This window comes from Odontesthes bonariensis, chromosome 22 (assembly GCF_027942865.1).
Source record: "Odontesthes bonariensis isolate fOdoBon6 chromosome 22, fOdoBon6.hap1, whole genome shotgun sequence".
Taxonomy (NCBI): Eukaryota; Metazoa; Chordata; class Actinopteri; order Atheriniformes; family Atherinopsidae; genus Odontesthes; species Odontesthes bonariensis.
The window spans coordinates 24,394,637-24,466,725 of record NC_134527.1 but is presented as its reverse complement, the minus strand read 5'-3'; the positions used below and the strand labels follow the sequence as shown (position 1 = coordinate 24,466,725).

The 72,089-nt window shown below is 41.1% G+C and overlaps 1 protein-coding gene and 1 pseudogene across 2 annotated transcripts; both read right to left on the bottom strand.

Annotated features, from left to right (window-relative positions):
• Positions 1-19,844: 19,844 nt before the first annotated feature.
• On the bottom strand, positions 19,845-23,432 carry LOC142373363 (uncharacterized; annotated as a pseudogene).
• Positions 23,433-38,438: 15,006 nt separating this feature from the next.
• Positions 38,439-59,960, bottom strand: olfm1b (olfactomedin 1b). 2 transcript variants are annotated; one of them, XM_075455279.1, is made up of 6 exons: positions 59,462-59,960; positions 53,537-53,686; positions 52,669-52,824; positions 49,960-50,179; positions 42,117-42,223; positions 38,439-40,572 (listed from the first exon to the last, which is right to left on the bottom strand). In XM_075455279.1, exons 1-6 carry the CDS (start codon positions 59,525-59,527, stop codon positions 39,898-39,900), a joined length of 1,374 nt encoding a protein of 457 aa, XP_075311394.1. In that variant the 5' UTR covers positions 59,528-59,960; the 3' UTR covers positions 38,439-39,897. The 2 variants fall into 2 exon arrangements, with proteins under 2 accessions (XP_075311394.1, XP_075311393.1); XM_075455278.1 differs by lacking the exon at positions 59,462-59,960 and adding an exon at positions 54,988-55,843.
• Between the last annotated feature and the right edge of the window lie 12,129 nt (positions 59,961-72,089).

Here is a 72,089-nt window from a genome sequence, read left to right as displayed (position 1 = left end):
TGCAGTGAGTGAAATACTAGTTTATGTGTTTGCAAATCATTATATTCTGTTTTCATTTACATTCTGTACAGTTTTCCAACTTTTTGGAACTGGGGTTTTACCATATTAACCGCAGAACACTGCTTAAGCAAATCAGTGTGAAAGTGCAAAGCTTTTGCTTATTTAAAGTTCATGCTCTGCATGCTAAATTTTTTTATGCCTGATAAAGGAAAACTCATATTTCTATGACTGATCTATAAGAAAGTCTGTGTACTACAACCAAACAATTTTCTCACTTTTATGGATCTTGAATGCAGGGTTTGTTGCTCATGAGCAAAATATTAAGAAAAGCAGAAAAATAATAATTTGTTGCAAAAACAACAGAATGCAGAGGGAGTCAGTTTATCTGTCAGTTTAATGTGAGCAACAGTAGAGCCTTTCATTAGATGAGACTCATGAGGTGAATGCTTCTGTGCTTGGATTCTTGCAGAGTCTACAGTTATCTGGTTTTGGTTTAGTTTAGTTTTTACTTATGGTTAGGTTTTGTATTTCCTGTTTAATGAAAACAAAAAAAGTGTTTTCCCCCTCATATGCATTGTATTCTTTTTACTTTTTACTTGTCTGTCTGTGTGGTTGTCTTCTCTGCCCTAAATATTTCCACCTGTGTCTCTTCAACCTCTCATGAGCCCCATTTCTCTTTTCATTCCTCATTCATTAATTTGTTGCCTCACTTGTTCAGGAGCCTTTATTTTCCAGCCCATTGTTTGCATATTTTATCTACACTCCCTCTGTTACTGCTGCGTCTATTGTATCAGTGGGAGTTTTCATTGGAATAATTTTGTTTCCACACCTGCTGCCTCACCCGTGTCTGCATTTGGGTCCTCTAACATGCCCTTATACATAACCTCCTGTCAACATGTGCTTCTACCCACTCTTAGAAAGATTGCTCCCTATGCATGCCTACAGTCCCCTCACACAGGATAGTTCACCTTTCAACAAAGTTCTGCTGTCTCCAGCACTGCAAAAGAACATTGCTGGGAAAGGAAATGGATAAAAAGAATGAATAATGACTGTGCTAAGTCAGAGAGAAAGATCAAACAGCTTCATGTGCTGTATTACATGTTCCCCTCTGGTGTCTGGTGACTTGGAACATATTTCATATTATTGCATTTTCAAGTCTTTTCTCTTTCAAAACTATTTTTAAATAAAACTATACATTTATTTTATATCTATGCAGGTACACGCCCCGAGAAAACGCCTCAGTCATTAAAAGAAATATAGGCTAAAATCTTTTCAAATAAACTTGTTTGTTAAATTCTGGTATTATTTTTGTTCTAATTATGGCCATATAGGATTGTACATTATAGAAATGTCTAGGTAGTAAACAAACACAATGGAACTGCCCAATTGAAACCATAAAGGTCCTTTAATCACATCTCTAAATATGACCCAGTACAGCAGCATTTTTCTCATGAGAGCAGTTCTTTTCGGTTACATTTTCACCTACATGTTCAAGACCAAAATATGAAAACTATTTTTCACCTCTGATTTATGTTGATAAAACAACACTTTTTGTTGCTTCCTGGTTTTTTTTCAACCAGTAGCATTATTTAGTTAGAGATAGAGCTCCAAACGATTTAGTCACAGCTTGAGAAAGATCATGGTTGAATTCTTTGTACATTATTTGTACAACATGAGCATTACCTTCATGGACTCCATTTTTAACGTTTCATTTGCAGTTGTTCTCACTAGAGGTCGCATTTCTTCAAACGTAATAGTAGGTAGTTGTTTTTCTGTATAACTGAATGACTCATGGCCTCATCTGAGAGGAGGATAGTTTCAAGTCATGTCCTTCTTAGATGTCTTCCATGCATTCAGAAAACAAAAATGGAACAGTCTTGGCAGTTGGGCACTGGTTGAAGCGACATCGCTACTTACATCCTACACACAACGACTGAAAAACGGACATGGATCCTAAATAGCTGACAGCTACTATCTGGCTGTCTAAGAGCTATCTATACTTTGTTTTCCTTTGATGGAACACATTAAGCGGCAACAGGGTGAAAAAATAGTTAAAAGGATATTGCGCCAATCTCAGTCCATTTTCTTTCTACGCTGTTTTTAATGTACTCAAAGGTCCTTTTAAAGCATCGGAGATACACGGAACCCTCTTTGAGAGTTCACAGAACAAAAGACTAAGTCCTTGACATCAGAAAATCTATCACCGAGATTTCATGACGTGGCATCCTGGAAACATATCTCTTAATAATCCTTTCAGGTCTTTGAGAAGCTCTTATTAACTGGCATGATTAACATTGCTGCTCACTTGGTTAAAAAAAAGATCTTGAGCTGAACAAGTTTTCCGTTTTTCTATTCTTTTTGGTCCCATTTGTACCAGCTGCATTTGTGACATGTCATATATGACTCCTGGGTTGTATTTTTCAAAAGGTTGTCACATATCTCACCATGAATTTAAGTATACGAGCAGATTTGTAGAGATTTTCTCAAATCACACCTGAAGGTGTTTTGATAATCATGTTCAGACAAGAGGGAATGGACGAAATCAGTGGAGGACACATTATAGGAGTTGTTAACCCTGTTTTAGTATGGATTCACAAAATATTTCAGAAGTGACGTATTTTGCCATGACAATCAAATGTAATCAGCCTCTCTGTCCTTACAGCAACAAATCTGACATTCATGACTTTAATTAGATTAATAGTGCAGAAAGATGAAATGCATCCTTAACGGTGCTCAAACAAACTGAGACAGATGACACAGACAAATCACTTTACTAGTCATATCCAGCACTAAAAACAAAGACATCTAATTTATGAACAGAAAAAAAAGTGACCTTTTCTCACTATCACTGTCAGCTGCTTTGTTTACCCATCATCTCGCAGTTCCAGGTCTTTGACTCTGAGAGATCCATGTCACTGTTTTTGTACTGCAGCCAAGGATTTCTAACTCTGTTACTGAAATGCAGTCTTGGAGTGACAAATATTTTTGATAAATTGTTGTCCTGTTGTCCTGAGCATAACTCTGAGGTGACGTGTGTCATGAACTCATTAATGACTGAAAGTGCCACACAACACCCTCCTGCTTCCCTTTGACAATCTGGACTCCTAAAAAACAAAAAACACTTAAAAATGCCGTCTCTCCTCGTGTGGAAATGTATATCAGTCATATCTCCCTCCTGTTGCTTGTAGAGGCAGCACATTAAAGTGTTATTTTTCATATATAAGGGTATGAAAAGCAAGTTTATATGGTAAATTTGAATGGAGGTTGTGTTGCCTCCCAAGAAGAAAGCCAATTCTTCATCATTTCTCCTAGAATGATGACGAATTGGCTTTGATAGGTGCTAAGATTTGAATTGGGAACCATACCCACTCCCCCACCTAAGTAGCACGTAAATGGCTGTCTTTTTACTATCTGCTGACTGCTGTGGATGATGAATGGCTACCAACAGTATTTAAGATAAAATTAGACTTTTACTAAATCAGTTTACTGTTCAAAATGTATTGATTTGTTTATTTCCAAGTTGTTGGACTGTACATTATGTGACAGAACTAAAATACTGAAATATGCCTTTAGAAATAGCTTAATATGTCAGGTTGTAGTACAAATGCAATTACAGGGATTTTCCTCCCACATACACAACACTACTTTACACCCTAATGCAGTCTTTTTATTTCATGTTTTCACAAGACTTTATCAGCTTTTGTCCCATGTTTCAGTCTCTACATATCTGTTAAAGATTTGAAGTTTTTCTCTGTCTTCTGAGGGATACTGTTGTGCTGGTTTGTACATAAGATACAGCAAACCATAAGCAAACCATAAGGTTCTTTCGTCATTATGGTGTATCTGGGTCTCGGCACACTACCGCAGATAAAGACAGAGGAATTAATTAGAAACACACTGAAGCTGTGATAATCACCTGGCACTGCTCCCTGCATCATTAGACCTTTTCACACTGTTCATTCAAGGCAGGACTCGTGTGTCTTCATTGTTCCCGTCTGTAAGTTACAGGGGCGGAATGGGGAGTCATAGAGCCAAATGAGTCTCAGTGTGTGCAAGGTCTGGCATGGAAGAATACACCACTCTAACCAACAGCACTGATGTAAAAGATTCTTCAGAGCAAGAGCACTATTTGAAAGCACACACTGACACAGTGTTACAGTGCCTCTGTCTTGTCACTATGTGTAACTTATAGGAAAGTGGCGCCTTTTCCCCCAATAAAGCATGTATGATCTTGGAGTTGAGGTCAAAACTGAAATGTGTTGTTGAACCCTTCATTACTGTTATTGCTTGTATGTTTAGTGTGTTGTAGATCTTGTGGGAGAAACTGATTCCAATTAAATGTGCTGCTTTGTGTGATGGTCGGGTTATTGCTCTTGGCTCAAAACTTTATCTCGGTGTGGTCATTAAATCAGGCTGCCAATTTCCTGCCTGGCTTCACTGGTTTGGTTTCAGTGGACCCTTTGGCTCCAAGCTATGTTGCACATTAATGGGGCTCTTCACTTGAGAAGATCTGTTTCTGATCTTGTTTTCCTGCAGGGGAAGAACAAATGCCGATCACTGATTAGAGGCGCCTGAAAATGAGAAAAACACGGAGTTAAAATCCCACCAAACAACATACGTTGTCTGTGGCCCATGAAAGCTCAAACCCATTGCTCTTCCTGCATTTGTGCAGTAAGGTATGCATTGAAAGTGATGATTAATTAAAAAGTTATTAGGAATAGCTAGAGAATCTTTCAGTTAACACACATCTGTCTGGGATTCTTATTTTGTTCTCTGTCTTTCCAGTGTTATTGTTGAGCTGGTTTGTTATTAAAACTCAAGGTAGGCTTGCCTGGTACATTATGAATCACATGAGTATTAAAACATTTGTAGAATATGTAGCTGGTAATTTAGGGGTTGTATTATATCATGGATTTTAAATATATACCACTTACGTATGATATAGATGAATATAAAGAGGTTAACATTTACTCACACACAAAGCATGATGTGTCCTTTTACACTACACTGATATCAGTCAACTATGGTATTAGATGACTGATGAATACCAGTGAACACATTAGGACCGGATGCAACATGTATATTTATTCCTTTTAGACTGTGCAACAGATTTGTGTGATCTTATCATTTTAAAGTTGGCAAAATATAGCAAGATAAACATAAGCATAAACAAAAAGGCAATACATTTACAATAAAAGCCAAAGGCATGAGCTGTCGTTTTTTTTTTTTCATATTTGGATTTGCGTCAGAGGCTGAGATAAGGTTTGAGTGGATGTTGACAACTCTGCCAGCTTTTTTTGAAAACCCCTTGGGATTTACGAGGTTGTTTTCAAACATTGCATTTTAGAGTGCCTCCGTTAAAGGGTGCCTAAGGTCTAATGGGTTTCAGTGATTTTTTTTTTATTTTTATTTCCATATTGTTTATTCAGCCCCAAGGCTTTTTTGTTTCAGGGTATTATATTTATATCATCATTCTGTTTTTATTTTTATTTCTGCATTTCATTTAGCTGCACTGACAGTCAGTGTGCACCTAAAATATTTGCCTGAGGTATTATGACATTGGCAGGGTGTCATATGACATTAGCCCCTTTCACACTGCCGAATAACCCGCGTTTAATTCGCGAATTTAGCGTGTCCGCTGTTGCGTTCACACTGCCGACCCGGGCTGCCGCGTCAACTCGACTCGCCTTTTGACCCGCGTCGGACCCTAGTCTTTTTGCCGAGCCGAGTTTGATGTGAACACAATCGACGCGGGTCGGACGTGGGCGTGACGTGAGGAGTTTAAAAGACAGAATGGACAGCTGATTCAGAACAACAGCGACAGGTGAGGACAAGTTTTACTCTGTTTTAGCCTACATCAAGTTGGAGACATTTTTTAATATGGCCAACTGGGGAGACAAGGAGGTCCGCGAGCTCCTCAGCCCCCGAACAGAGGACGTTATTTTCCGCCACATTTCGGGGACGGTGAAAGATGGACCTCTGCTGGAAGGGCTGGCGAGAAAGATGGGAGAGCGCGGTTTCCCACGCAGCAAGACGCACCGTAAAGTAACATCTCCATGAACTGCATTGCAAAAATGAGTTCTCAAGGTGTCCCGCCATCGTTTGTTTGAAAAATTTGATGCAGACAGGTGTATTTCACCCTACCTCCGACGCATGGCTTGTGCCTACGTCATTGTACACGCCCAGCATTTTATGTGTTTCGTGTGACGCTCTGCCACTAGGCAACGCCCCCTGAACTCGGCTTCAGGCGACACGGGTCACCCTGACACGCCAAGCGTTCACATTGCTCGACGCGGGTTGAAGGTGCAATTTGGACCCGCTAAGATAGCGGGTCGCAGTGTGAAAGGGGCTATTGACTGGACTTACTGTTTCCAGCTTGAAACTAGTGTTCCACTTGAATTCCGCATATGAATAGACTTCAAGGTGTAGAATTGTTTTACTGAATTTGATGCATACTTATTAAAGCACAGAGGAACTGAAATAAAAGGAAACCAGGTTTTACAACAGTAGCTAGTTTGAGTAGAATTGGCACCTGTTAATTTAAGATATTAAGATATTGATAAGATTCATAGATGTTGCTATCACCAGAATATTGCGACACCTCTAACATGTGCACATATTCTACTCAAAGACAACATGCTCAGAGGTGACTGAAAGACTTTGTTCCAGTACTATCTATCTCTGTGTTCATCAACTCAGAGTTCAGATTAAGATTTTGAAAGTTTGTTGAACTTGTGAAATGGACCCCAGATCTTTTGCCCTTGGATTTCATAAAGGTAAACATATGCAGCCTGGCTTCAGGTAAAAGTTTGAACAAAGACATAATACTCACTCCACTTTTAGTTTTCCTGCTATGGATGCTTAAATCATGGATATTATCATGTTGTTAAATCCCATAAATACTTTGCCAATTAACCAAGCCACCACATATTCAGACTACAATTAATATATAAATGGTTTGTCTTTAGGTTTTTATTTGTTTCTGACTTTGTGAAAAACAGTCAGATTCCCCCAGAAATCTCTTCAACCACATCATAAACAATTCAGGTACTCTGCTAATATACTATTTTTCTCACCCAAATTCACTGAGCCTCACCTGAAACAGCTTGGAATCCCCCTGGGGAGGCCTACCTGCACACTGAAAACTTCAGGAAAGGCAGATTGACATCACTTATGGTGGAATGCCACCCCAACCCCACCAAAAAATGTCCGATTTGTCCAATATGTTGTAGTCTCAAAATCTATGGTTGCAAACTGTGAGATATATGCCTGGACTGTTGATTTCTAACAGATATTGGAACATGACAAGAATCATGACATATGAATAAAGAATGTGGAAGCCATTACCCTGCATATGTTCATAACTTTCTAACCATGTATTTTACATGTGAACACTTAACCTTACTTTAATTTAACCTTTACCGTGTACTTTTAACACCTAATGTATTAAAGGTTTTTATTCTGATGTTGCGTTTAGCGAAGTGACGCAATCACCGTTGAGCAGCGAGCCGCACAGCCGACAGTTGGGACAACAGACATTTCTCCTTTTTTACACCTTAGTATATTTCGCCTGAAATAAGGTTGTTTTCATTTAGAGTGTGTTTTTATTGTGTTACTCCAAGTGTTGCACAAAGTAAGTATCATTTCTTTATAGCGTTTATTACGACGCACTAGTTTCTCATGTGTTTGCCGCCGACGGGAGATGAGTACCATGCACCAAGGTTTATTTATTACCCGATTTAGCCAGTATGGAGCTATTGGACCAGTAAACCTCTTATAATGGCTAATACGTATTTCTGTTCAGTTATTTATGTAATTATTAGTGTTACAAATGTACAGGATAGTTATTTATCAATAAAATTGTTTCTATCAGAGAAGATTGATGGAGTCCTTCCCACTATTATCAATGATGTATCATGAAGTACAGCAGCTTTAGAAGTATCTTTAGAACCTGATTTGTATTTAGACGGCTTCTGCCCAGTTGATCTCTCTGAACTAACAACAGCAATAGTCTCTTCTAAACCATCAACTTGTGTTTTAGACCCAATCCCAACCAGACTGTTCAAGGAGGTTTTCCCATTAATTGACACTTCCATATTGGATTTGATCAATCTGTCTTTGTTGACAGGATATGTACCTCAGACTTTTAAGGTTGCTGTAATTAAACCTTTACTTAAAAAACCTACTCTTGATTCAGAAGTATTAGCTAATTACAGACCTATATCCAATCTCCCTTTTCTGTCTAAAGTTCTTGAAAAAATAGTTGCAGCTCAACTTTGTGATAATTTACATAGAAATAATCTGTTTGAAGAGTTTCAGTCAGGATTCAGAGTGCATCATAGCACAGAAACAGCACTGGTGAAAGTTACCAATGATCTCCTCTTAGCCTCTGATAGCGGACTTGTGTCTGTGCTTGTCCTGTTGGAGCTCAGTGCTGCATTTGATACACACAGTATCTTATGAGTATAAGAGACTTGAGCATGTTATTGGGATTAAAGGAACTGCATTAGGCTGGTTTAAGTCATATTTATCTGATAGATTTCGGTTTGTTCTTGTAAATGAAGAATCTTCCTCACACACCAGAGTAAGTTATGGAGTTCTGTGCTTGGACCAATTCTTTTCACTTTATACATGCTTCCATTTGGTAACATTATTAGACAGCATGGCATAAATTTCCATTGCTATGCTGATGATACTTAGCTGTACTTATCTATAAAACCAGATGAAACCAATAGGTTGGTCAGACTACAAGCATGTCTTAAAGACATAAAGACCTGGATGACTCACAACTGTCTGCTGCTAAATTCAGACAACTGAAGTTGTTATCTTTGGACCTGAGCGCTCTAGGGAGAAATTGTCTAGCTATATAGTTACTCTAGATGGTATTTCCTTGGCTTCTCGTACTACAGTTAGGAACCTTGGAGTTATTTTTTTACCAGAATTTATCATTTTTCGCATATAAAACAGGTTTCTCGGACTGCCTTCTTTCATCTTCGTAATATTGTTAAAATCAGGAACATCCTGTCTCAGAGTGATACCGAAAAACTACTCCATGCATTTGTTACTTCAAGATTGGACTAATGTAATTCTTTATTATTGGGCTGTCCCACATATTCTCTGAAAAGCCTTCAGCTGATCCAAAATGCTGCAGCCAGAGTTTTGATGAGAACTAACAGGAGAGATCATATTTCTCCAGTTTTAGCTTCTCTTCATTGGCTCCCTGTTAAATTCAGAATGTAATTTAAGATTCTTCTCCTCACATATAAAGCTCTTAAAGGTTCTATGGCATGAAAATAAATGGGGGCTTTTATATATTTTTATAGGCTTTAGTGGTCCCCTTATACTGTATCTGAGTTTTTTTCCATTTTCTTTCTACGCTTTCTACGGGTTTTGGTCTAAAATGAGCAAGCTAACCATCTCATGGGCATGCAAACACCTCCAACAGCCCAGTTGACAGAGATAAGAGCTTGCAGATGCTATTAGCTGCATAGCTAACAATACAAACCCTTTCTTGTGGTAACAAGCTATGTAACTATACTGTACATACAGGAAAGCAACACAATTATAGAGCGTTAAATTACTTACTCTCGGGAATAAGATCCTTCCCCAAGTAAGGGGGCGAATGGAGCAGGAGACGGATCGGTGCGGTGTCTGCAGTGATGCGGGCTCTGTACCGGCCCGTCATGGTGAAAAAGGAGCTGAGGCAGAAGGCGAAGCTCTCGATTTACCGGTCAATCTATGTTCCTACCCTCACCTATGGTCACGAGCTGTGGGTAGTGACCGAGTGAATGAGATCACGAATGCAGGCGGCTGAAATGAGTTTCCTCCGCAGGGTGTCTGGGCTCTCCCTTATTGGGCTCGGTATTGGCCCAAGTTCTGGAAACATTCGTCGGTTAAATGTTTGGCGCACACATACACAAATCTCTTCGGTTCTGTCGTCACTTTCTCAGAAAAAAACAAAATCTGTCCACTGGCTCTTTAGAGGTTCTGATGCAGAAGCTCTAAACATATTTTTTACATCCATGTACAGAGCAATAAGCTGGCCAAAGAGCTGTGGGCGGGGAAAGGCAGTTTTGGCATAGCCATTTATGGGCTCTGGGTGGAAACAACCTCTACGTCATAAGAGACAGCTTTCCCGATCAGGCCATCTGCATGGTCACATTACCAAAGGCGGAGAATAATTTCCATTGCATGGTTTAGGTCTATCGTCATTTTTAGCCACTTGGGGACCGCAGGCAGGCTAGAGGAACTCATATTAATGTTAAACAACAAAGTGAAAATTTAATGCCATAGGACCTTTAATGACCGAGCTCCATCATATGTTAAAGATCTCATTGTAAGATATTTTCCTAACAGAGCACTTCGCTCCCAAACTGCAAGTTTACTTGAGGTTCCCAAAGTTTCTAAAAGTAGAATGGGAGGCAGAGCCTTCAGTTATCAGGCCCCTCTCTTGTGGAATAAGCTGCCAGTAAATGTCCGGGAAGCAGACACCCTTTCCACTTTTAAGACCAGGCTTAAAACTTTCCTTTTTGATAAAGCTTATAGTTAGGGATGGCTCAGGTGATCCTGAAACATCCCATAGTTAAGCTGCTATAGGCCTAGACTGCTGGGGGAGCTCATCTGTCACACCTTTCCTCACTTTACTCTCTTTTTCCTCCGTTTAATTTCTCAAATGATATTATGTACATCTAACATTATTGTGGTCATTAACTCGTGTTTCCCTGTTCCAACAGGTATCCTTTGAATGGTGTTACAGTGTTTTTTTCCCCCTCTTTTCTGTCTTCTCAAACCCCAGCTGGTCGAGGCTGGTTCTGCCAGAGGTTTCTTCCTGTTAAAAGGGAGTCGTTCCTTTCCACAGTTGCCTCAGGCACGCTCAGGCCGGGAGATTGGACTGAAGACAAGTTTCGGTGCAATCTGTTGGCTTCTTAGCGAGGAAATTGTTTTTGAATTGACGCTATATGAATGAATTGGATTATTTTGAAAATAATTATGATTACAATTAATTTAATTCCAATTGGCTTGAATTGGACTATACTATTTAAGTACCTTGAGATGACTTTTTTTGTATTTGGCGCTTTATAAATAAAACTGAATTGAATTATATATTTCACTATATATATTTCTCTGCTGATGTAAGCACATTTTTTTATTATGGAGATAGTATATAATGTGATTTATTATTATTATTTCAGAACTGTTACAACACTGAGTGCTCATTAAACCACCGCAGTCATCCTATCTGCTGGCAAGGAAATAATATCCTGTCTTCATTCCTGTGTCCTGACCGCCACCGCATCTTGTCTGCTGTATAACCCAAACCCGAACTAGCATTGATCCTTCCCTCAGAAACACCTAACAATTTGGAGATGAGAGTATAGTGGAAACATAAGAAACAACGCATGCTAAAAACATTGTGCCAGACAATCTCCTGAAAAAGAAGTGATAAGACTGTCAGAAGGGCTGAATTAGTGCCTATCCATTTGTTCCTCCTTAAAAGTGTATAGGGCCAAGTAAACAATTGTAAGATGTGGAAAGTGAACATATCGTATGAACAAGTATGGAGATAAAGGTCATTGACTTGCTGACAAACAATTATAATATTCTGACCAATCAAAACTCCAGCAACATTTTGTGCGGTGGACCAAAGGTATTTAACATTCTGAAATGGGATAGGAATCAGAATTGGTTGTGCCTGTAGATGCAGATAATAAACTGTATGCTGTAAAGAAGTATGGTTGATTTAATTTGCTGTTTTGGATTATATATGACAACTTTGGCACTTTCCTGAACTGTCTATTAAAGGTGATAGAGAAAGGTTGAATGGGGCATTAATCCTTGTTCTGTGATGTGATATGTGGCCCAAAAAAAATTGGTTGGGTCTGTAATGGCTCAGAACCTCCCTAAAAGGCTCTCTGAAACAGCTATGTTACTATGCTGGGTTTAGAATGTGTCTTTTGCCCTTATTGGCGTCGTTTCAGAGCTTATCTGGCAACCTCATTATGAAATGCAGGTAGGAGTTGGCGCCAGAGTGGTATTACTTGATAGTGTATTACTCTATAGCTCTGGTTGGCGCTATTCGGTTGATGTTGCTTGATTGGCTGCCCTTGCTCTCACTGAAAACAGAGCTATAGAGTAATCCACTGACTGGAAAGAAAGTTCATTCCCTTTAGATGAACAAGCCAGAGCTAACGTGCAATTCTTACAACAGGAATATGGCACAACACACATTTAAAACAAAATAAAATGTGATACTTACAGGCTGTACCGATTGCTGGGGTTGATTTTGTTCAGAATCAGAATTCGTTTTTAATGCCATTGTTAGTGAACAGTGTTCACTAACTAGGAATTTGCTGCGGCGTAAGGTGCAAACATGTAACATAGGATATAATAATAAAAAATAAAGAATAAAAATATATGAATATAAAATGTACAAAGTGTGTACAACAATACACAGTATCCAATATACAGAGCAACAACAGTGCAGCTTCATTAGTGCAATTTTAATGGTGGTAAAGTGACTGGGGCAGGTTATGAGTTGATTATGAAGTGTTCATAAGTCCAACTGCAAGGGGGAAAAAAATGTTTTTTTGACGGGAGGTTCTGGTCCGAATGGACCGAAGCCTCCTGCCCGAGGGGAGTGGTGCAAATAGAGAAGGGTCAGCTGTGATCCGATCCTGCTCGCCCCATAGTCCTGGAGACGTGTAGGTCATGGATAGATGGGAGGCTGCAGCCGATCACCTTCTCGGCGGAGCGCACAGCTCGCTGCAGTCTGTGTCTGTCCCTGTCGGAACTGACCCTCTACTGAGCAAAATTCCGACTGAAGCCTGCTCGGAATCGTGCAAGGTTTGTGAAACTCTCCTCCGTGAAATGCGCAGAGCAAAGGAAAAGTCGGCGTTGTATGTACTGGGGATGCTGTTAAAAATAAATAAAAGCCATTGATCGCGAACATTGCTTTCCAGGATTGTAGTCCACTTTCACAGCCTTGGAAGGCACACCAGTTCCTGTTTCTTGCCGAAGGGGCGTGTCTGAAACGGGGTGGCTGTGGATTTGGGTGTGTGTGTGGGGGGGGGCGATTACTGAAAAAGTGATGTCACTTTTTCACAAAAACGGCACTTTTTCTGGGGGATATTCAAAAAAGGGGAGTACTTGAAACAGAGGTTCTGACACTTGCTGGCACTTCGTGTGTACTCCCCACAGCGGGGAGACTCAGAACTAACACCAAAAACGTGAAAAAGATGATTTTGATTCTCTATCCCCTTTAATGGAAAAATGAGGTGATAGAAAGAGAAAATACCTATTGGTCATTGCCTGTTTCCACCTTAAGATTGTAGTCTTGTGTTATCAGGAGACAGAATCAAGCCCTCCATCTTTGGATGAGTATATCTTGTTCAGTCCAAACCTGATGTACCAGATGGTTTATTACATAGACCCATCTGGGAAGTCGTCGATGAAAACTATCTGGAAAAGGAAAAAACACCTAGCAGGTGACAGGATGAAGCATTTGTCATTTGTCAGCTGTCATCACGTATCACAAGCAAGTCCAGTTATTTTGGGGATCTGTTATTGTTGGTGGATAATTGGCCATTTTTTCCAACACTTTGCATCAAAAAAAGTAATTTTGTGTGATTTTCTTCACCATGGAATTGGGGAGCAGCATGATTTGGTTATAACAGTTCTGATGATTTTAATTGCAAACACAATATCTGCTAGCCCAGTGTGTTGCCCAAAGTGCAGCAGTTGGTTGCTTTGATAGTTTTGCTTCAATTAAGTTTATTTTAAATTAATTTTAAAAGAATCAAGGGTATACGACATAGGGGTTTCAACCTTGAGTCTGAAAATTGGATATTTTAAGAAAAAAATAAGGAGAAGATTCCTAGTGCTACCCAGCTAATTAAAAGAAACCCACCACCCCTGTTGTCATCATTTTCTCCCCTCTACAGAGAGGTCAGTGGCTGCTCTCAGCTCAGGCAACATGGAGGGTGTCCCTGAGCTTGCTTTAATTAAACCATGAAAAAATGGCACCAGCTGAGAGGGAGTGAGGAACAGGATGTCAAAAGCTAGTGTGTGTCTTTATTTTGTGGTGACTGGATCAGAATCTGTTAAAATGGTTTTAAGCTGTACAAGTTCAAAGTAAAGATGTTCTTGTCTTGTTACTGTAGTGGGTGGATCTAAATGATAGCCCATTGTGATGTAGCACTTGCATAGCTTGTGCCATCTGCATCGCTACATTCCATAGAGACCATGAACAATCAGATGGCGAGGGAGCTTGAAATCCTCCTCTTAAAATCACAAGCCAAAAACTCAAGCTGAAATCAAATCAGACTGATGGGACATTTGGGACTAACAAAACACAAAGGACTGTTTTCTTCCCTTCCATATTTGCTTTGTATGTGCCAGCCAAGGAAGGACTGCATGCCAAATGGAGGCCGTTCGCACAAGTGAATTCTGGGGCAAGACAAGTCTCCCCTGATGTTTTCTGGGAGTTCTGCCGTACTAAACAGACTCCCGGTGGGTCACAGAGGGTGATGTGACTCTGCCTTTTAGTGTTGGCTGCCTTTGCAGTAAAACACCTGCTGTGAATTTAGTTCATCTTTTTAAGACCCAATTAATGTATGTACTTGCTTTTAATTTGTCACCTGTCACTTCACAGAGCCAACAATTCAAGGCAAATTAATGAGACAGTTATATAAGAATAGCCTCTCTATTTGACTACCTTTTCTTATCCCCTCTGGGCAGATAGGGAGCGACTATCAAATTCTGCTCAATCATTCAGGAAATCAGAGGCAAATCCTTGACCTACAGGAGGAGTATTTGTATTTGTTGCTCAGTGAAAGACTAGCACACAGTAACTTTTGTTGCAGTCCACATTTTTGTTGTAGCATGTGCTATGAATTATGAAATCTGTGAGTCAAAATATTTGAAAAACCTTAAAAGGAAGTTATGGATAGTTAAATATTAGGAAAACATGTTAGAGAGAATTGTGTTTATGATCTTAAGAAAGCAGGCGATGAACAGTGCTCGCTAACTTTTACAGTGCAATAGGTGCAGTTTTTATCCAAGTTACCAAAAGTAAGGTTTTATTGTCCAAAAATGTATGATAAATTGATTTTCAAGTTGTCAAACTGATAGATTTTGACCGTTGTCAATGTCAACCATCCATCTATCTGTCATCCTTGTGAAAAATCATTATTGATTGGTAATGAGAATCATGCAAGTCTTACATTATTCTTATTAACACCATTATGTTGATAATAAGTGTTCATAGTTGCAACGTCCCCTTAGACCATCATTGTCTACAGATCATAATTTTTTTTGCAGTTTACAGAGTGCTCAAAAACATTTAAAAAAGCCTTTTAGGTTACTCACAATTTCTTAATAATAGCATTAGAAACACATCATGCTCTTGTTTAACATTTAGCAGTAGTGACTCTAATCGTGCTCTACTATTTTTACTGTTCTATACTATTACAACTATTCTACAGTTTTATCTCCTGACTAGGAAATCTGACTTTTTGGCGAAGTTACCTTGGACATTTCTTCTAAGAAGCTAAGAATCTGAGGTCCTGTTTGCTCTGGAAAGCATGCCTTTACCAAAACAAAACATCTGCTAAAGCTTGACAATGTAACCAACAGTTCTTAAAGCTTGAATAATACACAGACTAATGTGAACCCTGGTATTTATTCAGATTTTAAGCAAATAATGAATGACAGCATCATTTAAAACCCACTGGCTATTACATTATTTCAGCATTCCTTCCTCTGGTGCGTTTTTTTAACAACACATAATAATGTTAGTAAGCACCTTTATAAGGCCATATTAAGGTTTATGGCATATTAGCAATTTTTTCTTAAAAAAAACCTGAACATAAAGCATTACCCAAACTTCTATAAAACAGAAAAAATGCCTCTTTATGTGACCTGACTTTATTAAGTGGCTTGCTAAGTATTTGAACTGATCTAAAAAAGATTAGTTCTACTTTACCAAATCTCTCTTTGTCTTTGGGCTTACTATTAAAGTTCAATTTATACAAACACCCAAAGGAAGCTTACAGGTCATGTATGTGAATACACACTTTATCTGAACTCTAAACTCCAGACTTAATCCTGCACCGTTCCTTCAAGCAAACAGCACTTCATTATTGATGAGCTCAGCTTTACATTGATTTGAGCTTATATTTGACCAGCATGGCATGAGGATACATCCCAAAACAATGTTTAATTAAACATTATTTCGTATAAGTAGGTAAGGAGGTATCATTTTTCACATAAAAAAGCATATATGAAAAGTTTTTATTTAAGTTTTTGCAGCTGAAATACGATTTCATAATAAAATTAGGGATCGTTTAAGTGCAAATTAATAGAATATAAGGAGGATGAGATGAGGGGTGGGGTTGTAAAGAAAAATTAAGTTGCTCTTTTATAATTTGTATAAAACATATGGCTGTGCATTCATTTTTTGCCAGAAGCAAATTGAATTGGATTTGTTTGCTATTACTGTACAAAATGTTTCATCTTGTTAAATGGACAAAACACATTTTCAAGCGAGAATCCGTCTTCTGGAAATGTCAGCATTTTTCCACATGGGTATATCTGCAGCTTGCAGATGCTCGAAGGCTTTCCTATCTTAAATTTATGCGAGTTGATCTATCTTTCTGTCAGTGCAAACTGTTGGATCCATAGTTCATCCAAGTGAAAAACACTGTGGAAGAGGCTGCATCTGAGCAGTTTTATTTAAGCAGCAAAATAAAAGGGCCACAATTTACATGTACTTACAGTACATCAAACTGTCAGCATGACGCATCTCAGCAGTGCAGCAGTTTTCAATGCCAACTCTTAACCTTTTCATCCGCAAGCTAGAAAAATATTTTTTTATTTCAGAACGTCTTTCAAATTTACACCTGTTCAGTAACAAAATGACATGTAAGCATTTTGTTTGCGTGCCAACTTGATGAGCTGTCAAACACAATTCTTTGAGCATTTTCCTGTCACTGGCAGAGTGTTCCCTTTAGCTCCAGCACCAATGACGCCTTTGCCTCCCCTCAGTTTTCACATTTTTTAATTAAATTACAATTGGTCTGATATGTCAGGGCAACCCTAATTCACCTTCTCAAATTGTGTGCAAAATCACATTTCACAAATATTTTCTTCTGTGTTTTGCTTTGTCCTTGTTCTTGAAAAAGAGCCTAGAAAACCATTTAAAATAAAAGATGAAATATCACCTTAAAGTAAATTCCATTTAATTAATTCTTAAACTTGTGTACCTCCAGACAAGCTTTGAATACTTGATAATACTAAATATTTTGTAATTATTTGAGAGCTAGGGAGAGCTTTCTCTGGGGTGAAGCCTCCTTCTGTGAATGAGAGACTTTGATGATGGGGAAGGAAATTACGTTGACGTTGATGAACGTGCAGTAGCCCAGTTGCCGTCCAGGAACCTAAGACAACACATAAACAAGGATATACTTTGAGAAACACACTACATTTTCAAGCTGAACAGCACATAAGATCCAGCTGTACGTGGTTGAGCCAGAATCATATCCTGAATATCAAAGTGAGCAGCATGATGAAACATCCCAATGAAGATGACAGCCAGACATCTCTGTTTGGTACCTGCATTTGTGCAGTTGTATGTGTGAGTAAATTCTTGTTTCTGAGCAGAAATTGTAGCAACAAATTAATATGTTCAGTTGTCTTGTGTATAAATATATTAACACAAAATACCACTAACCCCTTTAGCTGGCTCTTCCCTTATGTACTTATGATGTTTGCACTAAAATATGTTCATACATCTAATTCAATTCAATTCAATTCAGTTTTATTTATATAGCGCCAAACTACAACAAATGTCATCCCAGGGCACTTAAATAGTAGTCCAATTCAAGCCAATTGGAATTCAATTAATTTTAATCATAATTATTTTATTATTTGTTTTTATTTGATGCCAACACAACACAGACATTTCAAACAGCTTTACTCACCATGTGAGATTCAAATACAGATACAGATACAGATCTTTTCTAGTGCTGCTGACAAGGAAAAACAATTAGCATCCACTGATCCAATATTGCTGGGTCTTCAGGGAGGCTGAAAATGGTCAACTAGCCCTCACAACTAAACACAGATTTCTAGAAGACATCTTTCCAGCAAAAACAAAGTACCATGCTATGAAAAGTACCGGTGGATCATTTGTTCTTTGTGTCATTATAACTTCTGCTTTAGGCAAGGCAAGGCAAGGCATCTTTATTTATATAGCGCATTTCATACCACAGGCAACTCAATGTGCTTTACATAAAGACAAGGCATTTAAAAGAACAGCATAAAGCAGCATAAAAACAAGCAATTTAAAGAGAAAAAAAATAGAATAAAAATTAAAGCAATCAAAGAAGAGGGGAAAAAGAAAAATATAAACTCAACCATAAGCACACCGAAAGAGAAATGTTTTTAACCTGGATTTAAAAGTGCTTACAGTTGGGGCTGATTTCAGTTCTGCTGGTAGTTTGTTCCAGTTGTGTGCAGCATAACAGCTAAAAGCTGCTTCACCGTGTCTAGTTTGAACTCTGGGCTCCACTATCTGACCTGAGTCAGCAGATCGAAAGTTACGTATGTAACTACGGTTCTATGAATCCTGGATGACCGCCAGAGGCGGTGCTTTCAAGCACTGGATGATACATCTTGCGCATGCGCAGGTCGAGTGTTAATACCAACAACGTCACTCGTGACCCCCTGCTGACCCCGGAGAGCCTATATACTTCCGGCAACATCAGCAGGTCAGTCCTTACAGAATCTTCTCGCGAGTATACGAGGATTCTGAATGACAGAACGCTCTGGCGGTCATCCAGGATTCATAGAACCGTAGTTACATACGTAACTTTCGTTCTATTTCATCCTTACTGACCGCCAGAGGCGGTGCTTTCAAGCACTGGATGACTAATACCAGAAGAGTCACGAGGAATCCGGCACTTACTCACTTTATTGAGAGGAAGCAGCAGAGTCGGGCAGCAGGACCACAGCCAACGGGTTGGGAGTGGCAACATTCACCCGATAGAACCTGGAGAAGGTACTCGGTGATGCCCATGACGCTGCCTCACAGATGTCTTCCAGGGGAACGCCCCGTAGGGCTGCCCATGAGGTCGAGACAGCTCTGGTGGAGTGGCAGCTCACCCCAGCTGGCTGGGGGCGCCCACTTCCCTCATATGCCTGGGTGATGGCGTCCACCACCCAGTGAGACAGTCGCTGTTTAGAGAGCGCACAGCCTCTCCGAGGGCCACCGTAGCAGAGGAAGAGCTGGTCCGACTGCCTGATACCGGCAGTCGCGGCCACGTAGGCTCTCAGAGCCCGCACAGGGCACAGTAGGCGTAACCTGTCCTCCCCCTCCGGGGGAACAAACTGTGCCAGGTGGATAGGTCTGTTAGATGAAGACAGCACCTTCGGGAGAAAAGCGGGGTTCGGCCATAGGGAAACCCCTGAGCCATCCGAGTTCCACCTCATGCAGGAGTCGCTCACCGACAGAGCATGCAGCTCCCCGACGCGCTTCGCTGACGCGATAGCGAGTAGAAAGGCGGTCTTAGCGGAGACCCACCTCAGCCCTGCCTGAGCAAGGGGTTCAAAGGGAGGCGCGCACAGGGCGCCGAGCACCAGGTGCAGATCCCATGGCGGGGTGCGCCGCACTCGTGGGGGGCGCAGCCGCCGCGCACCTTTCAGGAAAAGGGACACCAACCTGTGGCTTCCCACCGTGCCGTTATCCACTCGAGCATGCCGAGAGGAAATGGCCGCCACATACACCCTCAGGGTAGCGGGGGACCGGCCGTCATTCAGGAGTGACTGGAGGAACTCCAGAATCCTAGGGACAGGACAGTGCACAGGGTCCTCACCCCTGTCCAAGCACCATGTAGTGAACAGCCGCCACCTCTGTTCATAAAGCGCCCGGGTAGAAGGCGCCCTCGCGTTTAGGATGGTATGGCATACCTCGCCAGAGCACTCAGTCAGCATCGGGTCGGGCCCTGCAGTGGCCAGACCCACAGCTGCAGGTGGGACGGGTCGGGATGCCAGATCCGACCCTGCCACTGAGACAGGAGATCCCTCCTGTCGGGGAGGCGCCATGGGAACCCCTGCAGAGCCTGTGCAGCAGTGGAAACCACGTCCTCCCTGGCCAAAGGGGGGCTACCAACAGCAGCCTGTGGCCCTGCTGGAGGACCCTCTGTAGCGTAGGGACTATCAGAGGGATCGGCGGGAAAGCATAGAGGAGAACCTCTGGCCAGTTGTGGGCCAGAGCATCCTGTCCCAGGGGACTGCTCTCCTCTGTCAGGGAGAACCAGAGGGGGCAATGGGTCGACTCTTCTGAGGCAAAGAGGTCCACGTTTGCTCTGCCGAAGGTGGCCCAGATATTGAGCACCACCTCCGGATGGAGCTGCCAATCCCCCGGCGGAGGCTTGCCACGGGAGAGCAAGTCCGCCGTCTGGTTGCGCTCCCCGGGCAAATACATTGCCTTTAGGCTGGCTAAGCGTGGTGCTGCCCACAGCAGGAGGTCCCGGGATGCCTGCAGTAGCAGTGCAGACCTGGTGCCACCTTGGTGGTTTATGTGGGAGACGGCCGAAACATTGTCCGACCGCACGAGTACATGTCGGCCCCTCAAGAAAGGGAGGAAAACCTGCAACGCTCTGTGTACAGCCCGCAGCTCTAGTGCGTTGATGTGCTGTGAGCGGTCCCGCGCCGGCCACAGCCCCTGAGCCGTCCGGTTCTGCCACACGGCGCCCCACCCCGAGAGGGAGGCGTCCGTCGTGACTGCCTCGCGACGGGATGCAATGGAGCCCATGGGCATGCCCTGGAGGGGAAACGAACGCTTCCTCCACGGGGCCAGAGCAAGAAGGCAACAGTGGGACACCGCAAGCCTCCTGTGCCGGTGTCTCCTGGCGTCCAGGTGAAAGCTGTGCAACCACCTCTGGAGGGGACGCAGCGACAGCAATCCTAAGGGGACCACAGCAGCCGCAGCTGTCAGTTTCCCCAGGACGCGTAAGAACTCCACGTAGTGGAACCGCCTGCCTTCCCGAAACGGGAGGAGGTGGCGGAGGATGTCGTTCACCCGCCGTGGCGACGGGCAGGCCATCATGGTGACCGCATCGAGGGTCACCCCAAGAAAAACTGTGCTCTGTGATGGGACCAGGCCACTCTTTGTAAAATTCACCCTGAGGCCCAAACGGGCCACATGGGAAAGAAGACACGTCGTGTCGAGGGCCACCTGAGACTGGGACGGCGCACAGACGAGCCAGTCGTCCAGATACGGCAAGATCTTCATGCCCCGCGACTGTAGGTGCGAGAGGGCTGCCGTCACACACCTGGTGAACACCCGTGGGGAGAGGGAGAGACCAAACGGGAGCACCCTGAACTGGAAATGACGCCCCTGAAAGGCGAATCGCAGAAACTGCCGATGGTGTGGCGCCACAGGAACGTGAAAGTAGGCATCCTCCAGGTCTATGGAGGTAAACCACTCCCCTCTGGAGACCGTACGCAGAACCTCTGCAGTGGTCAACATATGGAACCTCAAGACCTTCAGGAACCTGTTGAGGTTCCTGAGGTCGAGGATAGGTCGAAATCCGCCATCTTTCTTTGCTACCAGAAAGTAAGTCGAGTAGAACCCCCCGGGGTGCAACAGGGGGTCTACCGGTTCGATGGCACCCTTGCCCAGGAGGACGAACAGCCCCTGGGCGAGGGCTCGGGCTTTCGCCGGGTCGCGGATGACAGTCATCCTGACTCGGCCATGGGTCGGGGGCCGACGTCGGAACTGAAGTTTGTACCCGTGGGTCAAGGTGGAAAGAACCCACGGGTCCCTGGTGGAAGCAGCCCAGTAGCTGAGCTGCTGCTGGGAAAAAAGGCCGACGGTCGGCCCCGTGGCCTCAGCGTCGGGCCCCCCGACCTCTAGGGGCTCCAGGGGCACGACGGGCAGTACGTGAGACCTGAGGTTGCCCAGGGGGCAGTCGCTCAGGCGCCCGAAAGGACTGTGCCTGCCGCTGAGCAGGCTGTGGGCGTGAGTACTGGGGCCGAGGGAGGCCCCTGGCCCGTGAGTGGGTGCCGCGCTGCGAGGCAGCTGGACGGCCCCTAGGGTCGCCAGGCGGCGGAGCGCTTCTGTGAAGCTCAGACAGCTGCTGTCGGGTCTTCCCAGCTTGGACCGTGCGCTCGAGGGCTTCCAGAGCCGCAGAACCAAACAGCTCCCCCGGTTCCACCGGAACGCTGCGGAGGGTTCTCCTGCAGGCCTCCGAGAGAGGGGACTGCGCCAACCAAACCTGGCGGCGAGCCTGTACGAGAGTAGCCATTACTCGTCCCAACTCCCTGGACATCAGTGCAAAGGCCTGTAGAGAGGCGTCAGTAATACCGTGGACAGAAGTGTCCAGCTCAGTCTCCTGCAGGGATGACGACAGGGCGAGCAGCAGGTGGGACATGGAATTACCCATGCGAGCCATACGTGCTGCCGCCTCATAGGCCTTCGACAGCAATTCGTCCGTAACCCGGCACTGGGGGCGAGGACACCTCGCCTCCTGTCTCAGAGCCTCATTGGGTGAGACGATCAGGGCGGCGATAGTGGGCTCAACCGCTGGCATGCGGTCCAGGCCGAACTTGGAGGCGTCCTGCATGGCTGCCAGGGTCCGAGCATCAGCTGTCGGACGGGCAGGGGCCCTAGGGTCCCTCCAGAACTTCTGTAATTCCCTCAGATACTCTTCTGATGGAGGTACAGTTAGTTCAGCGGGGGTTGAGGAGCGCCTGAAAAAGGCACTGGCCGAAGCTGGCTGAGCCTGCGGCACGTCCAGCTGTAGCCTGGCTAGAGCCGTACGGATGGCGGCTCCCACAGAGCCGTCCTCACTACCACCCGCAGAGCCACGGGCTGAAGAAAGGGAGCCCGCTGCAGAAGGACGGGAGGCTTCGTCTCCCAGGAGCACGTCCGGAGCGTAGTCCTGAAACATAGTAGCCGAAGCTGCTATGGAAAACGCATCCTCCTCCGGCCCGAAGGAGGCCGCTGGAGGAACAAGGGCACCTGGCAGGGTTGCTCCAGCCCCAGGCTGGAGAGCCAGGAGGAGGGACTTCATGCTGTCAAGCTCCGCTGTCAGCTGATCCACTCTAGAAGTAAGCCCGGACCCCTTGGCCCTCTTCCCGGAGGTGGGGCCTGCAGTCTCAGCAGGCCGACGCCGTGGTCGGGTAGACCGAGACGGGGCCAGCCGCTGGTCAGGGGTCAACTGGGGAGACAAGGGAGGGCCCAACAGGCGCTCTACCTCGGCCAGCCTCGCGGCCCTGACAGCATGAGGCAAAATGCCACAATTCATGCAGGACTCATCTGAGAGACCCTGCCTCAGATGTCCGAGGCCGAGGCACGAAGGACACAGATCATGGCCATCCTCAAGCTGTAGAGGAGCCATACAGGCCGAGCAGGAGTGGTTGTGATCCATGTCGGGACCACCTCTAGCTCTAATATATAAATATATATATATATATATATATATATACACACACATGTATTTGCCGATAGTACGTATGTACTAATTCTTATTCATATATTTCTTCTTTTTTTTTTTTTTTTTTTTCAGAAGAAAATTCTTTACTTATAGATGAATGCTGGGAGCGGGAGCCGCAAACGGTGCCTTCACCGACAATCAACTATAGGCCACCTGTTCTGGGAGCGGGGGGCGCACACGCCGCCGTACACCAGGAGAGGGGCAATTGTATATTTAAACACTTATCTATAGGCGGATGCCGGGAGCGGGAGCCGCAAACGGTGCCTTCACCGACAACCACTATATGCCGCCTGTGCTGGGAGCGGGGGGCGCACACGCCACCGTACACCAGGAGAGGGGCAATTGTATATTTAAACACTTATCTATAGGCGGATGCCGGGAGCGGGAGCCGCAAACGGTGCCTTCACCGACAACCACTATAGGCCGCCTGTGCTGGGAGCGGGGGGCGCACACGCCGCCTTACACCAGGAGAGGGGCTATTGCTGTATTTATACACCATCTATAGGTGGATGCCGGGAGCGGGAGCCGCAAACGGTGCCTTCGCCGACAACCACTATAGGCCGCCTGTGCTGGGAGCGGGGGGCGCACACGCCGCCTTACACCAGGAGAGGGGCTAGTGCAAGTTCTATTAGCTATAGGTGGATGCCGGGAGCGGGAGCCGCAAACGGAGCCTTCACCGACAACCACTATAGGCCACCTGTGCTGGGAGCGGCGGGCGCAAACGCCGCCTTACACCAGGAGAGGGGCAGAACAAATAGCAGCAACAAAATCAAAGAACCGGCACAACCGAGTTGGCCGCTTAACATAAGTAGGTTACAGATGCCGGGAGAGGGCTAGCAATGCAGCTTCACCGACAATGCAACTATAAACAGACTGTTACTCACGTGCAGCGCACAGCACCGGGAGAAGGAGCGAGCATGCTACCTAGACCGGCGCTTGTAACAGCTGGTCAGTAAACTTCATCAGCCGAGGGAAAAAAAGGTTACATACCTCTCGGCAGTTCGCCGCGGTCTCTGAAGGGCGAGCAGCTCGCAGCCTCGACGGGACGTCGCGAGACCACCAGCAGCGAACGATGAAGTAGAATTGGTTTTAGAATTCGTCTCATATGCAGACGCAGTACTTACCTTGCGCAGCGAGAAGATGAAAAAGGACTGACCTGCTGATGTTGCCGGAAGTATATAGGCTCTCCGGGGTCAGCAGGGGGTCACGAGTGACGTTGTTGGTATTAACACTCGACCTGCGCATGCGCAAGATGTATCATCCAGTGCTTGAAAGCACCGCCTCTGGCGGTCAGTAAGGATGAAATAGAACTCAGAGCTCTGCTGGGTTTATACTCTGCTAGCATGTCATTCATGTATTCTGGACCTAAACCATTCCGTGATTTGTAGACGAGCAGCAGAACTTTAAAATCTATTCTGTATCTGACCGGGAGCCAATGTAAAGACTTGAGAACTGGGGTGATGTGATGTGATCTCTTTGTTCTGGTTAAAACTCGGGCTGCAGCGTTCTGAATGAGCTGCAGCTGTTTGAGACTCTTTTGGGGGAGTCAAGTCAGAAGACCGTTACAGTAGTCAAGTCTGCTGGAGATGAAAACATGAATCAGCTTCTCCTGATCTGTTTGAGACATGAAACCCTTAATTCTGGATTTGTTCTTAAGTTGATAAAAGGCTGATTTGGTGACTGATTTGATATGATTGTTGAAGGTCAGGTCTGAGTCTATCAGCACGCCGAGGTTCCGGACTTGGTCTTTAGTTTCTAGAGACAGTGACTCAAGATGTTTACTGACAACAAACCTCTTCTCTTTGTTGCCAAACACAATGACCTCAGTTTTTTCTTGATTTAACTGAAGGAAATTTTGGTTCATCCCCTTTTTGACTTGCTCTAAGCAGTCGCACAATGACTCTATAGGACTGCAGTCATCTGGAGACAGTGCGAGATATATCTGTGTGTCATCTGCATAGCTGTGGTAGTTGACTTTAGAGTTCTTCAGAATTTGACCGAGAGGCAGCATGTGTAGAGTGAACAGAAGGGGTCCAAGAACTGACCCCTGAGGAACTCCACATGTCATAGCCACTCGATCAGATTGATTACTTCCAATAGTCACAAAATAACTCCGCTCCTCCAAGTAGGACCTGAACCATTCTAGGACTGTCCCGCTGAGTCCTGCCCAGGTTTCCAACCTGTTCAGCAGTATACTGTGATCCACAGTGTCAAATGCAGCACTGAGATCCAACAATACCAGAACTGACACCTTGCCTGAGTCAGTGTTCAACCTTATGTCATTTAACACTTTAATAAGAGCCGTTTCTGTACTGTGGTGAGGTCGGAAGCCTGACTGAAATTTGTCAAGGAGTCCACTGGAGTTCAAGAAGTTACTGAGTTGATTAAAAACCACTTTCTCAACAATCTTGGCTATAAAAGGAAGATTTGAGATGGGTCTGTAGTTGGTTAAAATGGAAGTATCCAATGTTCTCTTTTTTAGGAGTGGCTTGATGGCAGCTACTTTTAAGGGTTTAGGAAACGTGCCTGATTGAAGTGAGCAGTTTATTATTTGCTGCAAATCTGTTTGGACAGAGCTTACAATAGTTTTAAAGAAGTCAGATGGCATTGTGTCAAGACAGGATGTTGATGGTTTAAGATGCTGGACTGTTTCTTCAATGGTTTTTTGGTCAACTGTATTGAATTCTGACATCATAGTTGATTGATTCCTAGGTGGTTTTAAGGTTTGCATCATTTTATTATTTTGCTTTAAAATGCTTGAAGTGGATACCGTGCACACTAACTGCCATGGGCATGAGGAAATCCTAAACTGTGATTGAAAAGGGTCTCCAAAAACACTTTGAGAGTTTTCAAAAAGAAAAGTTACTTTTGTGTAAAATAGTAAAAAAGACATGTACCTCATTTTGCATTTAGCTTTGCGTGATGTTTACAGTGGTAATATATCAAATTTAACCCTGCAGATAATCCAGAAAACACAGACAAACTTCAGGATAGAGTGTAATCAAATGAAATAAATCTTTTTCTGAAGGCCATCAAATGCTTATTTCAAGATACCATCTGAAGGAGCTATAATAAATGACAATTGAAGAACTTAAAAACTTTGTACAGAAATGCTCCTTTATGTAAGCAAGTGAATACATAATAGTCAGTTGCACTTTGTTAAAGTTAATTAGTCTGTGACCATTTGACAGCTGTGTCAAACTGAACATAAAAATAGGATGGATCTTGTAAATTTGTCTTAGAGGAAACATTTTAAACTAAATTACTACCTTCTGAAGATTAATTTTGCATCAAGCTTATTCCCATGGTGTAGATTACTGAAAGTAGGGGTTGCTATGTTATTTTATAAGAACAAAAACACTCACCATTATCTCTTCTTGAGAGAAATCTTGTTTTAATTAAAACACACTTTTGGCTGCCATACACTGACATCAAAATGCCTAGAAGTTCTTATCTAGATATGTTTTGGCTTTTGAAATCGAAGTAAGGTAGAAATACTGCAATGTCTGCATATTACACCTGCTGAATAAAGCAAAATTGATATTTAAAGTTATATTTTCCTGAGCATGGCCTCGGAAGTGTAGTAACATAAAAGATGAACATTTACTGCTACAAAATGCTTCTTTATGGCAGAAACCTCCATATCCAGTCAAAATTATATCCATTCAAAGGGACCAGTGTGAGGGAGAGTGGTGGTGGGTTTTATAAACATCTTTAACCTGAAGACTTGTATTATACAATATAATCAACTGACAATGTTCCAAGCACCACTGCACCATGATTATTGAGACTGCACCTGTTGGTCTTTTTATTCTCCACAGGCTCATTTATTTTATACTCACAATGTTGGCAAATTTTCCTCAGAAAAAAACTATAATTTAAAAAACAAATGGTTCTTGATTTCAGATCACTGTGGACAAAAGTCATGCCCACTTTCACAGAGAACAGGCTTAGATAATTACTACCATACTCAGCTGACTATTTGATGTCTTTTTCATATGGTATTTTTTCCTGATCTTATCTAAAGAAGATTTTCAGAATGTACTGACAATTTGGCAAAGGCAACTCTTTCGTAGATAGAAGGTGCTATTAAGAAAAATCATTATGAAGATATTGTGCTGAAGGTGTTTCAGGCTGCTAAAGAATAACTGTGCAGCCATACATAACACTTACAATAACTTAACTTAACATGAAGCTTGTTCATGTATGAATGCATAAACATCTCCTTTCTAACTATTTTGCCTTTGTTCAGCATTTCATGTTTTATTTTCATGGAGATCATGGCAAATTCATTATTTCTAAAATAATGTTTTTTTTTCATTTCTAGAGCATAGTTGTTATTACAAAGGACTTTTTCTTAACTGCATGCAAAAAAAAAAAACATTCTAGATGCAGTGGCTGTTTATATAATAAGTCTGCTGTCAGATAGTGTCTCTTACTAATGGAAAATGCAAATTGGCTCTTCATGGAAGGCTAGTAGTGAAGGTATTACTGCTTAATTTTTGACGCCATTAAAAAAGCTGTAAAATCAAGAAAATGATAAGTCAGACTTTTGAAAGTTTGGTGTGAGAGATTGTTTTCCTAAACTGGGTGTCCTTAAGATTATGTTATTGAAGTTCTTTTGAAGTAGTTTTCCAGTACTTATATTCTGATACTGCAAATCATAAAGGAGGATGTCCTTTAAAGAGCAATGGGTCACCTTATTAGCTGCCTGTGAACTGTACCGCTGAATTAAAATGAGGTATACCATGACTAGCCAGTCAGAGAGGCCACAGAGGAATGTGAAGAGTGAAGGTGGGGTAGGAGGATTGGGGCAGAACATGTCCTAGATGTAAATCGAGATGAAGAGACAATGATAGGAAGCGAGTCAGTATCTGTGTAAATCTGTGTGGGAAAATAGGGAAAGGGAGAATGAAGGAACGGGTAAGAGATGGTGAAAGAAAATGTGTGCGGATGAATAGAAAAAGCCATCCCAGAGTAAACGATTGGAGTTGTGCTCCCCTGTTGTATGCACCAGATGGTGTTCATTGATTATTCATTGCATGAGATGGATGTCACTGCCACCACACACAGCTCTGCTTCGTTGTGCTCTCTGCCTCGGTGCACCTGGGGGCAGAGAAGGGAGTGGGGGAGACGTATGGGGCTGCATAAGGCAGTAAGTGGATGTTGAGGGTTGGATTTTGAAGCTGATTCACAGATTTTCCAAACACATAAGATCACACAGAAGATCGAAATCTATGCTGATGCATTTGCTATAATGAACGCACATGAATCATCTGGATTGGAGGTGTAATGCAATATTGGTTTTAGATTAGTCAGAGGTCGTGCAGATGAATGTATCAGTAGATGCAAATATTAGCTGCATTTTCATATGATTAGGACTGATGAGGATTTGCAGACTGCTCCTAGTTGTATAGATGATACCCATCACCAAACACACACACAAGATAACAGAGTGCCAGAGATACCAAAAAAGTTCAATCACTCTTGGTTGACCCTCTCTTAACCAAGCTGTTTCAATCTCCTCGTGATGGAATTCACGATTACTCTGTCACTCCCAATTTGCATTCTTAATGGCTGAGGTACCAACGGCAAGACATAAAACATGGCGGTGTCGGTGGCTGAGATAAGTAACATGACTGCGATTATCTGAGAGATGAGAAAGAATAGTGCAAGGTGTTTATGTATCCTATGCAACCTTTAGAGAGCAGGTCACGCACTGTTCATGCGACGGAGGTTGATGGCTTGAGCACATAATTATGCATTGCTGGTGCAGAGAGGCAAACTGCCTGGAGATATTGATCTGGTTATATCTAATTCTGTTTTCGCCGATTTTGTTGAGACTAAAGGTGTCAGGTGAAACGAGTAATCAGGCTGCGCTGACTTGACTCCTGCAGAACAACTGCTGAGGAGAATGGATGGACTTGGTGCTGCATTTGTTTACAAATTGAAGATTTTGCCAATACCTAGACATGCTACATGAACAGGCCCTTACAGTATTAAAGTAATTGAGTTATTGACATATTATGGTGAAGCTGCCAGACAGTAACAAAGCAGGGAAGATGCACAAGATAGGAATCATTTGAAGTCTCTTATTGGAGGCGGGTGGTTATTTAAAATTATTTTAGTCTATGACGAGCTCTGAAACAAGTGCTTCGTTGTGCTGGTTTACCACCAGATTTTATTCACTGAAATTATTTTGATTCTATCCTCTGGTTTCATTTGTGGTAAACAGGTGATGCTGAATAATTCATTGTTCTGAACAGACTGTCTTCAAATCAGCTGGAAGGGTTAGAAATGCTTGTGCTGAATCAGAATCAGGGCCGCTAACAGGTTTGGCTGGGCCCGGGACAAAATTCTCTGAATGCCCCCCCCCCCCCCCGTAGCAACCCACCCACACCCACCTCTACTTTCCTAGTCTCTCATTTATTGCGGATAAACCAAAAGGATTATTTACCACTTTGTCTGGATATGAATATGGACTGAGTGGGGTTATGGCTTTCAAAATCCTACCACAATAAAACTCACGCTATTTTATTCATTTAGAGCTCATAAACTGCATATTTCATCAACCATTTTTCACTTGACCAAGGGAATCATGTTCAGGGTACTTTTATTTATCGCCAGACCCGCGTGTATGTCTGCTGAACTTTCTGAGAATGTTCGGGGAACAAGGCGGAGCCCATTCATCTGGCAAGTGTCAAGTTAAATCAGTCTAAACGAAAGTTACAGGCTACCCCAAAACGTAACGTTTATAACCCATTCGTTACATTCAAGTCTATCTAAATGGCAATTTCACACGTTGCCATGTCTATACTGGCTTATTTGAAACAAAATAAGGTTAAACCAGAGCTGCGTTACACTGGCTATCATTCAGCTGACCGGGGATGATTCTCAAATCAATTCAGCCTGATTGGTGTGCGTGCCTGAAACATTTGGACATATTTGCGGACTAATGCGCATATTCTTTTTTTTTTTGGGGGGGGGGGGGCCGCCCATTTCTGGGCCCGGGACAAAATACCCGTTTGTCCCCCCCCTATCGGCGGCCCTAATCAGAATCCATGAGTCACCATTAGCTATGGTGAATCTTACCTCGCTAGAGATAAATTTAAAGTCACTTGAGATCTGGATCTTAAAATTACAATCCCCGCCCCCACATTTGATGGACTTACTCACATGTTACTTGAACTGAAGGCTGAAAAAGAAAAAAACAACAATTCTTAAGATCAAACGAAACGTCTGATGTTTATTTCAAAATCAATATTTCTAACAAACTTAAAAAAAAATTTTCAACACAAACTTTCTCCCAATGTGGAGAGACCATACATCAAAAAACAGTGTGAACATGTGACTGACTAACAGGCTGGAGCTTGTTGCTCAGAGCTTCCCTGTGATGATTGGCTAGTATCCCTGAGAAGAATATTGGCACAACTCAAACATGAACAAGAGTGTGACATCTCCTGTGTGCACAGATGGCACACATTTCACCACCACAGCTTGTTAGCAATAAATACCCACACACAAACGTACATGCACATGCAAGTACTCATGAACATGCACATACACATACAGCTTGACCCTTGGCAGAGAACCGTCCATGTTGCTTGCAAAATGCTTTATGGTATGCACCACAACTGTCATCACTACATGTGTCCACGTAAGTGTAAAAGGAAACTGTCCTGTATGCTTTGTGGAGACTAGTTACATACCAGAGTGTATGAGCATTGGAATGCATTTGGTTATGCACAGAAATCAGAACCAAAACTACACAAACAGATATTTTCTTCAGAGCCATACAGAGTAGTCAACTCATATTTAAGTTGACAATACACATATGAGAATATTCTGATATTCAAATTAAATAAATCATTACTGAATGCAGATTGGATTTTCTTCAATATTTCAAGGTCCTTACCACCCATTTTGACTGTCACTGCATGTGTGAAATATTGTCTTCACTGACTAAATGACAGTTTGAGGTCTCTGCATATACAGTCTACTGGTTATGTTCTAAAACCACACACCCAGAAGCAACCCAACCTATTTTTCATTCCCAGCAACAACTCCACACTTTAATCAGGTAGGTTGTTTTCATGGATTTTTATCATGCCTGCTTATGCTCAGTGGCGATTCTAGAGTCTGTGGGGGCCCCAAGCAAAAGAATTTCCGGCGAACGTTGCCAACATTCGCAAACACTCTGAGGGGCTTGTTCTCCGCGAACATAGCCTACAGTGGAACTTGACGTGAGTTTGACGAAGTCAACAATGCAATTACGGAATTGTAGAATGGCATGTTAACTAGACAATCTTTGACTAAGTCATTTAAATTTAACTGTTCAAAGAAAACATGTTCACCACGAACGTTCGCCACTGTTTGAGACAGTTTATAAAGTAACTAGACAATTTTTGATTGAATGCACCTCAGCTCTCGGGGGCCCCCTAGTGGCTCGGGGCTTCAAGCAATTGCCTGCCTTGCCTGTTGACAAGGTGCGCCTCTGCTTATGCTGGATTGATTCCCGTTCTTAACAGACCGGCATCTCTGCCAGTGAAAGGATCATAAAACAATTGTGGTCAGTCCCAAATAACTCAAAGTCTGATTTTTTATTTTTGCAGCTTTTGCTCCAGGTGTCAAATACAGCTGGAGCCAGTGTTTCATGGTACCAGAGTCGAAGATCACATTGTGTACCTAAACAGTGTTGATTTTGGTTTGGCTTTTTGTGGCTATTTTGAGCTAATTCACAGCCTGGCTGAAGTGCAGGTTTAGAGGTCAGCAATAATCAGCAATTTCATTTTAATAGTGGATTAGCTAATCCTGTGAGGGTGTGTTAAATATTGCAAATTACTGACTTTAACAAACTAAAACCAATGTCTCTCTGTCTCTGTTGTTTGGCTTTGCAAGCCTGAGACTTCATGCTCTTCATGTAAAAGCCTGTGAATGCCACACTTCTTGAGTTGAAAAAACATGTCACAGGTTAAAATGATCGAGGCTAAATTTATGGTTGCTCCAAAATGTCAACGCAGGAAATAGATCTTGTGATCTTACAGTCTACATGATGAAAAGTGAGCACGTGTTTGGTGGTAAAAGGGTGCATGTGTGGCATACTCAGCTCTGTATATGCACACATCCTTATGAGAACAGTGTATTTCAGAAAATGCTAATTAAGGACACATTTTGTTGGAGAGCAGGTGTTTGAGTTGCTGACAAGGACACAACTGTAAACAAAACCAGTGCCACTGAGAATCACAAAGGGGACATCTGAGTTTATTTTACTTTGCCTTTTCATTCCTCTGTAATTAAAATGAATTGTCTTTATTGCTGTTGTTCTTCTCTCTCAGTCCTGTTCTTTATGGTTCTATTGATTTATTATCGGCTGTCATTCCATCCCATGCAGGGCTTGTAATAGGTTTTCCTTAAATATTGCCCCCAGCACCAATGAAAACTTAGCTTTTATTTCTGTTCCCCTGTAAGTGTGATAAATCTGAAAGGAAATTTTTGGTGATGAAACAGAGTCAAAGCAGTGTGTTTGAGAAAGTCTTGGTATGTGTCATCTTATATCTAATTCAAAAGGGCTCACTATGATTGCTTCAAAGTGGGAAAGGTCCAGTGCCATGGAAATGTCATTACTGCTTTGGTTCTCCTGACAGTTAAGAATTAATCAGGTTCTTTTTTATCATAAATGGAATTTTAACTATTTGGTGGACCATAGAATATGAGACCATCTCCAGAGCCTGTTTTCAAATGATAGAATAATGAAATAAGACCACACTTTACATTGAAATGATCAAACATAAAACCCTTGAACATATTTTATAATGCAACATTTTCTATGAAATACTGCAATTTTCAGATTGATTTGACCATTTCATTCCAAGACAGTTTCTTCTTGTAGGTTGGTGTGTGTACTAATCTAAACATCTCTTGATATCTAGGAAACTCTGTGTAAAATATAAATAACTAGAAATGCACTCAGAGAGTGCAGACCTCCGCCAACCGCCAACCTACCTGTGGATAGCGAGCCATATATGGACATACGTTCCTGATGTGGGCTACTTGTTCTTTGGCGCTGTCAGCAGAAGAGGTATTCCCTTCTCCCTATTCATTATTGAACAGCAGTGTTCGCCGTTATTAATTATTATTATTATTATTATTATTATTATAATGTTTGGTCGGAAAGCAGTGTTCGCCGTTATTATTACGCTATATGCAGTTATGCACACTGGCTTGCCGTTGCAATCTTTTGTTGTGCTAATTACAGCAAATCCGCGCAATATGCATTCAATCCACGCACTTCCCTTGCAGTTCGCTTACAGAGCCAACAGGAGCACAGAAGATGCCATCGCCCACGTCCTCCACACGGCCCTCTCCCACCTATAGGGCAGGGGCACCTATGTGAGGATGCTGTTTGTGGACTACAGCTCCGCATTTAATACCATAATAAAAGATGGCAAGCTCCGGGACCTGAGCCTGAACACACCACTGTGCGACTGGATCCTGGACTTCCTGACAGACCGCCCCCAGTCGGTGAGAGTGGCTGGTCGGACCTCCTCCAGTCTGAGTCTCAGCATTGGGGCACCACAGGGCTGTGTCCTCAGCCCTCTCCTGTACTCCCTGTACACCTACGACTGCGTAGCGACACAGACATCGAACCATGTTGTGAAGTTCGCTGACGACACGGCAGCGGTGGGTCTGATTTCTGGCGGCGATGAGTCGGCCTACAGGAAGGAGGTGGCAATCTTGGAGCAGTGGTGTATGGCCAATCACCTCTCTCTGAATGTCAGCAAGACCAAAGAGATCGTGGTGGACTACAGGAAAAAGAAGGAGGAGCTACAACCAGTCACCATCAACGGCTCAGAGGTGGAGAGGGTGGACACCTTCAAATATCTTGGTGTAAACATTGAGAAGGACCTGACTTGGGACTGCCATGTGACCGCAGTTGTCAGAAAGGCCCAACAGCGCCTGTATGGACTCAGGCGCCTGAAGCAATTCGGCCTTAGACCCAACACCATCAAGGACTTCTACAGAGGCACAGTAGAGAGCCTCTTGACAGGCAGCTTCACATCCTGGTACGGCAGCTGTACGGACAGAAACCGCAAGGCGTTGAGGAGGGTTGTTCGCACTGCCAAGAACATCACCGGGTGTGAGCTGCCCAGTCTGGAGGACCTCTACGCCCAGCGCTGAACAAATCCCTGAGGAAAAACCTTTTTTCCCCGCTAAAATCCAAAAGGGTGAAAGGATACAAGATCCTACAAACGCGTACCAGCAGACTGAGGAACAGTTTTTTCCCACAGGCTGTCAGACTTTTAAACAACAGTGAAAACTGATATGCTTGCCTATGTTTATTTATTTATTGTTTTAAGTGTTTTAGGTTTTAGGTTGTTTTTATCATGTTTTATTTTGTTTTTAGTATATCGGAGCTTCCAAGCGCAAAGTTTTTCACATGTATGTACCCACAGTGCATCTAAGTGACGAATAAAGTGAATCTGTATCTGAATCTGAATCTGAATCCATGCATTCTGTCTGGCTTTGGCTCTGTTTGGCTTTGGCACCTTGAGGTCGCGCCACCTTGCGGAGGTCGCGCCACCTTGTGGCAGGTCGCAAGATTGCAGCACGAACAGACGAACGAACATCCAGACAAACAGACAAACTCGGGCGATCACATAACCTCCTTGGCGGAGGTAATAAAAGTATGCTGTGGTTTGCAAAGCTCATAAACCAATATTTAATTTACAATAGAATATGAAAAACATATTTTGATATGAAAAAGGATGTTATCTATTTCACATGAAAAATGAGCTCATCTTAAATTTAATATAGGCAACATGTCTCCATTGTTTACTGTTGTACAACATCCCCTTTCACTCTGGCAAAATTTTGTAAACGTCTGGGAAATGGGGACACCAGTTGCTGCATCTTTGGGCAGAAAGCTGTCCAATTCTTGTCGGATATAAGATTGTAGTTGCTCAAAAGTCCTGGGTATTCTTTGTTATATGTTTTCAGTAATCTACTATGGACCAATGCTGTTGTAACGGATGTAGTATGCTGTAAAGTATTATCTTATTGAAATATGCAAGCTCCTTCTTGAAAAATATTGGAGGATATTGCTCCAAAACTTGTACATACCTTTAAGCACTGGATGGTGGGATTCCAGATTTACAAGTTCCCAATTCCATAGGCACTAATGTACCTCCATGCCACCAGAAGTGCAGGCATTTGAAATTAGCACCAATAAAAAGATGGATTGTTCCTCTTCTCTTTAGTCTAGGGCATGTGGCATCTAATCATCCATGATATCCCAAAAACATTTGAATTTTGAATTTATTTAATCACAGAACAATTTTCCACTTTTCCTCTGTCCATTTTAAATGAGCTTTGGCCCAGAGAAGATGGCAGCATTTCTGGATCATGTTCACATATGACTTCCTCTTTGTATAATAAACCATTAATCTGCATTTGTGAATAGTAGTAATTTCTGGAAGTGTTCCTTAGCCCGTGGAGTGATATCCATGGAATCACAACTGTTTTTAATGCAGTGCAGCCTGAGAGGCTGAGAATCATTTTCATTAATATTGAGTTTTGGCCATGTGCCTTGCACAGAGTTGACTGAATATTCAGAGTCTTCACATTTTACATTGACAAACATTATTTTGAAATTGTTCCAGTTTGTAGACAGTTTTTTTTCAGATTGCTGAACATCTTCCCATTTTACTTCTGAGTCTCTGCTTCTCTAAGGTATTTTTTTATGCCTTATCATATTACTGGCCTGTTAAACTAATTACACATTTTAGTTTTTTAACATGTTATTAATTAACATGTTCTTCCATTTGTTTAATTTTATTTCCACTTTTTTTGCCCCTGTCCCAAGCTTTCTCGAGACATGATGAGCAAATCGTTTTCAACAAACAATGAAATGTCCTACTTTCAGCATTTAAAAGATTTTTATGTTTTATTGTGAATGAAATATTGGTTTGAGATCTGAAAATCATTCTGTTTTCATTTACATTTTACACAGCATCCCAATTTTTTTCAGCATTGGGGTTGTAGTTCTTCATCTGCATTTTCATTAATTAAAAACTCGACCTAATAATACTTAAATACTAATACTAACTATACACTATTCATGGTGTTCATTCAATACAGTAGTTACTTTAGCTGCATCTGTCCCTGCAGAGTCAGCTTGCTGAGCAGGAACAACTATGCTGACACCACGAACCATGAAACACATGAACGCTTCATCTACAGTACATGCAACATCTAAAAATTCAACGCAATAACAGAGTCAGTAGGGTCAAGCAAATATCTTTTTGATAGCGTGTCGTCTTTCCCACATACTGTATATTGGCTTGTGATTTTAAGTATTTGTTGATTTGTTGATTTTAACTGTAAATCCAAGTGCACAGACAAGTCAAGTGAAGTTGTATGTCAGTTTGTCAGCTTCGATGGTACCTTTAATTATATGAAAGAGGCCATAGACACAGATGCCCAGGAGTTGGTTGCAAGGCAGAGTTATGTATTGGAAAGGTCTTCAGTCATGACAATCTGTCATAAAATGTTGGGCTGCAAAGTAAAGTTACTGCAGTGTTATGCAAACCTTTTGCAAGCCTGTCGTTGGCTCAGGGACACTGGCTTTCTATCACTGATAAGTGGTTCGGTCCTTAGGGGAATGGTGTACATTACAGCTGGTCTGAGTGAGGTCAAATCTCTTGCTGTGTTTGTCCTTAAGTCCAAGAAATGCTGCAACAGTGATTGTGGCATTTAGAGGGCAAGGTATTCACAAGTTAATTAGCCTGCTTCACGATTTAAAACCTGGAGTAAACAAGTTATTGGTGGAAGAGAAAGCCAACCTGTAAAATGATTAAATTAAGTGTAACTGTCAAGTTTGTCGGCAAAAATGATGTGGAGGGTGAGGAAGTGGAGGTAGAGGGAGGAATGCTGTTCTGTCTTTTGATGCGCAAATCACTACTTAAAGATGCAAATTCATTCAGCTTCTGAGTGACAGCTCATTTTGTCAAACTCTGAACATCTTTCTTTCTCTATGTTTTTTTTCTGTCCCCCAAATTCCATCGCTCTCTTTCTGGGGAACAAAGTAGTTTGTGTTGGGCAAGCTCTCAGAGTGAAAATAGAAGCAATCATTTATTCATCGATTGGAACATCAGAGGACTAAGAGGCAGTGGGGGAGAGCGAGCAACAAAGAGCGAGAAATATAGAGCGGCTGAAGGACGGGGAAGAAAAAGAAGGATAGTAGTTGGGGTAAGTCAAATAGAGTGGAGATCAAAGGAGGGAAAATTGTTGAGTGAGAAAGAAGTAGGCAGTTTAGCTTCAGAAAGAAGACATCCCAACATAGATGATGAGACAAAAAATAAATCATTGACAGGGGTTATTTGAGTTAGACTGATCACAGGCCAGACTCAAGCTTTCTAACATTGGAGACAATAAGCTAAGAAATTTGTTTTGTGTTAAGTTTATGATGCCAAATGCAAATTCCTATTTAGGCTTAGGAAATTTAGTATGGTTTGGGCACCCCAAATACCTGAAAAAAAACATTAGAATATGTTTCTGCTCATCACTGAATGAATACATTTTTTTACTGAAGCGCTGCTCTAGTCAACACCACCTGAGGCTGAAACCTGTCACTATCCACAGTAACAGCCTGTAATTTTAGTGCACTTCCCATCCTGAACTGTTCTGTCTGAGTGTGTTGAACTGAGTAATAATGTTTCATTGCCTTTAAATTTCACTTTTCATTCGCAATAGGAGAATGTGTCATTTCAAAATGGCGTATAACCTCACACAATCTGAATGCAACAGCAGATCTGAATGGCAGCTCTGTGTAATTCGAATGAATAAAAACAAGAAATAAGAGCTGGCTAGTTTTGTAATTGTGTGGCTATTATGGTTTCTTGACGCTTTTTAAGGCAACGATCCAAGGATAAGTTTTCTCCATTTTATTGACACGAATCATTAACTATCTCAATTCAGATACAACACATGTCCAGCAAAGCGCGAAAAGAGTGAAAAGCTTTCGTCCTCAGCAAGAGTATACATTTAAACAACATTTTCCTTCACTAGCAGTGGGGAAATACATGACAAAAGACAGGATTATCCTCTAAAAAAAACAAAAAAAACCTTTCCCTACTTCAGGCGCATGATGTTAGTTGAAGACAAGAGAACCAGGTTTCCTTGTCCAAGATACAATACTTCATACATTCTGTTATTTTTTTTACTTCAGAAAGGTGAAAGCTAGATAGATTCCTCCTACACAATCCAAATAAACAAGTACAGAGGCAAAAGCGGTGCCAACAGTTACAGTGATACAAGAATATTCTTTTAAAAAAAAGATATCAAAGAAACAGAAATAAACAAAACTGCAACTAAATAGAAAAAAACAGGAAAAAAGTAAATATACTTGAAAATCCTTAAAATCCCAAAGGCGTCTTACCTTGTTCCGCCTCCCACTTGATCTCTTCTTTCTTCTTTTTTTTTTTTATAGTATCATACAGCAAAAGACATTCAGAGGAGCAGACTGGGGTGATAGAAAACACTCATGCAAAGAAAGCCTTCACACATAGTCACCAACACAGGAAAAATCAGATCAAAAAACAGCGCTGTCAACAGTCAGTGTCTTCAGGTCTTTTAGTGGGTGATGTTATTGTTGTTTCTCTACAGACTTTAGATTTGCTACTGTACTTGATAAAAACAATGTGACAGACCACCTCCATTTGGCTATCAAGTCTTCTGTATTGACTGACCTCCCACTTTTGTCCATTGGACATGGGGGTCCAACAGTTTATTAATAACAGTCCATGTTTCAGGACCCCCGTTGACCACAAGAAAAGTTCGTCAGGGAGGACTTTGGCAGAAGAACATGAGCCGCAGGTGTGAGCTTAGATGAATATTCCATGATATAAAAAAGTGTGATGTTTCTTTCTTTTTGGCATCCGTTCTCATTCTTTTTAGTCTGATATATGTTCTACTTTTACAATCATTTTCTATACGGCAAAAGATTAAAGAGTTTCATTCCAAAACAAAATGCCTCTAAGAAAAGGATAGCAGCTATCAAAATAAAGCCTACAAACTATTGAAGTCAGATGTCATATCGACAACTTGACTTACAAAACATTATTGTGTTCTTACAATCAACTTTTTCTTTTTTGTGATACCATCTTACATAGAGTTTTATATGTCACACTTTGGAATGAAACCCTTTAATTTTAGATTTTTTTTTTTCAGAAGCACATTCAATAGACTTTGCATTCACTGATGATGCAGTCTCAGAAATGATTTGAGTTATAATAAATAGAATGGTCTCGCCATAGTCTTTTCCTTCGCAGATATATATATTTTTAATATAGTGAGATTTTCTACACAGACGATATATATTTATGTTTTAAATCCATTTTCATTACAGTTCTTCTGAGCGGATGACGTGGAACAGTGTCACATTATAGAGAACCTGGTGTCCATTGTTCCAAGCATAGAGGGCACGGTCACGTGGATTGTAGTCGAGCATGGAGATATGTGAGTACTTATTTTGGAAGGCTATGTCGATGTACTCATAAGTAGAGGAGTTGGTTGAGTAGGCGTAGTAGACTTTGGTGCCTCCCGAGTAGCCGTTGGTGACGTAGAGTGTGCCACAGATCATAAAAGACTCTCCAGCGCTCCTTTTGGGGTGGTTGGTGGTCCAGCTCTTGATGATCTGCAGAGTGTTGGGGTTCAGCTTGCTGATAACAATGTTGCCGGCATTCTGGTTGGTAGCGTAGACAGCCCACAGACCGCCCTCGTCCACCATCAGATCAATGTCAGAATGGCCTCCCCAGGCGTAGTGATACGCATTGTTAAAGCCGGCGTAGTCAAGCTGCCGGGACTTGCTGATGGAGGACGTACGGAAATCGAACTTGATGATGACATGGCTCTGGAATTTATTGAAGTAGATGGAGCCGTTATAGACCACCTGACCTGTTCCTGACCAAGGGTGGGGCAGCCGGTGGGATGTGAAGTTATCAGTCGTCATAAAGTCATGTATAGACTTGTACTCCCGTACAAAGCGGTTGTTATGATAGCCATCCATGTACCAGACCTAAACATCATGACAAGAAAGAGAATTTTGCCTTAAGATTAAAGCACAACACTACTCCAGAGCTCAAAGTCTCATTATTTGTCTGTGTGCCCATATGAGTGTCATAATCTTGCATGCAGATCACACACAGAATAAATCAAATCACACCATCAACAAGCATCCCAATTAAGCTAGCACTGAGACTTCTTTAGGAAGCAAATGAAGCTGAGATCTAGCAGCTTCTGAACTGTTCAGACGACAGCCGTAAGGTGGCAAACGTCAGGCCTTGTGGGGATAATGCCCGTCATTCCAGATAAAAGAATTTCAGCTGCTTCCCTCTGGCCCTGTTGGTGGTGGGCTAATACCTTCCCTACTCAGCAGGACTGATACTGCTAAAGCCTGCCCACTACATGGTTCCATGTGCTGCTGTGATTGACCAAAAAATTATTCACATCAAGAAAATAGGCCTTGACAAATAAAAATAAGAGGCAAAGATAAGTAGACACAGAGATAAAAAGAAGTCCAGCAGACAGGTCTGCTCCTGTCAGTTACATTCAGTTCTTCTCTTGTGTCTTTAGACGATGCAGCACATCTCTCATGTGGTCTGCTCAAAATACATTAAGTAGCCATTAAATACATTAAATACATTAATACATCAACTAAAAAAGTTGCCTTTCCTGCAGGCTAAATATTATCTTAACTTTCTTTATTTATCAAATTCCTCCAATTTTCTGTGAAAACCACATTCACATATTCTTTGCATTTCACTTTGATGGATTTTAGTAATGAAGACCGAACTATTAACAGAGTCAACAGACGGCCTACTACGCAAAAGGGAATCAGAGGAAATCAGCTGCAAAGTAGCTGGAATCAGTTTACATTTGAGGTTATCAGAGTTCACTATGCGAGTTGTTTGTCCATGTAAAAGAGGTCATTTCTAGCTTCAGAAATCATACAACTTTTAACTAGCAGATTTTTCAGGTGCTCATTTCCTGAATGACAACACAGGAAAGGGTTTTGGTTTGGATTTTTCTAGTTTTAGGGGGCTGCAACCAATAAGTGATATTGGCATTACAGAATTTCAATTATTCAAACCAAAGATGTTCAGTTTACAATCATAAAATTGAAAATATAGTACATGGGAAAAGAGTATATTTTTGCTTAAAAAAAGTTTTAAAATCAAATAAAAACTATGATTAATTATGCGTATCACCTACAATACAATGCTCTCAGCATCAACCAAACAATGGTGAGGAAACTGCACTAGATTCCAAGGTTTAATCGACTTGCCCCTTCTGCCATCCCCTTCTTCCTCCTCTGTTTTTGGTCAAGTTAATATGAGGGAGATGTGGAGAGTTATCAGTGTCTTGAAAAGAGTAATTACAATGTAGTAATTTGAAATTTTTTGAGTGCAAACGTGCTATATGGAACAATGTAGTTCTGTCAGAAGACCTGGTTGAAACCGAACAAACCAAAGTCCAGAACCAACATGTTAAGTTTCCATCAGATTAATGGCAACAGGTGCATGTCTGAAAGATGCTTGTGTGACTTTGTGCTGTACGTACCCGAGTATCACCTTCAGGTGCCAGAGGATCAGTCATCCAGGAGCCAAACCTGGATCCGGATGTCTTCATTGTGATGGGATCACTGATGCCCGTCAGTTTGCCACATGCTGCAAGGACAAAAGTGAGATGGGAACATCTGCAGTAACACCCCTTTGGGTTTTCAACTTAATCCAAACTCTGCTTGCTTGTATTTACTTCAAAACCAAATGAATTTGCCTGAAGGATGAAGGAGTTTATGTCCAACTTGTTGCTTTGTATCTGCACTTCTCTTTGCAGGATGTACTCTACAAGAAGTACTTATTATTCACTTCACACATGCAGATGCCTGTTTTACTCTGAAAATTGACATGTGAAGAGGTGAAAGAAGTGAAGAATAAGAAAGGGAGAGCCTCTGTTTATTCTGCATCTGTGTGAAACTTGTGAGCCGCCATAGTGTAAATTAATGTTGATTGAGGTGTGAATGTAAATTTGACTATCTAACACTGGGCTCAGTTTCTCTCTTTTCTCACAGATTAATGCACCCTCTTTAATAAGCACAGGCAGAGATGGGAGACGTGGTTTTACCCAATGACTATGCTTTTCGGTACATCCATTTCTTAGGCTGTTTTATCAGACCGTTTTTCACAGACAAAGGTCAATGAAATGATCTTCAAGAGTTTATCTAATCACACGGATGGAGTGAGTCAGTCTAATAAGCTAATTCAAAGAGTTGGACTGTGACGACTGCTCATTTGAGATTTTCATTAGAGGCTTTCTCTGTGAAGCATCCCATCCATTAGTCCCTTTTGTTACGGCCCTATCATCTCTCGTGTTCTTCATTGTTGTTAAATGTCATGTTACATTTTTTCTTCTTCAGCTTATTAGGCTCCTTTATGTAACCTCACCAATACTATCACATTTCTGTCTCTTACATAATAAAACTTGTGGCTCTCTGTTGGAGCTTTTTGCGTGTCTCTATTTGCAGCATATGTCGTGTATGTGCGAATTTGTGGGCATCTCACCTCGACTGCAGCTGAGAGACACAAGCACATGAGCAGCATCTACTATTTCTATTTGGGGTTGAGTCCCTTATATAACCCTCAGTGGAATGAGAGTCTGCATTATATCATTGGCCATTGATTTATTTATTTCTTTTCTCTAATCATGTGTCTATCTTTAGATGACCATTACTATTGTAGGCTTCTGGGAAGTACACTGATGGATCTGGATTCTAGAGCTGCACACAGGGTCTAATCCCCTTTTGGCCTAAATTTACTTGGCATGAATGAGAGAGCAGTGCACGTAGAAAACCAAATGGGAAATGCAGTTGGTGTAACAAAAAAAACCATTAGCCCTCAAATCAAAATGTTGTTTTAGATCTGAAGCCAACACTTGTTTCCAGAAGCTTCGGAATGAAAAGTCTTTTTTTAAAGTTAGAATTTTGGTTATTTGATACTTTTATCATTGATGAGCTTCTCTCACTTGTTTAAGGGGCTCGGTTGGGAAACGGGTAATGTGAAAATTTGCACCAATCAGGAAATAGTAGAGATTTAAATAACACTAAATGGCACATTTTCTTATCATTAAAGTAGTCATACATTATCATACATTGTCTCAAAATTTTTTAGAGCTTAGTATTTAACTTGATGAGTATATTCTAATACCTTTAGGACTTACATACAATTTTTTACTTAAGGTGGAGAGAGGAGGAATTAAGTCATAGAGTGAGGCTGAGCCAGTTTTTAATGAAATAAAATATTCTAATTTTGTTCTTTACAGACTAAACTGAAAGTAGAACAATGGTAACAGAGCAGGTAGCTGAGGTGTTTATATACAGGAGTGACCTTCCTGGCCCATTCATCTGTGTTTCTGTGTGCAGGGGCTGGATTTGCCTGAAGCTCTATACACCTCCACACTGCAGGGCCACAACACAAGGAGATTTATTTATTTGATTATTGCCCAGCAAACCGGCATGTCCTGTTGATTGATTGCTATTGTGTCCCATCAGCCGCTGGGCTGTTAGTCTCTATGGCACAAAACAGCTTGAAGGACAGCTCTGTTGAGACTCTAGTTACTCTCTTTCACCTTTTCTGCTTGTCTTCACTTTCTCCTTCCCAAACACCACCCTTTATCAGTTGTTCCCATCTATTACTCTGTACTGGAATTTCTTCTGCCCCCTCCATTTTTCACATGCTGTTTTTCTCTATGCAAATGTGGCTAGTGACCTTCGCCAGTTTAATCTCAGTAGCGGGAGAGTGTTGGGAGTGTATTTGTGTGCACTATGCATGAGTGCCTCTGCAACTGTGTGAAGATAAAAGGAATAGCTGTCCTCTGTTCTGCCTGAGCCATTCTCGCAGTGTGACTTGCCTTCATCTCATCTGATCTTGCCCACACACTGTAGTTAAGTCCCGCAGGTCGCTGCTCTCCTGTCTTTTTGCAGCCTAACCACAGACATAAGAAGTGGCATGTTCTTTGAACTGAGGTTGAAATAATGGAAAGGATGACACATGACAACCCAGGGTTCAGACCAGGATGCAGAGTTGTAGTCTTACACACTTCTCTGCAGCTTCCCACCTGCTGCTACCCACCCAATCAATTAACACAAAAGGAGCAAATCCTCTTGTGCAAAAAGAAATTATTAAAACAAAAACTTTAACTGAACAAAAACATCAAACTATTAAATGTGGTTTGCTGAATATCAGATCTCTCCTTTCGAAGTCTCTGTTCGTGAATGAGTTGATCTGTGATCATCATATTGATATATTTTGTCTTACGGAAACCTGGCTGCAGCAGGATGATCATGTTAGCATTAATGAAGCAACTCCCTCTGACTGTTTAAATGTTCACGTTCCTCGAACCACAGGCAGAGGAGGAGGAGTGGCAGCTATTTTCAGATCAGGGTTACTAATCAGTCCCAGACCCAAGATTAGTTTGAGCTCTTTTGAATCTCTGATTCTCAGTTTTTCCCACGCAAAGTGGAAATCCCAGAAACCTCTTGTGTTTGTTGTTGTGTATCATCCACCTGGCCCTTATTCTGAGTTTCTGTCTGAATTCTCAGAGTTTTTATCCCAGTTAGTGCTGAGTACAGATAAAGTCATTGTAGTGGGTGACTTTAATATTCATGTAGATGTTGAAAATGACAGCCTGAATATGAACTTTAATTCTATATTGGACTCTATTGGATTTTCTCAGAGTGTTCACAGACCGACTCACTGCCTTAATCACACCCTTGATCTTGTGCTGACTTATGGCATTGAGAGTGAACAGTTAACAGTGTTCCCTCATAACCCTGTCTTATCTGACCATTTTCTGATAACCTTTGAGTTTACATTACTTGACTATACAGTTTCTGAGAAGAAATTTACATATAGAAGGTGTCTATCAGAGGATGCTGTAACCAGATTTAAAGAATTAATTCCATCATCCTTTTCTTCACTGCCATGTGGAGATATGACAGAGGACGACTACCTAAACTTTACTCCAGCAGCACTTGACTCTCTTGGTGACAGCACTATAGTTTCAATGCATACAGCACTGGACAATGTTGCCCCTCTGAAAAGGAAGGTAATCAGTCAGAAGAGGTTGGCTCCTTGGTATAATTCACAGCTGCGTGCTTTAAAGCAGACTGCAAGAAAGCTGGAGAGACAGTGGCGTTCCTCTAATTTAGAAGAGTCTCAGTTAGTCTGGAAAGATAGTTTAACAACGTATAAGAAAGCCCTTCGTAAAGCTAGAATTGCTTATTATTCATCATTGATAGAAGAGAATAAGAATAATCCCAGGTTTCTTTTCAGCACTGTAGCCAGTCTGACTAAGAGTCAGAGCTCTGCTGAGCCAGTTATTCTCAGCAGTGATGATTTCATGAGCTTCTTTATTAATAAAATTGTTTCTATCAGAGAGAGGATTGATGGAGTCCTTCCCACTATTATCAGTGATGTATCATCAAGTACAGCAGCTTTAGAAGTATCTTTAGAACCTGATTTGTATTTAGACGGCTTCTGCCCAGTTGATCTCTCTGAACTAACAACAGCAATAGTCTCTTCTAAACCATCAACTTGCGTTTTAGACCCAATCCCAACCAGACTGTTCAAGGAGGTTTTCCCATTAATTGACACTTCCATATTGGATTTGATCAATCTGTCTTTGTTGACAGGATATGTACCTCAGACTTTTAAGGTTGCTGTAATTAAACCTTTACTTAAAAAACCTACTCTTGATTCAGAAGTGTTGGCTCATTATAGACCTATATCCAATCTCCCTTTTATGTCTAAAGTTCTTGAAAAAATAGTTGCAGCTCAGCTTTGTGATCACTTACACAGAAATAATCTGTTTGAAGAGTTTCAGTCAGGATTCAGAGTGCATCATAGCACAGAAACTGCACTGCTGAAAGTTACCAATGATCTCCTCTTAGCCTCTGATAGCGGACTTGTGTCTGTGCTTGTTCTGTTGGATCTCAGTGTTGCATTTGATACGGTCGATCACAGTATCTTATTACACAGACTTGAACATGTTATTGGGATTAAAGGAACTGCATTAGGCTGGTTTAAGTCATATTTATCTGATAGATTTCAGTTTGTTCTTGTAAATGAAGAATCTTCCTCACACACCAGAGTAAGTCATGGCGTTCCCCAGGGTTCTGTGCTTGGACCGATTCTTTTCACTTTATACATGCTTCCATTAGGTAACATTATTAGACAGCATGGCATAAATTTCCATTGCTATGCTGATGATACTCAGCTGTACTTATCTATAAAACCAGATGAACCCAATAGGTTGGTCAGACTACAAGCATGTCTTAAAGACATAAAGACCTGGATGACTCAGAACTGTCTGCTTCTAAATTCAGACAAGACTGAAGTCGTTATCTTTGGACCTGAGCGTTTCAGGGAGAAATTGTCTAGCTATATAGTTACTCTAGATGGTATTTCCTTGGCTACTAGTTCTACAGTGAGGAACCTTGGAGTTATTTTTGACCAGAACTTATCATTTGACTCGCATATAAAACAGGTTTCTAGGACTGCCTTCTTTCACCTTCGTAATATTGTTAAAATCAGGAACATCCTGTCTCAGAGTGATGCAGAAAAACTAATTCATGCATTTGTTACTTCAAGATTGGACTACTGTAATTCTTTATTATTAGGCTGTCCCACATATTCTCTGAAAAGCCTTCAGTTGATCCAAAATGCTGCAGCCAGAGTTTTGATGAGAACTAACAGGAGAGATCATATTTCTCCAGTTTTAGCTTCTCTTCTTTGGCTCCCTGTTAAATTCAGAATAGAATTTAAGATTCTTCTCCTTACATATAAAGCTCTTAATGACCGAGCTCCATCATATCTTAAAGATCTCATTGTAAGATATTTTCCTAACAGAGCACTTTGTTCCCAAACTGCAGGTTTACTTGAGGTTCCCAGAGTTTCTAAAAGTAGAATGGGAGGCAGAGCCTTCAGTTATCAGGCCCCTCTATTGTGGAATAAGCTGCCAGTAAATGTCCGGGAAGCAGACACCCTTTCCACTTTTAAGACCAGGCTTAAAACTTTCCTTTTTTATAAAGCTTATAGTTAGGTCTGTTGAATCTGATAGTGTGTCTGCTAGTGTGTCTTGTCCTGCCTCCACCTCTGGCACCCTCTATACTTTCATTACCCCCTACCCGAACCAGGGTTTGAATCCCATTCCCGCTTATCTTACCTCTTTTATTTCTCCCCCTACCCGAACCAGGGTTTGCATCCCCACCCCGCTGTGACTGGTGTGCAGTTGGTGAGAGGCTGAGGTAGCTTGTGGCTGTAAAAAGATGGTTGTTGTGGTGTGAGGAGCAGATCTATATAGGGAGTATAGGGAATTACTCACTGAGTCTGGTCCTTTATTTTATTATTTATTTTTTCGTTAGCACAAGTTTCTTGTGTTTACCTTGAATAGGGATGGCTCAGGTAATCCTGAAACATCCCATAGTTAAGCTGCTATAGGCCTAGACTGCTGGGGGGCCTCATCTGTCACACCTTTCCTCACTCTCTTTATGTATATGTGATATTATTGTGGTCATTAACTCGTGTTTCCCTGTTCCAACAGATATCCTTTGAATGGTGTTACAGTGCCGCCGCCGCTGCGGGCCCCCCCCCTTTCTGTCTTCTCAAACCCCAGCTGGTCGAGGCGGATGGCCACCCTTCCTGAGTCTGGTTCTGCCAGAGGTTTCTTCCTGTTAAAAGGGAGTCGTTTCTCTCCACAGTCGCCTCAGGCACGCTCAGGCCGGGAGATTGGACCGAAAAACAAAAAGTTTTCAGTGCAATCTGTTGGTTTTCTTAGCTAGGAAATTGTTTTTGAATTGGCTCTATATGAACGAATTGGATTATTTTATGAATTATGATTATTATTAATTAATTGAATTCCAATTGGCTTGAATTGGACTTACTATCTAAGTGCCTTGAGATGACATTTGTTGTATTTGGCGCTATATAAATAAAAATGAATTGAATTGAATTGGCTCCAGGCCAATAGGTTGAATAAGCGCATGTATGTAGGCAAAAAGTAATGACACAAGAAGCGACTGGTGAGCTGAGATTATGTATTAGCTTTTTCTTTCTTGCGTTTTTATTGTGGATGAATTTAATTTATCTGCAATTGCAGTGTGTCCAAGCTTTCTACAAGGAACAGTGGGCATTGTAGCCAAAGTTTTTCCCAATTTTCTTTCTATCATCTTGCACAGTGAATAATTTGAAACAGGGACACAATATACCCGTGATGTGCTGTGTGTAAGTGTCTCTGCTCTTGTAATATATCTTAGTCACCGTGTGGGTGTGCATCTATTAGCACTCTGGGCTGTGACACAGGTGTGAAGAGGCTGACACGGGGCTAAAAGCAAAGATAAGATTGATGAGATTGTGCAAGCTGAAGATGACAGCGCTTTATGCTCACTTCATCTGTCCAAAGCTACATATGTACGTGTACCAGTGGAATAAAGTTACACGCCTCATATCTGAATTACATATTTTACTATCCCACTGACCCATTGCTTCGAAAGACGCAGCAACATATCAATAAAATTCTTCATTAAAGACTTCTCTCTCTTACCTTCAGTGCGTCATCCACATTTTACACGTTCAAATGACATCCTTTCAAAGGAGGTATCGCTTCTCAAATTTCTGAAATTGCTAATTTGGAATTTAGAATTTTCTTTCCTGACTTGTCTAAATCATAATGGAACAGATTTACATAATGTATGCTTAATGGGTGTTGGGCAAACAACCATTCTTTCTTTTGGGAGGGGTCCTTAAAGAAACAGGAGCTAAAATGAAACATTTCAGACCAGGGGGGGGCAAAATGTGCATACAAAAAATACAGTCTGAGAAAAATGGCTTGTTCATTTAATATTAAAACATGTTAACTTTTTCCGGCCGAACCCCAAAATACAACTGTTAACCTGTAAGTGAGCATAATGTATGTGCTTTGAAATAAAAGCTGTGAAACAAAGAGACGCACCACATCTGATTTGGAGAAAATTTTGTTTCAGTGTTTCTTTGCAGTAAAAATGCTTAAAAATGGGAAGCTTACCTTCTTGAAATGCAACCCCAGAGTATATGCATAGTTCTTTAAAGGATTCAATCACTTGATGATTTTGACAATGTAAAAATGACCCGAAAAAAAGTCCATGGTAATACCAGTATGCCGACAAACAGAACCATAAGAATGCAATGGGCGAAGGAGTTTCTCGATTTCTCTGTGAAATGTGTATTTTGGTAGAGCATCAAAGCCATGGATGATGTTCTTCTCATATCCTGTATCATGTGAATATGCCTGCGGATGTCTTTCTGGCTGTTCGTGTTTATGCATGCACATGTTTGAAGCAGAGTGTGTGTCAATAACTTTCTGTGCCTACCTAATTTTTGCATGCATGCTCGGAGTCTCTCCTCAAGATTTGACACTCTGTTGTGAAGCTCCTCGTAGTCATAGGCCCCCATCTCCTCCTGTAGTTCGTTTAGAACTGACGTCAGATTCTGGACCTCCTCCTTAAATTGCAATACCAATTTGGCATCGGCTTTGTACTCCTCCAACACTGGTATCAACGGTCTAAGTTCCTCCATTTTCGCTTTTATGGCCTGAAAGGATTAGAATAAGCTCGGTTGAGTGTCATGCGCGCCAAAAGGAGACCTGCTGTCCATAAAAGAAAAGAAAGAGAAAAAAAAAAACACCTGTCTAAGCCTGGCTACTCTAACTATCCTATCCTGCCTCTTCACTGTTTGTGTCCGTGTTCAGTGTTTGTGTGTGAACAGCTGTGTTTTGTCTGTGCAAGTGTGTGTCAAACCCAGAGAATATTCTCCACCCGCTGGACGAGCAGAGCAGGTGGCTCCGTCCCGACAGTGAGCAGCCGTTAAAAAGCAAGCCCTCAGTACACCGACAACAATTGGGAAAGCTCTTTATTGGTCATCATTGTTTAAAATGCAACATCGTATTAAGGGTTACATGCTTTTACATGTCACACACAACAAAGTGTCTCGAATTTTTACGTTTAAAGTTTTACGCAGAGATTTGTTGAGTAACCAAATATGCATAGACAAAAGCCCAAAAATAAATCCAATGAATAACAGCAATTAATAATAATAATAAAAATAATAATAATAATAAATAATAATAATAATGTATTTACGCTTAGAAAAAGCTTTTAGATGGAAAACTTTAACAGCAGTAACATGCAGGAAGAGATCAGTGGTGGGTTGGTTTGGGACAAGGGTGGGGTTTCTTAGTCTTAATGGTGCTAAAAGGTAAATTAACTGTTTGATGCCCAAATACTCTCAGTACTGTGGCCCAGTTCAGGGGAATCTGGAATTGACCTGCCTCTTCGTCCCTGTGGCTCTCTTTACATGTCTTAAAGTTAGCCCTGCAAGCAAGAAAATGACAAACTGTTGACAGGAGCTAGAGCTTGCTAACCTAACTAACAGACACACAAAGGCACACACACTTGGTACAATGCACTTAAGATGTGTTACAGTAAATTGCATACATGCACTGAACATGGTGTTGGCAGCATGATGATTTCTGCATGCACAAATTAGAGAATCACACACGTGTAGCGGTCCAGGTAAGATGGTATAAATATGGAAGCTGCTTTGATTTTGTGGGTTAATGCACAAATGAAACTTAATTTGTCTGAAATATAACACCAAATTCCTACAGTTGAAGATTCTTGTAAAATATGTCTTAAACCATTCTTGATTAAAATAGTTTGCTATTAAAATGATTTAAAGGAGGTTTTGACAGTTTTATAGTCAAATGAATAAACAAAAAAACTATTCTAAGTCTTTAACAGCTGGTTACTGATTTAATTCCATATAATTTTCAATGCAAAAATTATTTGGTTCTGGCAGCTTTTTAACTCCTGAGATGTCTTGTTTCTTAATTGAAGGGATTTTTTTTTTTTATTTTGCTCCGTTTTTGAGCAAACAAAAACAAATGTCTGACATTAACGTAGGACTTATTCCTTTTTTCTGGCTTAGAATAATAACAATTTATTGAGACCATAATAATTTATTTTAAAATGGAAAACAAGTTGCTAATGTAGTAGTAAAAATTCTATCATTTTGATGAGGGATATCAAAAATTTCTGTGTAGAATTACAGATGCATCATATTAGAATTAATGTGAAACAATATGTCGCCCTATTTGCAAAAAAATTAGTTTCAGTGGATTTGCTCCTGAAACTTTATCAAATAGATGCTGCTGTCAAAGCCAATAAGCAGACATCTTGTTTTCATGCAACAAAGTAACATTAAATCAATTAAATGTCCTTATTCCAGTTTATTTAAGATTTCATCTCCATCTACATGTTTTTAAGTGAGTTAGTTAAAAACTGAAGATATGAATAAATGTCACAGCTATTACACAACATTCTGACTGTGATAATTTGAGATTTCTAAAGTTGAACGAAACAGAAAAATATTTTGTAGTTTTCAACTATTTGAGGATTGACAGGCACTTCTTTTAATCATGTCATCATCTTCTGACGCAGTGTAATTGTACCTAGACAGATAATGTGTTTATGTCTAATGATTTAACTAGTAATATTTCACCAATTGTCTTTCAAGTCATGGATTTTTTTGCAAAGCCAAACAACACAGCACTGTTGCGGGCACATTTTAGTTTCAAACTAAATGAAAAGGAGAGCCCAGTAATTTGGAGGTGAATATTTGTTGGATTTGCATTTAAAAAGGAGGTGATTACAGGCATAAATACAAACATTTACAGATGCACCATCCAGTTTTTTTTTGTAGAGTTTGGACAGACAGAGGCAGCTGCACCACTTAGGGTGTTTGGCTTTTATTAAACTATTATGGGACTAAGACATTAGGCAATTTCATTTTTTGCGGTTATTTGGCTGACAATCATCAAATAAAATGTCATAATGTTGACAGTTGAATTTATGAAACCATTTATTTAACCTCTTTAACTAAGAATGCACTATAAATTTCTTGCTACGCAGTATGTACTGACAGAGGAAACACACAAAGACTAAATGGTTTAGGCCATTAGTGATGAGCTACAGAGCAGCTATGAAGGAATGGGAACAATGGCTGGATCATCGGCTCCATACCTTGTATTGCTTGGCGATGTTCTGCTTGTGGTTCTCCTCCACCTGCCTGAACTTGGTCTCCAGACCACGAAGCTGAACCTCCATCTTCTCTACATACTGCAGGTCCCTCTGCGTACGCTGGTCCAGCACCTGGATGGACTGGGTCATATTCTGGACCTGGGATGCCACAAGTACATATTAGCCTGTATAATTCACCAACCCTCTTTTTTCACATGGTGTAATTGAAGTGTTAGTTGTACAGAAAATGCAACAGGCTTTCAATATGTTGTTTTGGCTCGGCATTCATTTCGCAGTGATTCACAAACTCTGACATCAGGCCAACTAGTCAGGGGCCTCAGACACATGCTGGAAGTGTAGAATGCATACTGTTAAGACATTTGCTTTCTTCAAAACTGTTTTGTTGCACAAATTCTTTAAATATATGCTAGTTACTCAGAAAAACTCGGGCTGCTTCTGTTAATGAGCAAATCTACATTTTTTGGGGGGGATTATCTAAACTTTTCCATAAAACATTGTCATTTGTAAAGTCACTCCATTTGTGTATATGAGGTAGTCTTTGCTCCCAGTCTGAGTATTGAGCTGGATTGCATCATTAGGTATGTTGCTTTGGGTGTGTGCAGTACAATATAAACTCAGTCAGTGTACAGCTGCCTCCCATGATGCTTTGGGTTTCCAGGGAGCTCATTAGAACATGATTTCTATTCTTGTCCAAGGGGCAAAGAGGTGATTGGGTGACCACAGAACTGGTTAAGCTTCTATGTTTTGCACATATGAATTTGTGTGTGAGAGAGATGAAAGGAGAAAGGAAGGTTACCCTGGGCATTTTGTGACTTTGATAGCAGTTGAGGGGTAGTTAACTGACAATTACCTTCTCCAGCAGCTGCCTCAGTTGTTTGGTGCGGGCATCCCGTGAACACATGGACTGCTGGGGTGCCACCACAGTGCAGACACACCTACCCTCACTATCCTGGGCAGAACTGTACACTTGCCACGATTCCTCCGGGTTTGCTGGCAACACCTTAATTGAAACGAGCAGGCAAAAAGACAAAAAGCAAAAGGTCAGAGGTGATACTTGGAGAGTGAGGAACAAAGCGGGAGGCTCATAAAAGCAACTCTGACAAAAGAAATGAAAAAGATAAGAGGGTATTTGTGTAGGAAATGTCAAAGGGAGACACCTGACTACTATTTTTACTTTGATTCAAAGACTTTCTTTTATAAAAAAAATTACCATCTGAACACAGGACAATCAGGCCCCGCCCATTCGTCACAAATACTAAACATTTTAAAACCACACCAGAGAAAAAGAGAGCCAATCAAAAGCACTGAAACTACTCCCATTATTCTGTGGGTTGTTTGTGTGGGTGTGCGTGTCTGTGTGTGAAAGAGAGAGTCAGAGAGAGAGAGAGAGAGAGAGAGAGAGAGAGAGAGAGAGAGAGAGAGAGCTCTGATATGTAAGAAGTATGACGTCGATTTTTTTTCATAAGAGAGAACCACTCCATTGACTAACCTGCTGATCGGATAAGAGCTTGACTATTGGGAAAGATATTAACCACTGCATCTGCGGTAAAATAAAAATAAAAACGACTGTACAGACCTGCTGATTGCTTTAATTAGTAAGAACGAGTGACTTCACAAAATCTAAAAAGGAGCAACCAGCTATCCAGCTACGGGTGTGCTGATGAGACAATGAATTTCAATGGAGCACCTGTCTACTCTCAGCTACTCAGTGCAAAAAAAGAAGAAATAATGATTGATTATGTGTGCAGGTATCTTCTCAAAATCATGGCATAAACATGGTGCATTCAGGATACAGCCCACAAGATTAACCGTATCCTTTGCGTTCACTGTTCTAATTATTCCCATTTTCTATTTTTAACCAGAGCGCGCGCGGGAGCATAACATCGAACGCTTCATTTTTGACTCTCCAGCAACTGCTTTGGGCGCCTCGCTCATTCACACGTTCACATTAGATAGCGGATGGAAGAACCGAGATTCCTGCTGTTTCAGAAGAGAAGTAATGACAGCGCTCCTGTATCCTATTTCACCTCTAAATACCCTAATCTGGCACCAGAGAAAAATAACCAACTTCCCACTTAGTGCAGGCTGCTTATGTCCCAACAGCCCAGTGGCAGCCTGAGCAGCATCAGACGCAGGAGGAAGAGTCTATGATGCCCCTCCAAGTCTTTTAGCTACTATTGCAGTCGCATGATAGAATCTCCCCTCTAAATTATGGACTACCCAAGCGCGCATGATTTATTTGCAATTCCTTCAGTAAAAAAAAAAAAAGCCAATCAGCCGTAGGAAATCTGTGCAACTTACTCCTGTACTCCGGTCTGGGTAGCCTCCCTGTGCCGCCGTGAGCCTGGTAGTATTAAGCCCCACCAGAGATGGGAGGGTCTGCGACATCCAGTTGGTGATCATCGCCATGGTACTCAGCACGACCCCGATCTTCAGCAAAGGCACCGTCATCTTTGCACTCTGCTCGGACTTTATTTAATCCTTCTTCATTCTACAAACTCCAGAGAGAAATAAGGGAGGCGAGTCTTGTTGCCCAGAGCATCCTGATGTCTCAACCGGGACTCCGTCTCGGCTCGTCTTTTCGTGGACATCTCCAAAGGACGCACTGTCAGTAGCGACAGAGAATACCGAAACAATAGGGTCGAGACAAAGACAAAGCTATCAGACTTGGTCCACTGAAGGATAAAAGGGCGCAAATTGAAAGCAGCAGCTGGAAACGTTCTCTGGACGGCTCTTCTTCCCTCGTTGTCCCGCGCACTGCTGCCTCTCCAATTCACCGTTACTATCTGGTTCACGCCCGACGGTCCGCCTCCTGCCTTGGTGCGCCCTCTGATTAAATGCCACTGACTACACGCGAAGGCGGCTCCAAATGGATGAGGAGGAAGGAGGAGGTACTACGATCCCTACAGCGCCAGACGCAATGATGTCAGCCAGGTTGGGGTTCGATCATATCCCATCTTGGACTGCGCTTTAGTCGTTCATAGTTGTCCGACACAGACTGTTCCTTGAGGGGTGGCAATGAGTAGTGCGGCTGAGGTCAGCCGACTATGATACTGAGAGATTATTTATAGCAAACCCTGACATTTCTCTCTCAACTGCCCTCATTGTCATAGACCCGAGCCTCTTCGGCACACTGATTGTCAGAGCTTTCACCGTAGTGTATGACTGCACAGGCCACATAAATCTAATACACTCACAGGATGTCGTGTTGCAAAGGCAGTGAAATGCCAGGGCTCATGCTTTAGATGCGTTACAGGATTCCTTCAGAACGAGCTTCTAATGCGTGTGACTCTGGCGCCATCGTGTAGCTCAATTTGGTGTTGCGGGAGAAAATACATGATTTATTTTTTCTTTCTTTTTTTTTTAAAGAAAACTAACGGCACACAATAGCCTATGAAAAATCTACATATTTGATTTTTTTTTTACATGAAACGTTAACGTAAGTAGCTTATTTTTTTATTAATCTTATAAGATTTGATGCATGCTTTTGTTTAAAATCACACCTTTCAGAGTAGGCGTATTTATTTCAACAGATGGACAGTTAATGAACGTAATCTGATGAACTGTATAAAATGCAGAATACATGAGCCCTCCGAAGTTACATAATGCATTTCTCTAGTAAAAAGATTGAAGGGAAGTTTGCAAAAACTGCACACAAATTCTTCTCTTGCCTTCCCCTTCTCTCCCTTTTCCTTTCCATCCATCTACCCCACATTTACAGCAAGTGACTTTTCATATTTTAGCTCACATTGCTGGGGTACTGTAAGGTACTGGCAGGGTCACTGAGGTATTGGTGGGGGTCAGTTCACCGCTGCGCTCCGCTGGCCTGTCGGGGGTTGTGTAATAAGGTATAGCACAGAGCTGATAAAAGATGATTCAATGAACCAATCAATCAATGAATCAACCATGTCAGATTATCAAGAATTTGTGTGTTAAGGATAATTTCATTAGAGTTGCACTCATTGCACAAAGATGAAGGGGGTTTCATAATGACTACAAGATCTGAAATATCTATATAAGAGAACTTTTATCATTATGACCATGCATTGTGGATTTGAGCAAATTGCTTGTTTGGTTTAACTTAATTAGTTTCACCTTTACAACACAAGACACGCATTATAAATTAAGGTGTAGGTAAAAGGTTTTGATTTTTCTAAACAAATAAGATGGTAAATATCCAATACACATCAGTAATGACCAAACATGAAAAAAACCATCAAAGCTTCATAAGACTAGTAGTGTGCTAGTAACAGTTTTTGTATTTTGTGCATTCAGTAGGATAATCACAGTGTCACATTCAGCATCCATTGTGTTAAGTGTTCATGAGGTACTGAAAAATCACATTTCCAGCCCGCGTGTACATTGCAAAATGCACCGTACCTCCACCTACTCCTCTTCTGCTCACTTTCGCTCCCCCTTGCTTTGTCACTCAGCCAGCCATACTGAATAATAAATAGCTTCAACCCCAGCTGCCAATCACACCACGCATATTGGAATGCAGTTAAACTCTGTCTCAGTTTCTCATATACAACCACTTATTTATTTATTTATTTATTTTCTTTACACACAAAATTCTGTAACTTCAAAATGCTCCTGTACTGCAACCTGTGTAGTGTATGTTGGATAGCACTGAGGATAGTTATTGCCATACGCAAAGTCCTCATATACATATAACCGCCCCCTTTTTTTTCTGAAAAGATAGTTTGTAGGATGATTATTAGGATGCATTATGTCCAAGGAGCGGTATTAGCAGTGCCATCTGTTTTGTCAGGTGTCATTGAGACAGTTTAGGATGTCGGCCCGCAGCCATGGGGGAGCCACTAGGTGAGCAACAGATGCCGCTCTGCCTGCTTACTATTCTTCTCGGTGTGAACACAGTGTAAAACCACCCAATCTCTCAGTGAGGTGGGACAGTAGTGAATGACTGAGGGCAGACGGAATGAGAGGGTGCAACTACTCAAACCTGTCACTGCTCCTGCAGCCAGATGTTAAGAAAAGAGCTGCCCTTGTTCATACCGTCCGAAACTGTGTGACGCTTTTGAAGTAAGGTGTTTAATGTGGTCATTGAGGGGGTACCAATGTTTAACATCAGCAGTCAACGCTTGGGTGGCTTTCTTTAGATGAGTAACCTGGCAGTAAAATGCGCTCTGTCTTTTTTTGTGTGCGTAGATACACCTCTCTCTTTTTATATCTGGCTTCAATCAGAGATGAGATGTGGAGACGCCTAGCTTTCCTACAGTGAAATGTACTGTGAGCTTTATGTAGGAGAGGTTAGCAAAAATAGAGCCTGTTAGTGTATCTTGTCGTTCTGTTCTCTTGGAAGGCAGCAGACAGGCATGGTTCTTGTCTAATATTGACTTACCTTCAAGAACATGACACACACTCTCAGGTCATCTGACAAAGACTGTCATTGTTATGTGTGCCTTGACCTGCACTGTGCAGGACTCATACCTACTGTCACAAAACCCTAAGTGAAACCAGCTCGCTTTCCTACTTTTTTCTGATGGCTTCCATCAATTTATGAAGCTGTCCTGTACTGTATAACCACTTCAGATTACAGACTGCAGGTTAAAACAGACTCCCTCCAAATATAACATCACACCTGGAATAACTGTGTGTAATGTTAAAAGCTCTGATCAAAACAACAGCTCCACATAAATGAAGCAAGCTGATAAGATCTCAACAATAATAATAATAATAATTAAAAAAAAGCTACCCTCTCAGTGCAGTGACATTTCACATAATTTTTTGGAGATCAATTGCTGGCATATTTCTCTCAAAGCAATATTCTGTCAATATTGTTCTAACACATTGGTTATCAGGGCCAGTGGGGCTTGCAGCAAACAATTTCACACCCACTTTATTGAGTTTGGGACTTGTGGTATATCAGTGGAAACAGAATTTATTGATGGTCCCTTGTTTTAAATTTTACTTTCTTCTACTTCTTCTTTTTGTCTTCAATTACCAACCAATAACAGAGAAGCCCATGAAATATGGCTTGGTGCTCAAGCAAAGGCAGTTGAATAATAACATTCTTCAGCTCAGATGCAGCAGGCCCTGGTGATGAATAAATTCACCCTTCCATTGATGAAAACCCAATATTTATGATGTGATGTTTATGACTGCTGTGCACATAGCGGGTAGTTCCAATAAACAATCACACATATGCATGTTAATAACTGTCAATTGTGTACTACTTCTGAGCTGAGTGGCTCTCCATTGTTGAATTGTTCTCCTCCCTTCACACAGACAAGTCACTCTGTGGTCATTGGGCATGCTCAAAAAACATCTTCCACTGTTTGACACACACAGTGTTTGATTGTGGTGCCCTGATTTACAACACTAAAGAGCAGCAGCCCATCATTCAACGATGGTATTTGTAGAGAAAGGCACAAACAACATATCACACCAGAATAGTGCTGCAATTGATAAATAGGACCATTTACTAATGAGAAAATTGACCGATCATTCAGTCTGTGCCCCCTTATCTGGCCCGTTTTTCAGCCCCGGCGGTGGAGATAGTGGAAGGGGCTCTGCTGGATCTATCCGCGCCCGTTAAGAGCGATGTATTCACATCATGTAATCCCACCCGTTAATCTGTTTAAGCGGGGTAAAGGGCCAATTCACCGGGGCTCCTTATTTTTTTTTTTTTATGAGGTAACCTGGTAATCTCTCGGCGGATCTGGAGCCAATTAATCGCGAGGTATAGCTTTTAAAATAGGAAGAAGGGGGTGGTGGTGTTAAGAAAAAAGAGAAAAAGAAAAAAGAAACCTACTTGGGTGAGTTCTGTGCCCATAAAGATGAGGAGAATCAGAGTCAGGAGCTTGCTCGCAGGCTGCATCTCTTGCCTCCGGTGAGTGAGGACCAGCGGTCTCACATGCAGATCGAGTCCCTTCGCGTCCCCCCGCACAGCAGCCCTTTCCTCTCGGCTCTCTTTCTGCGCCGAAAGTCCCTTGATTCTTTTATTATTGTGATTGTCGCTTTATCCCTCAGCAGCCCGGTTGCAGATAACGGCAAAAATCTGTTTCACAGAATCGTCTCTGTGCATATTCATTTCATATCGGGGAGCCTATCTTCGGTGCCTCTCCCTTTCGGTCGTGGCAGCACTTATTTAAAGCTGCGGCGGACTGTGATGCACATTGGGCTAAAGACGCACAGATAGTACACACGGCAATAAACCTTCACTCGGATATTGGCAAAAGTTTACCTCCCCGCCTCAAGCTGCCGTAGAAGCTCTCGATGAAAAAAATGAGAGACGGCTATGTTCATTGTCTGAAAGCGGAAGTTGCATCGCCAAGAGAGGGAAATTCAAATTGGCAGGCATATACAGCAGAAAAAAAAATGCCTCTCCAAGATGATGTGCTGCCAGATAGTGACCTACAGAAAAAGAAACTACCACCAGAGCTACACTTATCACTTAAAATAATTTTCTGATCAGATAAAACTGTCTTAGAATAAGAAGTTTACATCGTGAAGCCTGAAAATACTGAATAAAAATGATGAAAACTGTAAGTCTAAATCTCCTGGAAGGAGCTAAATGCAGGACTGTGTTTGATTTTTTTTCCACTTTTCATGCACTATATGTTGTAGGCTGAGATGAAATACCCTAAAGTGCCATTTTTACATGTAATTAAAACAATGCACAACTCTTAAAATGCAACACAAACACATCTTATGAAGGTCACTTTTCTTTTGAAAGGTTACTGTATTTAAGTGGGACCTGGCCTTTGTAAAGCAAGACACAAAAATAACATATCCAAAGGAATCTATTTTCTTCATAAGGTTGAAAATGTTCACATTATCAGTTTTTGCATTATGTCTCATTTTCCTCTGGAGTCATCTTTACAGGCCAGTTACAGACACATCTGTGACACTGAAACTGCACCTAGACTCTTAAAAGTTTGTTGTGAAGGAAGAGATCAAATGTGAGTTTGGTATTTTTGAGACTGTCAGCAAAACTGAAAAAAGCAGGGCAAAAAATCCTTAAGAAATGCAACGATTTTAGTTTTCCCTACTCTTCTTCTGGGAATATTTATTTTTTTACATAAACATTAGAGTACATTATATTAATGTACTAAACATAATCAGATTACATTTATTGAGTTTTGTTTGTTCAGCTGTTGAACGTGGCCCTTATGTCTCAACATCAATGTGAAGGAAAGGAGGTACAAAATTGCTACAGGTTTTAAATTCCCATTGATGAGGCCTCCCTTCATACAGACTGTGGTTGTTAACGTCTCCTTGATCTTCCTGTAAACGCTGATGCACCACTTAGGGCAGGACAAATCACATCTCAGACAGTCCATCCATCCATTTTCATCTGCTTATCCAAGGTCGGGTCACGGAGGTGACAGGTCCAGGAGAGAATCCCAGACATCCCTCTCCCCAGCAGGGGCGGCTGCTTAACCCACTACACCACCGACCGCCCCTAATAATTAATTAAATATAATAATTAGGCAAGGCATCTTTATTTATATAGCGCATTTCATACCACAGGCAACTCAATGTGCTTTACATAAAGACAAGGCATTTAAAAGAACAGCATAAAGCAGCAATTTAAAGAGAAAAAAAATAGAATAAAAATTAAAAACACAGTTAATAGCAATCAAAGAAGAGGGGAAAAAGAAAGATATAAACTCAACCATACGCACACCGAAAGAGAAATGTTTTTAACCTGCTCTGCTAGCATGTCATTCATGTATTCGACCTAAACCATTCTGTGATTTATAGACGAGTAGCAGAACTTTAAAATCTATTCTGTATCTGACCGGGAACCAATGTAAAGACTTGAGAACTGGGGTGATGTGATGTGATCTCTTTGTTCTGGTTAAAACTCGGGCTGCAGCATTCTGAATGAGCTGCAGCTGTTTGAGACTCTTTTGGGGGAGTCCAGTCAGAAGATCGTTACAGTAGTCAAGTCTGCTGGAGATGAAAGCATGAATCAGCTTCTCCTGATCTGTTTGGGACTTGAAACCCTTAATACTGGATATGTTCTTAAGTTGATAAAAGGCTGATTTGGTGACTGATTTGATATGATTGTTGAAGGTCAGGTCTGAGTCTATCAGCACGCCGAGGTTCCGGACTTGGTCTTTAGTTTCTAGAGACAGTGACTCAAGATGTTTACTGACAGCAAACCTCTTCTCTTTGTTGCCAAACACAATGACCTCAGTTTTTTCTTGATTTAACTGAAGGAAATTTTGGTTCATCCCCTTTTTGACTTGCTCTAAGCAGTCGCACAATGACTCTATAGGACTGCAGTCATCTGGAGACAGTGCGAGATATATCTGTGTGTCATCTGCATAGCTGTGGTAGTTGACTTTAGAGTTCTTCAGAATTTGACCCAGAGGCAGCATGTATAGAGTGAATAGAAGGGGTCCAAGAACTGACCCCTGAGGAACTCCACATGTCATAGCCACTCGATCAGATTGATTTCTTCCAATAGTCACAAAATAACTCCGCTCCTCCAAGTAGGACCTGAACCATTCTAGGACTGTCCCGCTGAGTCCTGCCCAGGTTTCCAACCTGTTCAGCAGTATACTGTGATCCACAGTGTCAAATGCAGCACTGAGATCCAACAATACCAGAATTGACACCTTGCCTGAGTCAGTGTTCAACTAGATATAACAATTCCTCCAACAAGTCCTGGGTCTACTCCGGGGCCTCCTCCCAGTGGGACTTGCCCAGAAAACCTCCAAAGGGAGGCAACCAGGAGAATTAGGACTCCTTTCGATGCAGAGGAGCAGCGGCTCTACTCCGAGCTCCCTCCGGATGGCCAAGCTCCTCACCCATTTCAGCCGCTTGTATGCGGGATCTCCTACAGAGTCATCAGCTAATTCCCTTTGTAGTGCAGCTTAATTAGAAGCAGACATTTTGTCAGCAACAGTAAATAAAGACACTTGTGGGTACAATCAGGGTCTGAAGTTTCTATTCTGAGGTTATTTAGGAATCTTTTTTGGTACTCTTTGTGATACAACTTGTGTTCCTGTGTCCATACTGGAAATAAGCACAATCACCCTTAATTTCTGTGTGGGCTGTACAGCACTTATCCCACTGGGAGCAGTAACAATGGACACTTAATTGGATGGTCATGTGGATCTGGAGCTGCTCTCTTTCTGCCTGCCTGTGAACAACATTACATGCTAACAATCACGGACTGCAGCACAGTTCCGACTGGTCTGCACATCTGAGACGAACTGTATGTGAAAACCTCTTCGGATTTATCTTTCAATAGGCAGAATATTGATTCTAAAGACAATGATTCAAAGTGCATGATTCCTTCTTCCTTTATGCAATGTTTTCCATCAGATTTTTAAACCAAACATGAATAAGTGTTTTTTGTACTACGAGCAGTGCTGATAACTGAGTTTCAGCTCATTCAGAGGAGATTTGATTGCAGGGCAAGATAATGCATTCTGTGAGTAATGAAAGTGGAATGCTCCAGAGATAAAGAGGAACATTTGTTTGTTGGCAGGAGCCCTCCCCTGCGTGGTGGTACACAGCCCACACACTGGACAGCAGGTGACACATCTCACTGGCATGTTGGCCAATATTTAAGTTAATTTCAAAAGCACAAAGCTGCAGTGGACACCACTGAGATGAGCAGAACCCTAAATTATTTAAGACACACAGCTCCAATTACACATATTAATACACAGAGGCTTTTTTTTTTGGCTTATTCTTATTTTACACGTTTAGCAAAAAAAATGATCTAATCATGGCACCAAGTTTCATTATTCCATTTGAGATGGAGGCGGTAAATTGTCTCTTCTTACTTCCTGGGGGCTTACAGAGAGAGGATCATGGTAAGGACAGGGTGACACATGGAAAAACAATCAGAGATACTGAATGTCAACAAGGGAAATAAGAGATGATGGAGCACCAAGGAATTCGATAAAAGAGCTGTTCAAACACATCAGAGATGAACGGGGATGTTGATCTATGCAGCTGCTTGTATTGATATTTGCTCCTCAAGATTTATTTCCAGTCCATTGAGCTGAGAATGTAAATTATTGAACTGTCTTGTTTGCATGCAGTCATATTTAAAAACATCTTCATCACATGTGCAATGGGGTTCGGTGTGTCGACTCGTGGGTGACATAAACTCTAGAATCAACTAAAAAGTAGAGAATTGGTGTTGTTATCTTAGTTCCACAGTAAAGTTGATTACCCTTATAAAATGTGCCTTCATTTTAGAAAGGCCCAGTTCTTTCATCAGTTGAGATATTTTCTTTTTCACAGTTCGTTTTTGCAAGTGTGTGTGTGTGTGTGTGTGTGAAAGTGAGAACAAGAAGCACAGAGTAAAAGAGCTCAAGTTTAAATGTAGGTCTTAATAGAATTAGAGTCTGTCCTCTTAGGCAAGCTCCTATTACTTCCCCCTTTCATCACTTTCTCTTTTCTTGCTCTCCACAGGGTTGATGCCACAGATAACTATTGAAGATGTTTTCTATTCTATTATATCCAGTAATGCTCTGTTCATTTAGTGTGCCGAGGACCTGGCTGTGATAGCTCCATGACCGTGATCAGTTCTGTGCTAACAGGGAAAGCTCCATAAAAAGTATGATTTAACAGCCCCTTGTGTGTTGATCTTGAGTCAGTATTAATGCTTTGGATAATCACTCTATCAACATTCAGCTCTCAGACCTTGAGAAGATGAAGGAGAATGGGCCAGCATGCTGCACAGAGAATGAGAAACAAGAGCTGTGGAGGGAGGGGGTGAAATAACGGTAAAATAGTGTAAGATAACTGAGGTCTGTAGAACAGAGATATAAACCATCCATCTGTCCATCTACAGTATACATCTGTGAATGTGTAGTAGTGGTGTTTGCCAGTTTTATAAGATGTTATCTGACATTTATCAATTCAAAGGTTACATTTGAATAAAACCAGATGACCAAAAAAATGGCTAAAATGAACTTGCTGCCCATTATACAAATAGCACATAAGGCACAACTTCAATTAAGGAAGCACACATATTCAAGGCCAGTGCATAAATAAAATCCTGTATAAATCCTGCACTGAAGATTTTTCCTCTATTTTTGGTCCATTCCTACTGATTTATGGTTTCAAGAAATAAAAAAAAGGTATATTTAAGCTCTGAGTCTGTTGCCCGATATTCTACACAGTGGAATGACACAGAGCGCAATCCACTGTAAAATGTTATAGCACAGGATTACTTGGCATTACTATAGAGAAGCTAAGGTATGCTAGACACCGTTTATAGCAATAGCTGCACACAGCAGCTAAATACTTTACCTCCAGTGTGCTCCCATACTGCAGGATCATAATGTAACCAAGCAAGCTGCTACAGCCACTCGATGAGCACTTTTAACGATGTCAGAATAAGTCAAACACATTATGGGGCTGCTCGAATCACTATATCCAAAATTCATTAAAACCATTTTTGGAATAACAGCAGGTGAATTAGATTTTCATCATCTGACCTTCTTGAGATAACCCTCTCTTCTTGAAATGTCTAACACACACAGCAGTGAGTATTTCTTGATAAGGCAACTGTCAAGTTAAGCAACCATATAAATTAGCAGCAGGTCCGTCAAGATATGATTTGTCCAAATGCAGATGCGGTTATCATGGAGAGAAATTAATCAAAAACACACACAGAAGCTACAAATGAACCTGGGGACAATATGGACGCCATGAACTGTATAACCCCTCTCTGAAGGATAAGCTTATTTGTATTTTACCCAATTGAAAAGATAAACATCAACACTATTCTGTCATGAAAATGAACTTAAACTAATGATTTAGGCCATACACTCAACTCTTTATCTAATTAAATAATAAGTGATAAATTGGTCTTTTGGACCTTTATAAAATTGTTACTGGAATATTTCAGTGGCCTCTGAAGAAGGTTTAAACAAACCTCCACATTGGCTTTCTTTTTTAAAACCAGAGCATCCATCATTGAGCTGGTTCAGAGTTATAACAGGTAGTGGAAAGTTCTAGAGCTTGAAATGCAATGATTGTATTATTAATAACGCTTTATTTTTTGTAGCTTGACTAATTTCTTACAGGAAGGTAACTGTGGATTGTTGGATATCAGTTTGATCAGACACTTGTTTAAGTATTTAAATGCCATTTTAAAGTGACTTGCTCAAATTGATTGGTTATGATTGCATTACATTTACCAAATCAGTTAGTTATCATCCCATTAACCTTTTCTTAATAGAAGAGATTTTGAAAATATGGATGATTAATAAATCTCAAATGAAATGCAAATTAACATTTTCAAATGCATAAAATGGGATTATTACATTTTCATTACATTACATTTTATTATTTATAACTAGCGTAAAAAAGAACAATACAAAAAAGAGAGTTCACTGTTTATCCAGTGGAAGAGCTCATTTCTATTTTGCACATGTTTTAAATTATTTGAAAATTAACATTTGGAACCCTTGTTAAACAGTTTTGATATACTGACTGAAATTATAAAGGAACCTCTCAAGTTGTTTCAGTTCACCAGCTTTATATTTTAACGTCATACATGAATGACTGCAGCTCTCACAGAGCATCCGTTACATTACACCATCACGTGAGAATGTCAGTCTAATCTGATGACATTTCCCAAGAAAAAAATACCATTTACTGTAAGGGCAAATATGACAGTTTAAAGGTTGATGCATTTGCCTTGGCATAACTGCAATGCTTTGTCAACAGAAAAATCATTGTACCATACTAAATGTTGTACTTTCCGAGCAAAGTCTACCCTGCTTGTTAATCCTCTGGTGGGACCCTCCCATAACAATGGATGGACTTCAATCAGACAGATTACACCAATTAACAACACTGAAAACTGCAGTTGTGGTGTAATTATCTTATATTCAGACACTAAATTGTAATTGTTATATCCACTGAAAATTAACCATTTCTTTCAAGGGAATAGCCTACTCTTTCACTCAATTAGAGCCAAACACGACTTACTTGGTCTGCAATGTGAATTTATTTGATTTAGCTTTAACCTTTAAGATATATTAAATTCTATAAGCCTCCTTTGTATAATGTAGACTTAGCTACAAAGATGGAAAGTTTCCTTTTTTAAAATTATTTTGATGTTTTATGTGTTGTGAGAGTTAAACAGCCTTTCATTTTATCAAATTAAAACCCCTCACTCCACTGGCCATAAGAGAATAAATGAATTTGCTTTGGGTTTTATACATATCAGGGCTGTGTATGTACAGTTGCCAGCTGGAGTCTGAAAGCCTAAATCAGTCTAATGTCTCTGTGAATTGGAGGGCTCTTTGTTTAAAAAATAATATGAATAGTGTTCGTTAAATCTTGTTATTGTACATATGACTCAATAACAGAGAGTGAGGCTGACTGTATACATTAAACAATGGTGAAATATTCCTCCTCCTCTCTCTGAATCCATATTTTGCACTGATGTGCCAGCACATGATGAAGACAGTTAATGCCAACTGATTGTTTCTGTGGGTGTTGTAGGCTGATGTGAGTGTTACTGAACCCACACAGTTTGCCACAGTAAACACAGGCAACTCTCCGCCTGGGGTGGAGAAGACTACAGGCCCACCCTCAGGCCCTGCCTTTGATTCACTGACTAAGCCCTGTGATTTGACTAATGCAGACATTTACAGCAGCAGCACAAAACCATAAATTGACAAATGTTATGCATCCTGCGCTCACACTCTGTTCCAGAAGTGCAGTCATTCCAAAAGATCCATTGGGTCTGGGACATTTTCAGTGTAGATGCTCTTTTTATTAATCCTCACAGTAAAAGAAGAAAAAAGATAAGCTGCTGCCAAACATTTTACAGCTGAATGATTATATGAATTTAAAAAAGTCTATATTAGTCTATTTGTTATCCATTCAGTTTCAACCCTCTATTAAATATGAGGTTTGTGTATTTCTAGCTTCATCTATTAATTATCTGTCCCATTTATTTCTTTATCCGTTAGATCCAGGATCTGCGCTGATGCCCACTCAGCCTGAGCAGCCTTGCCTCATATTTCCCTGCCTCTGAATAGAGGCTGCAGCGCTGTTTGTGTATGTTTTTGCTTGGGGGCTCATGTCAGCAAACGACTGCTACAGCTATGATTTATGCTTTTGTGTAACATTGTGTATGTCTGTCCCTGACATGGCATTGCTCACATCCCTGCGGGAGGGGGCCACTGCACTGCCATAGAAATGAATGCATCATAGTGCATCAACGATAAGAAAATTTATGATCCGGGGTTACTCAGGTCAGGCCAGACAGATAAAGTACATGTGCACAAGAGACGGGGTGAGGCCGAACAGATAAACATGAAATAGTCAGTGATATTGAAAAGTATAGCAGCAAAAATAAATGACTGAAAACAAAACTGGAAAGAATAGAGTATAGAGGAGAAGGACGGAGGGTGTTCAGTCAACCTTGATGCTAGTAATTTTGTCGTATGGTAAAATCCTTTGTTCACTCATCAAACAATGCCTCTGTGTGGTTCTTGTATTCATGTCAGAGCTAATTATGGGATGTTGCTGCCTGTTGCCAGATCACAAGAGGACAGAGCTGTATCTCAGCAATATGCTTTCTACCCCACCAAGTTGCCAGGTTTGTGAATGTCTTAATTACACTGTTTTAGCTCGCAGCAATGCCTTCTGTACCCTTATAGCATTACAAGGCTCCAGATTTCAGAAACAGTGCATTTCAGCGTTCACTTTAGTAGTTTTGTAGTAAATGTTGTACATTTTCCTCTGTCTTCTTCAGTCTAACTTGTACAACATATACCCTTCAAGGTATATAGCCTAAAAAGAAAAAAAAAGAGAAGAACCTTGTTTCAAAATACAGAAAAAGACATTTCCCCGACATAAGCTTTGTAGGGCTTGTTAATCGCTCTCCGCCAAGAGCAAGAATCAAAATTTCCAGATCATTAATGGATCAAATGATTACTGATGTGGAAGGTTTTGCTCAAAGTAACAAGTCCACTGACAGTTAAAGCATAACTTTGTGAAATAGATCAATTTTTTTGTCATGTTAGCTTAAATCGTCATTGTACCCTGACGGTAAAACATGAGAGCAAGAGTTTTAAGAATCCATTGAGCCTGAGGGAAAACCTGTTAAAGTAATGATGAATTTTTTTTTAAAAGGTTTGCCTTTTCTGGAGTTAATGCAGTTATTGGCCTGTGAGTAAATGACAACTTCCTCCACATCAATGGGCTTTGGAGGCACGCCTGTAGCACAGCAGAAAGGGAGGGACTGGGAAGGAAATTAAACTTAAATCCATTCAAATTGTTATGCCAAGTCCACGTTGTTCTCAAAGTTTCCAGGTTTTGATTTCAAATCTACAGGTCCTCACAGCTCTCTCAAAATCTTTACATCTTTCATTTAAAGAGGCAGCCCTGTTATTGACATAATCAGTGAAATGTTTTTACTGACATTGCTCTAATAAACCTATCTGCAAAGTTAGTAATTAACTGGTGAACATAATATTGACATTATAAGCTAGAGAGTCAAATGTTACATGAATCTTTGGATGACTCTGTCAGTGCACAGGGTTCAGTTGATTTCTTTCGGCAACTTACTGTATGTCTGACTAATTATTTCCTGAAAATTGGATTTACAGTCTGACACCAACTGTTCCATACATAATTTGCTAAACACTGCATATATGTGCACATATGCACAACTATGTGTATATGTGCGTATAATGTGTATAAATAAAAGGAAATATTAGCAGACGATAAAAATAACTTTGTATTTGTAAGTTTTTGAGACGTATTGCCATGCTCTTTACAGTGATTTATGAGTTTGAATATGTGCAATTTTTTTCAAGAGCAAAACCTGCCCTCTGTGTTAACAGTGATTTAAATGCAGCTTGGGATATGTGAACATTATACGGTAGAACTGTGGAGTTGAGTTAAACACAATTTCAAAGCCCATCAAAGGGAGTATTTGGATTATGGTGATATATTAGCTACTCTGAGACATCTCAGTGTGCGTCTTACAACTTCAAAGTGGTAACTCCAAGTTCCACGTTCCAAGTTCGCTTTAACACTTGGGTGCCATAGATACCAAAGAAATAAATCCCTCTGAGTAGAAATATAGAAAGCACATATATAGTTGGAAACTGTTTATCTTTCAAACATCTAAAAGAGCTCTGGATTGTATATGCATGCTCTTGTTCCTATTTGTTAGCTGTTTTTGAAAAATGTCAGTTGCACCAGCAGGGGGTGGCTACAATTTCATGAACATCTGTACAAACTGAGCGTACCACTTCGAGGCTCATGGCACGCAATTTGTGCTGAGAGACCATGTCTCAAGTTTGTTGATATCTATAATATAATTTTTTGAGTATTTTGTGGTATGGACGTATTTTGGGGAAAATGTTATTTCTGTTAGAAAATCTGAAATTTAGTCTGGACAGTTTGTCTTTAGGTAAATTATTTTCTTTTTGCAATCAGGATCTGACACAGAGTGACAGATAATCTGCAGGAATTTGATACAGCTTTGATTTTAGGTTGACTTTATACACATAAGATTATATCCTAGTTATCATTTGTGAGTTTGAGTCAGGAATATCGTCTTTGTCTTCCTGATTAACATTACCAGTGACGTTTTTGTAGAATCTGCTTGTTTGTTTGAGATTTTTAAGTAGATTAAAGGGAAATCTGACATGAATTTCTCCAAGCAGAGAACAGTGAGAACAAAAGGGATCATTTCAGCTAAGTTCAACAAGAATAGCTGGATTCTTTCCCTTACAGGTGACTTGAAGGTGATTGCAACATAAGCTTGAATTGGACAAAATAACTATATACATCTTTTCACCTCAGTCCTTGCACTTTTCTACTTCCCTCCGACTTGCAATTATTTTTCTACTGAAGACTCACTCAAAATTGATAAAGGTTAGAATTACGATACATGGTTACATGCTTACACATTCTACAATTCGTGACTCACACTCCCAAACGCTCAAAATTAAGATTCTTGGCCAGGGCCTTGAACATAACCAAATAAACTCTTGATAGATAATTAGGTGGAGTTGTAAAGGTTTACAGGCACATCTAATGTATGAACAAAACTATGCAATAGTTGTGTTCAAAATAAACATGCAAGCCTTGATCAGTGATATAATGTTCTGTCTCACTGCCTGTTTCTCATTCTGTCAAATGTTTCTAATGAAGAGGATTTTAGGTCAGCTTACACAGAGGAATATGCCATGCGTCCCAAAAATATGATGGAACCATCTTTCCACCTTAACAGTTTAGGTCACATCTTCAGAATAACTGAAACATATCATGTGTTGGGCATTTTTGTCCCTTTTTTTTAAACATTGATGGCAGTAAAGCTTCTGCAATGCAGAAACTGAAAAACTGTCCAAATCACCCTTAATTCCACCTATGATAAACTGCTGTTTATTCTGTTACTTTTTTGACTATATATCCCGTTTGACACTGAGCAGCAACCCTGGCATTTCCCTTGTTTTATATGTATTCAAACTTCTCTCTGAGCCTCTGTCTGTGACATACTTTTCATCTTTCTCTGCTGTATCTGGAGGGTGTCCAGGCTTGGAAATTCATCATCCTAATACACCGTGTATAAGCACTTGTTAAAAACCCCCACATTGCATTTTTTCTATATTCATTATGGTTGTAATATTTCTGCTTTGGGCGCCTAAGGCAACTTCCACAGCCGCTCAGAGAGCATCATTGAAAAGCATGAAATCAAATGGAATTTCCAGATATGAAAGAGATAGCTTTTCAGGGATACTTCTTTGACTGGAAGAGAAGACCAATACACACAGTTAAAAAATGAATAATTAAAAAGAAAAAAACACAAAAAAAAATGTGTCCTTTTACTGGGAAATTACATCATTATCATCAATTTAATTTGAGTAGAAAAATAAGCACACATCTACTCACACTTAGAAAATATGAAAAAAATAAATAAAATGCATTGTTTCTTACATTAACTTTGACTTTTACTTTACTACAGGCTGTATGACCAAGATATTTCATGTTTCGTCAGTTTAATGTAATTTCGTGTAAAAAAAAAAGTTGTGAATTTTTAGTTGTGATTCAAAAGTAGTATCCACAAAAGGCACAAAAAAGGAAAGGTAGAAGCAAAGACGAGCAAATGCGCTCATTTAATAACAAATGTGTGCGAAAATGACTAAAATGTTGAAAAAACAATGGTGCTTAAAGAAAAGCTGGAAGGGATAAGCATTTTTTCTTCCCTCTAAATTGCAGAATATCATTAAATGATTTGATGAATCTGGAGGAATTTCAGTGCATAAAGGGTAAAGGGGCTAGCCAAAGCTTGACACTTGTTATCTTTGATCGATCGGAATCGATCATTCTTATTGCTGAAAGTTTCTTAGACATGTTCTACTTTGTTTGGTGACATATACTACTACTGTTATACTACCAACTTGGAAAACTTTTCACATCCA

What these genes read in the sequence shown, in the direction of transcription:
- olfm1b (XM_075455278.1), bottom strand. Translation starts at nt 55,137, where the DNA reads ATGACGGTGCCTTTGCTGAAGATCGGGGTCGTGCTGAGTACCATGGCG. An exon ending in TGAGGCAGCTGCTGGAGAAG is followed by an intron (nt 52,825 to 53,536) that starts GTAATTGTCAGT and finishes GTGGCATCCCAG; the next exon opens with GTCCAGAATATGACCCAGTC. An exon ending in AGCATGCATGCAAAAATTAG is followed by an intron (nt 42,224 to 49,959) that starts GTAGGCACAGAA and finishes TTGTCCTTGCAG; the next exon opens with CATGTGGCAAACTGACGGGC.